The sequence below is a fragment of the Hyperolius riggenbachi genome, chromosome 10 (genome assembly GCF_040937935.1).
Source record: "Hyperolius riggenbachi isolate aHypRig1 chromosome 10, aHypRig1.pri, whole genome shotgun sequence".
Lineage (NCBI taxonomy): Eukaryota > Metazoa > Chordata > Amphibia > Anura > Hyperoliidae > Hyperolius > Hyperolius riggenbachi.
This window is the reverse complement of record NC_090655.1, coordinates 241960130-242032218: the sequence shown is the minus strand read 5'-3', so window position 1 is coordinate 242032218 and position 72089 is coordinate 241960130. Positions and strand designations below refer to the sequence as shown.

Here is a 72089-nt window from a genome sequence, read left to right as displayed (position 1 = left end):
ACTCACATGTGGTTCACGCCACGCCTCATGGGACTCCGATGCTTCCTCCTGAAGTGCAATGTGGACTGCAGTCTCGTGACCCTGTCTGCTAGATAAGGTGCTGAAGTGATGTATGCAGCGCAATCTGGGTTTCTGAAGCTGTAAATCCTGTGTTTGTAAATGAACCTGCGTGTTGGTGGGGACAGGCCACAGCAGAGAGTGTTAGCTCACCTGCAGTATGTTACCACGTCAACAATATGCTGCTCACCATCATCCTGAGATCTCTGCCTAAAAGGGAACCTGAAGTGAGAGGGATATGGAGGATGCAATATTTATGTATTTCCTTTTAAACAATACCATTGCTTGGCAGTCCTGCTGGTCTATTTGGTTGCAGTACTGTCTGAATCACACAAGACACAAGTATGCAGCTAATCTTGTCAGATCTGATAATAATGTCAGAAACACCTGATCTGCTGCATGCTGGTTCAGGGTCTAAGGCTAATGGTATTAGAGGCAGAGGATCAGCAGAGCAGGCAGGCAACTGGTATTGCTTAAAAGGAGATAAACATGGCAGCCTCCATATCCTTGTCACTTCAGGTTCCCTTTAACAGCTGGAAAGGAGATGTGTCGGGGAGATGGAAGAGCAGTGTGCAGCACATTAGCGAGAGGCAGCTCTGTGTCACGGCTTGTACCTGCCAATACACAGGTCCAATTCTTCCTTACCAGTCTGATGAGGTGTATGTTGGATTATTAAGAGTGATGTCACATTACCTCCCAGAACCCTCCTCACCTCTCCGGTCAGCAGGCTGATGATCTCCAGGGTGAGGTTGAATATCCTCTCAGTCATGTGACTCCAGTCCTCGTCCATCCTCACTGGTGTGGTCATGTGATCCATACAAACAGTCCTTATCTGTAGGCAGATAACAACATGAGAATTATCTAGACTGCAGGAACCTGGGCTGTATCAGGGCAGGAAAGTATTACATGTGCCACACACTCTGCATTGTGGAGGCTGAGGGTTATACCTTATGATACTAAAGTAAACCTGAAGTGAAAGAACAAAACAAGACACTAAGCACCAGATCCATAGAAGTGGAGATCACCTACATCAGAGCTAAGGTGCAGGCTGTACAGAGAAGCCTCAGGGACAGTCCAGCACATAGAGGAGGGGCGTAAGACACAGGCAGGGACAGCAAACACTGAATGGCACAGCCACATGATGTAGCTTGCATTGTGTACAGCAACATCTGCACAGCATAGGACGTCTACATCCAGATGGACAGACAGGCTCTGGCCAACCAACCAGCTATCAAGGTAGTAGACAAGGACCAGAAGACAACAGTGGTGACAGATGTGGCAGCTCCAAGTGACAGCAACATCGGGGGGAGGAGAATGAGGAACTGAAGTAGTACCAGAGCCTGAGAGAGGAACTAGAGAGACTCTGGAGGGTGAAGACCAAAGAGGTCCCAGTGGTGGCAGGAGTAGTCATTGCTTTCACTCCTAAGCTAGAAGATTGTCTCAAACAGATGTCAGGAACATCAGAGCTCTCTGTGTAGTGATAGGAACAGATAAGACTCTGTGCAGAACTCTCCAGCTCACAGGCCTCTGGTAGAGGAGCTGGGGATAAAGAAGACATAACATACCGTATATACTCGGATACAAGTCGACCTCGTGTACAAGTCGACCCCATTATTTGAGCCTCTTAAACTGGATTTTTTTAGAGGCTCAAGTATAAGTCTACCCCTCAAAGTTAATGGCTGCACTTGGGGACTAGGAGGGGTTAATGTCTGCACTGCGTAAAGTATTGTGGCCATGAATCCCTCCTGGCCCCCAAGTGCAGCCATGATTGTCTCTCCCCCACCCTGCAGACTGCATGGCACTTGTGACAGGGGACATTGATCCTCCTTCTCACCCACCATCACCCAAAGGGCAGCCACCTCTCTCTATCCCCCCCCCCCCCCCCATGTAATTTAATGCAGAGTAATACTGCAGCAGAAGTGAAGTGGTTGCCGGAGGCTTTAATGAGAGGGCACCTTTCTCTCTCTCCCTCCCTGCTGTGCGTGCACTAGTGGCCGGGTATTGAGGTCCTCCGTAATCCCCGCAGCAGAAGGGAAGTGGTTGCCGGGGACTTTAATCCTCCCTCCCTCCATCACCCAAAGTGCATCCGCCTCTCACTAACCTCCCCGTGTGTAATTGAATGCAGCGAAACATCGCAGCAGAAGCAAAGTCATTTCCCTTCCAGCGCCGGTTGCCATGCCCGCTCATCTTCCTCACTCACACCGCGTCATGTGACTTCGGGAGCCGGCGGTACGTGCATTAGCGTACCGCCGGCTCCCGAAGTCACATGACGCAGTGCGAGTGAGGAAGATGAGCAGGCATGGCAACCGACGCTGGAAGGGAAATGACTTTGCTTCTGCTGCGATGTTTCGCTGCATTCAATTACACACTGGGAGGTTAGTGAGAGGCGGCTGCACTTTGGGTGATAGAGGGAAAGAGGATTAAAGTCCCCGGCAACCACTTCCCTTCTGCTGCGGGGATTACGGAGGACCTCAATACCCGGCCACTAGTGCACGCACTGCAGGGAGGGAGAGAGAGAAAGGTGCCCTCTCATTTTGGTTATAAGTTGTTAAATTTAGGACTACTCGTGTATAAGTCCACCCCCCCCCCCCCACTTTTATACTATGAGTTAGTCCTAAATTTCTCGACTTGTATCCGAGTATATACCATACTCCCCAACCGCCCCGTTTTCGTCGGGATTCTCCCGCTGTGGGAGGCTTGATCCCCCCTCCCGCGATAGCCTGCCTGAGTCCCGGGCTGAGAAGTCAGGATGGGGAGCGGCAGAGCGATCATAGAGAACAGAACAGTCACTGCGGGACTTCCTACACAGAAGTGAGCAATGACGTCAGTTACAAAGCCCGGGTGATTTGCTCTGCTCTTTGCAAACGTGGTGCCTGCTTCCCCATACATCTCCTGTTGAATTCTGTCCTCCTCACTGTCTGCTCCTAACTAATGTGACATGCGGGGTCCTCTGCCTGGCTGTCACGCTCTAGCAGCGGTGCCCTCTGACCTTCCTCCCCCCTCTCTGCACAATCTCCAGGGGAGGGGATGGACACTGGCTGCTGAGACCTGCTGGAAGATAAGGCACAGGCAGAAGCTGGGCACACAGGATCATGTTACAGAGGAGGACTGCTATCTCCTATCATGATCGTCTTCCCTCCGGTGTTGTGTCTGAATGCGCTGCCTTTGGATTTGCGCTGCCCCGCATGCGCAGTAGGAGACTGTGCGGCCACAGTTCCTATTGAATTATGCTGCTGATGGTAAAATACTAAATATCTCTGCTTCTAAACATCCCACACTCCCCAAATTTTCAGGGTAGGGAGGGAACCCCCCAATTACCTCTATGCCAAATTGTAGCCCCCGAGACCCACTGGTTCCCGAGATAGGTTTCTCTAATCTATCTCCTGAACCAGCGGGGCTCGGGGGCTGCAATTTGGCATAGAGGTCGTTCGGGGGATCCTCTCCCTACCCTGAAAATTTGACGAGTGTATGATGTGTGGAAGCGGAGATATTTATTATTTTACCATCAGCAGCATAATTAACTTCACACTGAGCATGCGTGCTACTCAGTGTGGAAGGGAGCTTCCGGGCAGCGCAATCAGACATTACACCGGCAACAGTGCTGTAAGGTCTGTGCCCTCCAGTCATAAATGATCCAAATACATTGCCATAGCTCCCCTCTTTGGGAGCCCTGTCCTTCTGTCCCTCTTTCTTCCTCATTTGTCCCTCTTTCAGGACTTCGTCCCTCATTCTGTGTAAATATACAGTATATATTATTTTTTTTATTTTTTTTTACTAAAAATGTGATTGACTCTAAACTTTATTCCCATCCTTTAAATTGATATAGTACTAATTTTAAAATGTTAATATGATGGAAAATGAACCAGGATAGAAAGGACCAGTGTGGTTTGAATTATAAAACAAAATATTTTTCTTATGAAATCTTTAAGGTATGCCTGACTAGGGGCGTGGCGGGGGCGTGATTAGGGGTGTGGCAGGGCGTGGCTTAAGTGTCCCTCTTTCTCATCTCAAAAAGTTGGGAGGTATGTATATACTATACACATACCTACTAACTTTTTGAGATAAGAAGGAGGGACACTATAAGACACGTCCCTGCCGCACCTCTAACCAAGCCCCCTCCACACACCTTGCCATGCATACAACAAAGAATTCAGAAGCATAGCTCCCAACTGTCCCTCTTTTGGAGGGACAGTCCCTCTTTGGGAGTCCTGTCCCTCTGTCCCGCTTTCACCCTCATTTGTCCCTCTTTCAGGACTTTGTCCCTCTTTCTATGTAAATATATATATTTCTCTACTAAAAAATGTGTTTGATTGACTCTAAACTTCATTCCCATCCTTTAAATTGATATATTACTTAATTTTGAAATGTTAAAATAAAGGAAAATTAACCAGGATAGAAAGGACCAGTGTGGTTTGAATTATAAAACCACATTTTTCTTATGAAATCTTTATCATATGCGTGACTAGGGGTGTGATGGGGGCGTGATTAGGGGTGTGGCAGGGGTGTGGCTTAAGTGTCCCTCTTTCTCATCTCAAAAAGTTGGGAGGTATGCAGAAGCAAAAGATGTAGTTTTATCATTCAGCCCACACTGGTGTTTTCTAGCATCAGTAGTTTCCCTCCATTCATTCCTCATTCATCAACATTTGAAAACAAGAAATGTGTCTATTTGAATGATGGGAATAAAGTTTAGAGTCAATTAAACACATTTTTAGTAAAAAGAAAGATACAAATATTTACACAAATCTGTAAAAGAGGGACAGAGGGATTTGGTTCCCAAAGAGGAACTGTCCCTCTGAAAAACGGATAGTTAGAAGCTATGTGTACACATCCATATACTGTATGTGTATAACAGTAACTGCTAGTGATGGGGGAGGGATATAAGGATAACTAGGTGTAAATATAAAATACTCTTACCTCTTCTGCTGCCAGTCCCAGCAATGTCTCCTCTCGACTTCCTCCCATTTCATCTATGGCTTCTCGTCCGTGTCTTTCATTCCGCATAAAAAAGTGACACCACCATCTTGTGGAGAATAAATGAACTGCAGGCCGCATAAACAGTTTTTGTTCTATAGTTTGATTATTGAGTTCAGTACGATGTTCAGATGTGGCTGCAAGGACTGTGTGTGTATAGTCAGGCAGCGGTCACTCTTATCCCTTCGAATTCTGGCTGCAATTTTTTACGTTTTTGTTTTTTGGTTGTTTTTTTGTTTTTTTTTTGCACTTCTGCTTCTGCGCTTTGTGAATTTTTCATTTCCGTTTTTTCTATTTTTTTGTGCGTGTTTTGTATGCAATGTTTAGAACATACCAATGAAGTTCATTTTCATAAAAAGTTATGTCATTAACCTTAAAGGGAACCTTAACTGGCGGGGAAAAACTGGCGGCCAAACGCGTCATGCGGACGCGCTTTACGGCTCTTTACGACGGGGAATGCGGAAGAAGATGACGCTTTGCCCGAGGACGACTGGCAGTCGTCCGAAAACGAAACTTAGCGGGGGAGGGAGACCGGAGGGCACCGAAGGACCGGCGCGGGCACAGGACGGCTGCAGGAGGCTTGGGAAAGCCCCCAGGTAAGTGAATTATTTTTTCCCCGCCAGTTAAGGTTCCCTTTAAACTCAAGTGATTTTTCACAAAAAGAATGCGATTTTTCTGAATTAACATTAACTTACATTACATGTGATTCTTACATTGCTTGCAAATAATGCAGCACTGCTAAGCGATTTCAAATGTAATGCCATTGATTTGTATTGGATGTGCGGGGAGCGCAAATTTCTCAAAAACACAAACCGCACACAAATTCTGTAGTGTGTGAACAGCCTCAAGCTCAAACTCGGAAAAGGAAATTATGTTAGTGTTAGATTGTATGTAAAATACCTAGTTTCTCTTTTCAGGTTTTATTGCTGTTTGGTTTTCTGATTTGGGAAAGTCTCTTTCACATCCATCTTGTCAGGAAGTGAGTTAATCTCTCCAGTAGGGACTGATAGTGCATGTGTTCCAGCTGTACCTTTACGGAAGGATATTCACTATTGTGTAATCAAGTTCCTCTGTCACTCCTTCCTCCTCTATTGTCCACATTTTAGATCTAATATAGAAGGCTACATATGCACTGGCATAGAGTCCAGGGTTACAGGGGTCATAAGCTCATGCACCAGCCTATTCACTGCTGGTGCTACATTTGATGTGCTGTCGCATCGGTGTGACACGGCACACACAGTGGCCAGGGCTGGATTTGGAGGAAGGCCATCTATGCCATGGCCTAGGGCACCAGCGTAACAAGGACAGGTAGTCAGGCGCCCACACAGTAGCCCCAGTGTAGCCCTTCCACGGCCGTCCCGCTGTGTTCAGCACATGCATACTGCAGCCTGCATCTGTGTGGTGCGGGCAGCTACAGATGGGAGGTTCGGGAACAGCAATCACTTCCTTCCTGCAGGAATACTATCCTCCCTTTATCTTCTCTGTGTGGTAGCCAGCATTGAGTCCATTTTGCCCGTGTGGCCGATGCGCGTCTGAGAAGGAGTGATCCAGCCAGATGCCTAGAGCTGCTGTGCACAGCCCAGCATCTAGGACCAGCAGGCAGCGCTCCTGGACATGATCTGCGGGCCACAGTGATGAAGAGTCTGCGCATCTGTACCAGAAGGGGGGGGGGGGGGGGAGCAGATATGAGAAGTGAAGGGGAAAGGGGGCAGAAAAATGGCAGACAGTGCGAGGATCCTGCCTGGCTGAAGAGAGATCCGGAGGACGTTGTGAGGAATCCCTACTAGACAGTAAGCAGCTTGGGGGTGGAGGGAGAGCTGAAGATCAGGCCTGGGACTAGCTGTATATGTTCTGAGGAACAATAATTCTAATCCTAATGCCTATATTTGCTTGGGGGCTGGTAAACATTATTGATGCATATATCGTTGGGTTATACACGGTAGGACAGAAATGTAGGTGTATATACTCACCAGGATGGATTGCAGATCCTGCAACCACCATATGCGCCTATGGGAAAATAACCACAACGGTTCGTTTTTTCAGATCTTCCAGGACATGGGTGGTCTTTCTCCTTGGATCTTTCCTATTTGTAGGTGAACTACAGGTTGGACAGTAATATCATCTCCTAAGGAGGTGTACGAGTGGAATCGCCGGCAGGAGACTTAGGCGCAGAATACCGCCGGTATGGCTTATCCTGCCGCTGCACAAGTTCCTGGCGATGTTAAATACTATGCCCCCTCTAGGTCCACGTGGATGGTGGGGAAGGATGTATTTCGGCTTCCAGCTATTGCTGGTAGGAAAATTACAGTGTTTGAAAAGTAACTTCAGCTCCATCTTCTGACGGCGCCGAAGTTACTCACTGTGCGCCGCTATAGCTGTAATTCCTATTATGGTCTATGGTGGCGCCGGCTGCGCCCAAGTCTCCTGCGCTGGATTGCCAGTGTTCGCCTAAGGAGGTGTGCTGGGTAATAATAAAACTAGGTGTAGCACCCAAAGTATACCACTAAGGCTGCATCTGAAATGACCACCAGCTCAGTGTGAAGCACCTAAATAGATTTTCTGCACACTTCGCATTCAATTCAGGGAGGAGGGGCTGGGAGCAGCTAACTGTCAGGTTAGCTGCTCCCAGCCCCTCCTCCTGAGTTTCCTGTTTGCATGATAAGTAGTAGCAGATTTGCATATGATTTGCATCTGAATTGAATGCGAAGTGTGCAGAAAATCTATTTAGGTGCTTCACACTGAGCTGGTGGTCATTTCAGATGCAGCCTTAGTGGTATGCGCTGGCGTTCTCCTCGCTGTTCAACCAAATGTAAGTTACACATTTTTTTGCTTAGCTGCTCCCAAGGTTTTAAATTTAGGTTAGGTCACTTGCCCGGAGGTTTGCCTCACCGTGGCACAAGTGTCTAGTATAATATACTTTGCATGCAAACCATATTGGAAGCTAAAGTTCCTCCTAGTTTAATAAATGTTAGTACTTGTCTTGGATGCAGGGCATGCATTTTTTCAGTCTGGCAGAGGCGGTGTATGCCTGTGCGATTAACCATTCAATTGCAACATGTGTTTAGGGATGTGCAGCCTTTCCCCTCACCTTTCCTTAACTTTGTAACTATGTAACTGTCAGGTTAGCTGCTCCCAGCCCCTCCTCCTGAGTTTCCTGTTTGCATGATAAGTAGTAGCAGATGTGCATATGATTTGCATCTGAATTGAATGCGAAGTGTGCAGAAAATCTATTTAGGTGCTTCACACTGAGCTGGTGGTCATTTCAGATGCAGCCTTATTGTAATGCTCTGGCATTCTCCTCGCTGTTCAACCAAATGTAAGTTACACATCTTTTTTGCTTAGCTGCTCCCAAGGTTTTAAATTTAGGTTAGGTCACTTGCCCGGAGGTCTGCCTCACCGTGGCGCAAGTGTCTAGTATAATATACATTGCATGCAAACCATATTGGAAGCTAAAGTTCCTCCTAGTTTAATAAATGTTAGCACTTGTCTTGGATGCAGGGCATGCATTTTTCAGTCTGGCAGAGGCGGTGTATGCCTGTGCAATTAACCATTCAATTGCAACATGTGTTTAGGGATGTGCAGCCTTTCCCCTCACCTTTCCTTAACTTTGTAACTATGTAACTGTCAGGTAGAGTTGGGCCGAACCTCCGATTTTAGGTTCGCGAACCTGGTTCGCGAACTTCCGCGGAAGGTTCGGTTCGCGTTAAAGTTCGCGAACCGCAATAGACTTCAATGGGGATGCGAACTTTGAAAAAAAAAAATAATTATGCTGGCCACAAAAGTGATGGAAAAGATGTTTCAAGGGGTCTAACACCTGGAGGAGGGCATGGCGGAGTGGGATACATGCCAAAAGTCCCCGGGAAAAATCTGGATTTGACGCAAAGCAGCGTTTTAAGGGCAGAAATCACATTGAATGCTAAATGACAGGCCTAAAGTGCTTTCAAACATCTTGCATGTGTATACATCAATCAGGTAGTGTAATTAAGGTACTGCTTCACACTGACACACCAAACTCACCGTGTAACGCAGCGCAAACAGCTGTTTGTGTAGTGACGGCCGTGCTGGACTGGTGCGCACCATGGCGAGAGTGCAGGTTTTGGTGGCTTTACAGCCCATATGGTCGCCTGGCTGATGTAGCTGAATGACAGAACAGTGACTGTCCAGCTGATCAAATTTGGTCTGACCACAATGAGGCAACGACCTTATTATCGTGGGTGTGCCCCCCGAGACACTCATCTAGGCGCCGGTCATTGCTTCATTGTGATACGCAAGCCCCTTCACCACGGCAAGGTAATGATCACGAAGGGGAATGGGCGCATGTACATGTCTTTTCTTTTGTTGTTGCAGCTGCCCGCAGTGCAGCCAGAAAAATTAGGCAGTCATGTACACGCACCAGAAAAATTATTACAACGGCCGCTGCTAGCAGCGGCCTAAAAAATTCAGCAATCCGCCTGGAGTCCCGGACCCTGTTGGTGGTGGCGGAGAAGGTAGTCAAGCGGCCTGCAGGCAGACATGCTGTGTGGAGGGACTGGGAGCGACTTAGTCTTCTTGGGGCAGGCCAGGCAGCCAGTCACACGGCGTGCAGGCAGAGATGCTGTGTGTGCGGGGACTGACTTAGTCTTGGGGCGGGCAGCAGCCCTCCGGGATCCATGCCTCATTCATTTTGATAAAGGTGAGGTACTTAACACTTTTGTGACTTAGGCGACTTCTCTTCTCTGTGACAATGCCTCCAGCTGCGCTGAAGGTCCTTTCTGACAGGACGCTTGCAGCAGGGCAGGAGAGAAGTTGGATGGCAAATTGGGACAGCTCTGGCCACAGGTCAAGCCTGCGCACCCAGTAGTTCAAGGGTTCCTCATCGCTGTTCACAGCAGTGTCTACATCCACACTTAAGGCCAGGTAGTCGGCTACCTGCCGTTCCAGGCGTTGGTGGAGGGTGGATCCGGAAGGGCTACGGCGAGGCGTTGGACTAAAGAACGTCCGCATGTCCGACATCACCATGAGATCGCTGGAGTGTCCTGTCTTTGACTGCGTGGACACGGGAGGAGGATTAGTGGCAGTGGTACCTTGCTGGCGTTGTGCCGTCACATCACCCTTAAAGGCATTGTAAAGCATAGTTGACAGCTGGTTCTGCATGTGCTGCATCCTTTCCACCTTCCGGTGAGTCGGTAACAGGTCCGCCACTTTGTGCCTGTACCGAGGGTCTAGTAGTGTGGCCACCCAGTACAGCTCATTCCCCTTGAGGTTTTTTATACGGGGGTCCCTCAACAGGCAGGACAGCATAAAAGACGACATCTGCACAAAGTCGGATCCAGTACCCTCCATCTCCTCTTGCTCTTCCTTAGTGACGTCAGGTAAGTCAACCTCCTCCCCCCAGCCGCGAACAATACCACGGGAAGGTTGAGCAGCACAAGCCCCTTGCGATGCCTGCTGAGGTTGTTCTCCTGCCGCTGTCCCCTCCTCCTCCTCCTCCCCCAAAGAAACACCTTGCTCATCATCCTCTGAGTCTTCTGCACACGACTTCTCTTCTTCCTCCTCCTCCCCCCTCTGTGCTGCCGCAGGTGTTGAGGAAACAGCTGGGTCTGATGAAAATTGGTCCCATGCCTGTTCCTGCCGTAACGGTTCCTGGTCACGCTCATTCACAGCTTCATCCGCCACTCTACGCACAGCACGCTCCAAGAAGTAAGCGTAGGGAATTAAGTCGCTGATGGTGCCCTCACTGCGGCTCACCAGGTTGGTCACCTCCTCAAACGGCCGCATGAGCCTGCATGCATTTTCCATCAGTGTCCAGTTGTCGGGCCAGAACATCCCCATCTTCCCAGACTGTTTCATTCTACTGTAGTTGTAGAGGTAGTGGGTCACGGCTTTCTTCTGTTCTAGCAGGCGGGAGAACATGAGCAGGGTCGAGTTCCAGCGAGTCGGGCTATCGCAAATGAGGCGTCTCACCGGCATGTTGTTTTTGCGCTGAATTTCCGCAAAGCGTGCCATGGCTGTGTAAGACCGCCTCAAATGCCCACAGAACTTCCTGGCCTGCTTCAGGACATTCGCTAAGCCAGGGTACTTTGCCACAAATCTTTGAACCACTAGATTCATGACATGTGCCATGCAGGGTATGTGTGTCAGCTTCCCCATATGCAAAGCGGCAAGCAGATTGCTGCCGTTGTCGCACACCACGTTGCCTATCTCCAGGTGGTGTGGGGTCAGCCACTCATCCACCTGTTTCTTAAGAGCAGCCAGGAGAGCTGCTCCAGTGTGACTCTCCGCTTTGAGACAAGACATGTCTAAGATGGCGTGACAGCGTCGTACCTGGCATGCAGCATAGGCCCTGCGGAGCTGGGGCTGTGTAGCTGGAGAGGAGAACTGCCACTCAGCCAAGGAGGAGGAGGACAGCGAAGAGCATGTAGCAGGAGGAGAGGAGGTGGCAGGAGGCCTGCCTGCAAGCCGTGGAGGTGTCACAATTTGGTCCGCTGCGCCCTGCTTGCCATCGTTCACCACCAGGTTCACCCAATGGGCTGTGTAGGTAATGTAGCGGCCCTGCCCGTGCTTGGCAGACCAGGCATCCGTGGTCAGGTGTACCCTTGACCCAACGCTCTTCGCAAGAGATGACACCACTTGCCTCTCAACTTCACGTTGCAGTTGGGGTATGGCCTTTCTCGAAAAATAAGTGCGGCCTGGCATCTTCCACTGCGGTGTTCCGATGGCCACAAATTTACGGAAGGCCTCAGAGTCCACCAGCCGGTATGGTAACAGCTGCCGAGCTAACAGTTCCGCCACGCCAGCTGTCAGACGCCGGGCAAGGGGGTGACTGGCCGAAATTGGCTTCTTCCGCTCAAACATTTCCTTCACGGACACCTGACTGCTGCTGTGGGCGGAGGAGCAGGAACCGCTCAAGGGCAGAGGCGGAGTGGAGGAGGGTGCCTGTGAAGGTGGAAGGGAGAAAGCGGCAGAAGCAGATAATGCACCTGATGGAGGAGGAAGAGGAGAAGGAGGGTGGCTTTGCTTTTGTGTGCTGCTGCTGCTTTTGCTCAGGTGGCCATCCCATTGCTGTTTGTGCCTTTTCTCCAGGTGCCTTCGTAAGGCACTTGTCCCTACGTGAGTGTTGGCCTTTCCACGGCTCAATTTTTGTTGGCAGAGCGAACAGATGGCTTTGGTCCGATCTGAGGCACACACATTAAAAAATTTCCACACCGCTGAGCCACCCTGGGATGTGGGCACTATGGGGACTTGGCTGGCTGTACATAGGTATCGATACATGGTGCCGGACTCTGCCACCAGCTGTTTCTGACGAAGAGCTGCCCCAGCTTCTTTCAGCAACTTCTCTCCTCTTACTACTCTCTGACTCCCCCTCTGAACTGTCCCCCTCTTCATCTCCTCTATTGGGAACATACAGAGGATCCCTATTACCGTCATCATCGTAGTCATCCTGCCCAGCTTCGCTTGCCTCAGACAAATCCAAACTTGCACCATCAGTAGGTCCTTCATCCTCCTGACACGTTACATCCATAGTGTTGCCGCGTAACTCAGACATATGAGCTGGTGAAAATTCATCTGGCTGTAACAACAATGGCTGTGCATCAGTGATTTCAACACTAAATAATTCGTGCGAAGTGTCAAATGCAGCGGAAGTGGTGCTAGTAGTAGCGCTGGTGGCTGAGCAAGATGAGGTGTTCTGTGTCGCTAAATACTCAACCACGTCCTGACAATCTTGGGAGGTGATGGGACGTGCCTTCTTCCGAGCACTGTACTGTGGGCCAGGTCCACACGAAATTACATTTACACGACCTCGCGCAGACCTGCCGGGTGGCCTTCCTCTGGCTCTGGCACTACCTCTTCCTCTACCTGTTTTGTCCATATCGGGTATGCACGGAGTGGTATATCACACTGCGTGCACTCACGTAGGTAGGTGGGTTCACTTAACTGCACAGGTATGCGCACTGATGCGGTGGGTTCACTGAACAGAACAGGTATACAGTGGCGGGTTCACAGAACAGGTATGCAGTGGCGGGTTCACTAAACAGAACAGGTATACAGTGGCGGGTTCACTAAACAGAACAGTTATACAGTGGCGGGTTCACAGAACAGGTATGCAGTGGGAGGTTCACTGAACACAACAGGTATGCAGTGGCGGGTTCACTGAACAGGTATACAGTGGCGGGTTCACAGAACAGGTATGCAGTGGCAGGTTCACTGAACACAACAGGTATGCAGTGGCGGGTTCACTGAACAGGTATACAGTGGCGGGTCCACTGAACAGAACAGGTATGCAGTGGCGGGTTCACTAAACAGAACAGGTATACAGTGGCGGGTTCACTAAACAGAACAGGTATACAGTGGCGGGTTCACAGAACAGGTATGCAGTGGCAGGTTCACTGAACACAACAGGTATGCAGTGGCGGGTTCACTGAACAGGTATGCAGTGGCGGGTTCACTGAACAGAACAGGTATGCAGTGGCGGGTTCACTAAACAGAACAGGTATACAGTGGCGGGTTCACTGAACAGGTATACAGTGGCGGGTCCACTGAACAGAACAGGTATGCAGTGGCGGGTTCACTAAACAGAACAGGTATACAGTGGCGGGTTCACTAAACAGAACAGGTATACAGTGGCGGGTTCACAGAACAGGTATGCAGTGGCAGGTTCACTGAACACAACAGGTATGCAGTGGCGGGTTCACTGAACAGGTATACAGTGGCGGGTCCACTGAACAGAACAGGTATGCAGTGGCGGGTTCACTAAACAGAACAGGTATACAGTGGCGGGTTCACAGAACAGGTATGCAGTGGCAGGTTCACTGAACACAACAGGTATGCAGTGGCGGGTTCACTGAACAGGTATACAGTGGCGGGTCCACTGAACAGAACAGGTATGCAGTGGCGGGTTCACTAAACAGAACAGGTATACAGTGGCGGGTTCACTAAACAGAACAGGTATACAGTGGCGGGTTCACAGAACAGGTATGCAGTGGCAGGTTCACTGAACACAACAGGTATGCAGTGGCGGGTTCACTGAACAGGTATGCAGTGGCGGGTTCACTGAACAGAACAGGTATGCAGTGGCGGGTTCACTAAACAGAACAGGTATACAGTGGAGGGTTCACTGAACAGGTATACAGTGGCGGGTCCACTGAACAGAACAGGTATGCAGTGGCGGGTTCACTAAACAGAACAGGTATACAGTGGCGGGTTCACTAAACAGAACAGGTATACAGTGGCGGGTTCACAGAACAGGTATGCAGTGGCAGGTTCACTGAACACAACAGGTATGCAGTGGCGGGTTCACTGAACAGGTATACAGTGGCGGGTCCACTGAACAGAACAGGTATGCAGTGGCGGGTTCACTAAACAGAACAGGTATACAGTGGCGGGTTCACAGAACAGGTATGCAGTGGCAGGTTCACTGAACACAACAGGTATGCAGTGGCGGGTTCACTGAACAGGTATACAGTGGCGGGTCCACTGAACAGAACAGGTATGCAGTGGCGGGTTCACTAAACAGAACAGGTATACAGTGGCGGGTTCACTAAACAGAACAGGTATACAGTGGCGGGTTCACAGAACAGGTATGCAGTGGCAGGTTCACTGAACACAACAGGTATGCAGTGGCGGGTTCACTGAACAGGTATACAGTGGCGGGTCCACTGAACAGAACAGGTATGCAGTGGCGGGTTCACTAAACAGAACAGGTATACAGTGGCGGGTTCACTAAACAGAACAGGTATACAGTGGCGGGTTCACAGAACAGGTATGCAGTGGCAGGTTCACTGAACACAACAGGTATGCAGTGGCGGGTTCACTGAACAGGTATACAGTGGCGGGTCCACTGAACAGAACAGGTATGCAGTGGCGGGTTCACTAAACAGAACAGGTATACAGGTATACAGTGGCGGGTTCACTAAACAGAACAGGTATACAGTGGCGGGTTCACAGAACAGGTATGCAGTGGCAGGTTCACTGAACACAACAGGTATGCAGTGGCGGGTTCACTGAACAGGTATACAGTGGCGGGTCCACTGAACAGAACAGGTATGCAGTGGCGGGTTCACTGAACAGGTATACAGTGGCGGGTCCACTGAACAGAACAGGTATGCAGTGGCGGGTTCACTGAACAGGTATGCAGTGGTGGGTTCACAGAACAGGTATGCAGTGGTGGGTTCACAGCACAGGTATGCAGTGGTGGGTTCAATGAACAGGTATACAGTGGCGGGTCCACTGAACAGAACAGGTATGCAGTGGCAGGTTCACTGAACAGGTATGCAGTGGTGGGTTCACAGCACAGGTATGCAGTGGTGGGTTCACAGCACAGGTATGCAGTGGTGGGTTCACAGCACAGGTATGCAGTGGTGGGTTCACAGAACAGGTATGCAGCCAGACAGGAACAAGTTAAGCCTAACTAATCTTTCCCTGAGACAGTCTGCAGCAGCTCGCCCTACTCTCACTAACGCAGGCAGCACACGAGTGACCGTAATGGCCGCCGCTGCCTGCCTTATATAAGGGGGGGTGGGGCTCCAGGGGCTAGTGTAGCCTAATTGGCTACACTGGGCCTGCTGACTGTGATGTAGAGGGTCAAAGTTGACCCTCCATGTGCATTATGGGGCGAACCGAACTTCCGCAAAGGTTCGCCTGCGGGACGCGAACGCGAACCACGGAAGTTCGCATGGAACAGTTCGCAGGCGAACCGTTCGGCCCAACTCTACTGTCAGGTTAGCTGCTCCTAGCCCCTCCTCCTGAGTTTCCTGTTTGCATGATAAGTAGTAGCAGATTTGCATATGATTTGCATCTGAATTGAATGCGAAGTGTGCAGAAAATCTATTTAGGTGCTTCACACTGAGCTGGTGGTCATTTCAGATGCAGCCTTATTGTAATGCGCTGGCGTTCTCCTCGCTGTTCAACCAAATGTAAGTTACACATTTTTTTTGCTTAGCTGCTCCCAAGGTTTTAAATTTAGGTTAGGTCACTTGCCCGGAGGTTTGCCTTACCGTGGCGCAAGTGTCTAGTATAATGTACTTTGCATGCAAACCATATTGGAAGCTAAAGTTCCTCCTAGTTTAATAAATGTTAGCACTTGTCTTGGATGCAGGGCATGCATTTTTCAGTCTGGCAGTGGCGGTGTATGCCTGTGCGATTAACCATTCAATTGCAACATGTGTTTAGGGATGCGCAGCCTTTCCCCCCACCTTTCCGTAGCACCCAAAGTAGCTATATCATAAATATTATACTTCAAACGGTCAAAAAGATTTGTCTTAACTCCTTAGAAGGATCGACACCGGAGGTAAGAAAAAGATTTTAATTCAAGCATGTTGATGTATTAATTAGGAGGCAGCCAATGTGGAAATGTTGGCAGTGCTGGGTGCAGCTATTATATTTTTTGTCAGAGTATGATCATGTGATGATGTGGTAGTTTTGCAGCAGTAAAGTGGTGGGAGGGGGGGGGCTGGGCAGTGAAAAATACAAATCCAGCCCTGCCTAAGGCAGTGGAGCACCGGTACACTAGCTCCCTACTGGTGCTTCCTTTCACCTCTATTCACCTGCATCCGCTCTGCTCTCCGCCCCTCCCCTCAGTAGCATGGCCGAGGGGAGGGGAAGAGTGCTCAGTAGATGCAGGTAATTCAAGAAGGAAGAGATCACCAGCAGGGAGCTGGTATACAGATGCTTCACTGCCAGCTCTGCCGAGGTGAGGGGAATCATACCCGGCCATATTCATTTAAATGTTTTAAAGGAGATCTGACCTGAAAAAAGCAGGATATATACCGTACATACCGTGTAACCGTGCATGCACAGAATTCTCCTGGCCATGGCTGCCAATGCCATACATAGCAAGAGGTGTAGCGAACGGTTCGCCGGCGAACGGTTCCAGGCGAACTTTGGTGGTTCGCGTTCGCCTGGAACAGGCGAACTTTTGCGGAAGTTCTATTCGCCCCATAATGCACCATGAGGGTCAACTTTGACCCTCTGCATCACAGTCAGCAGGCACATTGTAGCCATTCAGGCTACACTAAGCCCTGGAGCCCCACCCCATCCTTATATAAGGCAGGCTCGCCGGCCATTAGAGTCACTCGTCTGCCTGCTATTAGACAGACTAGGGCGAGCTGCTGCAGATTGTTCTCCTAGGGACAGATTAGTTAGGTTCTTTGCTGCTTAGCTTGCTCCTGGCTGATTATTATTGCTTTTATAGCACCCCTCAACAGCTCTTTTCAGAGCTAATCCTGTTGTTCTTTTTTTTGTGTGTGTCAAACTGACACTTTTGTTGCAGACACAGGCTTGCTAATTCATACTGTGTGTGCCACTGCCAGCAACCCAGCACATTCAGTGACTACCTGTGTGTGTGACAGGGAGCTGCACATTGTACTACCCAGTACTGCATATACCCAGTACCTGTTGTGATTACTTAACCCACCTCATCACTGCATATACCTAGCTTTCTGTTGAGTGAACCCAGCTCACTGCATCTAACTACCTGTTGTGTCGAGTGAACCCAGTTCACTGCATCTAACTACCTGTTGTGTTGAATGAACCCAGCTCACTGCATCTAACTACCTGTTGTGTTGAGTGAACCCACCTCACTGCATATAACTACCTTTATTGTTCAGTGAACCCACCTCACTGCATATAACTACCTTTATTGTTCAGTGAACCCACCTCACTGCATATAACTACCTGTTGTGTTGAGTGAACCCAGCTCACTGCATCTAACTACCTGTTGTGTTGAGTGAACCCAGCTCACTGCATATACCTAGCATCCCCCAAGATGGACAAAATGGACAAACTAGGTAGAGGAAGAGGTAGAGGCAGACCCAGAGGAAGGCCACCTGGCATTGGCAGGTCTGTGCGAGGTGGTGTTGCTGTGATTTCGTGCGGACCTGGCCCAAAATACAGTGCTCAGAAGAAGGCACGTGCCATCACTTCCTAAAATTGTGAGGACGTGGTTGAGTATTTAACACAGAACACCTCATCTCCCGCAGCCAGTGCCACCAGCGCTAGTACAAGCACCACATCCGAGAACGAGAACAGTTACGGCAGGAGGAGTCGTGGGAGCGATTTTTATCCGAACCAGATGTTTCCTCAACACCTGCGGCAGCACAGAGGGGGGAGGGAGGAGGAAGAAGAGGAGTCGTGTGGGGAAGGAGAGGAGTCAGATTCTGCTGATGATGATAAGGAAGGTGTTTCTGTGGAGGAGGAAAAGGCGGCGGAAGAAGAACAACCGCAGCAGCCGTCACAGGGGGCTTCTGCTGCTCCACGTTCCCGTGGTATTGTTCGTGGCTGAGGGAAGGAAGAGGAGTTGCGTGACGTCACTGAGGAAGAGCAAGAGGAGATGGAGAGTACATCTGCATCCAGCTTTGTGCAGATGGCCTCTTTCATGTTGTCCAGCCTGTTGAGGGACCCCCGTATCAAAAAACTCAAGGGTAATGACCTGTACTGGGTGGCCACGCTACTAGACCCTCGGTACAGGCACAAAGTGGCGGACCTGTTACCAACTCAACACAAGGCGGAAAGGATGCAGCACTTGCAGAACAAGCTGGCAATGATGCTTTACAATGCGTTTAAGGGTGATGTGGCTGCACAACGCAATCAAGGTACCACTGGCAGTAATCCTCCTCCTCCCAAATCCACGCAGGCAAGGACAGGACGCTCCAGCGATCTCATGGTGATGTCGGACATGCGGACATTCTTTAGTCCAACTCCTCGCCATAGTCCTTCCGGATCCACCCTCCACCAACGCCTAGACCGGCAGGTAGCTGACTACCTGGCCTTGAGTGTGAATGTAGACACTGCGAGTAGCGATGATGTCCCTTGGACTACTGGTTGCGCAGGCTTGACACGTGGCCAGAGCTGTCCCAATTTGCCATACAACTTCTCCCTTGCCCTGCCTCAAGCGTCCTCTCAGAAAGGACCTTCAGTGCAGTTGGAGGCATTGTCACTGAGAAGAGAAGTTGCCTAAGTTACGACAGTGTTCAGTACCTGACCTTTATCAAAATGAATGAGGAATGGGTCACAGAGGGCTACTGCATGACCGAAGACTAAGTCAGTCCCCACACACAGTATCTCTGCCTGCAGGCCACTTGCCTTCTCCGCCACCACCAACACCAACAGGGTCCAGGACTCTAGGCGAATTCCTGAATTTTTAAGGCCGCTGCTAGCAGTGGCTACTACACTAATTTTTCTGGTGCATGTACATGCCTGCCTAATTTTTCTGGCTGCACTGCAGGCAGCTGCAGCAAAAAAACAAAAGGCATGTACATGTGCCCATCCCCCTTCATGATCATTACCTTGCCGCGGTGAAGGGGCTTGCGTTTCACAATGAAGCAATGACCGCCGGCTATTGAGTGTCTCGGGTGGGGGTGGGACACAAAAGATAATAAGGTTGTTGCTTCATTGTGGTCAGACCAAATTTGATCAGCTGGACAGCCACTGTTGTTCTATCATTGAGCTACCACAGCCCGGCGACCATATGGGCTTGAAAACGGCCTACACTCTCGCCACGGTGCGCACCAGTCCAGCACGGCCGTCACTACGCAAGCAGCTGTTTGCGGTGCATTACACAGTGAGTTTGGTGTGTCAGTGTGAAGCAGAACTCTAATTACACTCCCTGATTGATGTATACACGTGCAAGATGTTTTAAAGCACTTTAGGCCTGCAATTTAGCATTCAATGTAAATTTCTGCCCTTAAAACGCTGCTTTGCATCAAATCCAGATTTTTCCCCGGGACTTTGGGCATGTATACCACTCCGCCATGCCCCCCTCCAGGTGTTAGACCCCTTGAAACATGTTTTCCATCACTTTTGTGGCCAGCATAATTTTTTCGGGTACAATTTCTCTTTGCTGACTTGTGGACACTCATTCCTGATGGAGAGCTCTGATGAGGATTTCTGCCCCAAGACTTGGGTGGTAAGAGGGCTGGAGTGTTTCATCCTAACTTCCCTGTTGCAGAGCAGACAGTGGAGTAGCTGTATTATAGTACATGTCCCTGTGGGTGTTGTCTTACTCTCACGCCTTCCCTTTGCATCATAGTTACAGGAGGTAGGAGCAGAGTGCAGAGCAGATATGGGGACTTAGAGGTGTAGGTGGAAAAACCACCACTAGAGACATGTAATTAGGATACTGCAACTCAGCTGGCAGCTCTCTAAAGGGGTTAGACATAGACACTTGTTGCTGTATGCTCCATCCCCTATTGCCCGATGAAGCTGGGCCACACCTAAGAAACACGTTGCCTTGACCATTTGGAGTGTATATATAAATAAGTTTGCTTGTTGATATATCAACCTGTTTTTGTGTCTGCTTGGAGGAGGTAAGTCTACCGCTGCCTCCCCCTTTTTTTAAAAAGTTTTAGCTACTTTTATCCTTTTGGCGCCTCTGTTCATTTCCACATTGTTGGAGTCCACCCATGGTGGAAGGGTGTTAACCCCTTGTTTCCAGATCTACAAAGAGCAACTTCTTAATCCTGTGTGGTCTTAGGTCTAATCTTCTCAACTGCATCTACAGTGGTTGCCTTAGTGGTAACCAATGTTTGTGAGTACAACTTTACATACGGTACTAGGGTCTCAATACCCACATCAATACAGTACATACTGCACTATATTGGGCTTTTTTGTGTTCTCTCTCGTTTTCTTGTTGCAGGATTTCTGGAAAGGCCACGGCCTAGGGCGATAAAATCAGAAGGGTGCCAGGACTTTGAGAGAGAAGAGGCCATATGTCAAAGTAAATCATCATCTGCAGTGCATCACCCTGCTCTGTCAGTCAGAAAAATGTATTGCAATTCTTAAATTGAACAGATATTTAAAAAATTGTATGGTGTGTGGCCACCTTAAGAGGAGATGTCTGTAACCAAGTTGCCATCTAGGTTGGCGCACTTCCGTATTTGCGATGTATTGTCTTGTAGACCTTCTCTTCCGTGCAGCCGGATGTTGTTGTCATGTGTCATTTTCGCTTTGGGTGCAGATGGCGATTTTTGTCTCCTTGACTACAGTGGAGCTTATGCGAGCGGCAAGATGTTTTTTGTTACGCCGCAGGATGAGGCCACCTGGCGTGCTAACTTTGTGATGGCATCTTCTCTAAGTTAACATCCTGTGTTGTTAATGTTTATGTATGGAAACCAGATGGGTGGGTCTTTGACCTTGGGCAACCAATAGGCTTTAAGGGAGTGGCCTAACGGACCAGCTCCTAGCAGTTCCCCATGAGGTCCATGCATTTACATACTTTTTTGTGAATGGTAGACTTAGGTATGGGTTGTGCTATATAAGGATGTTTTACTGCATTCTAGCATTGTGCTGTATGGTGTAAAAAAGGGCCAAGGAGGCTTGATACGGTGGACCTTAACCGCTAAAACAGCATTTTTCAATGCTAATGTAATCCATACGCTTTTTGCATTAAAGTGGATTTGAAAGCGCTGTGCTGGATTTTGTGTTGGATGGAATGTAAATAGAACAGCACAATAATGGGCAAGGCCTGGCAGGCATGATGGAACAGAGGGGGGCGGGGTGTTCCAATGGCTTTTTTTGCGTAAGGTGCTCTAGTTACATCTAAATAGTGATGGCTCGACTGGCAAAGTTTGCGCTCGCTGCCATTGCACATACTTTGCACTGGGCTAGGGGAGTGCAGGAGGCACAGGCAGACACAGATGAGCTACAGGGGGGCACAGAAGAGGCTGTAGCAGCGCAGCTTAGTGAATCAAGCCCTATTTGTTCAGTAACTGGTAACAGCTCTGTGTTGCGCGGTTCACCCCCTTCTGGACACCGGGGAGCACGTCACTGACCCCGATCCAAGTGTGCAGGAGGGAGAGCACACTGCTGATGCAGCACGTCAGGCCAAGGCCTGCAGGGGAATAAGTTTGGACTGCTGGTGGAGCGACTGGGAAGAAGCTGGTGGCAGAGCAAAATAATGAGACACAGCATCTGTCCCCCCCCACACACACACACACACACACACACACACACACACACAAACACACACACAAACACACACACAGTAACCTATCCTACACCCTGTGCAATGCCCAGGGCAATACATTTGCTGGTGTATAATATTCCTAGTGAACATTTGCAGACACAACTGTTTTCTTTGTGTCACAGACTAAGAATTCCACGTATCCCTTCCTCCTTGTGTCCCCCCCCCCCCTCCTCACATTGACTCTATTGTTACCATGGAACTGTCATTCTGGTGATGGGACTGAAGATTTGGCTACATAGTAACTATTGAGCTTACATTTTGCATAGAAGCTTTTCCCACACTCTGAACAATCAAAAAGACAGTCAGGTGGATGAGGCATTTTGTGTCTCACAATGGGCCAGGTCCAATGCACTTTTTCCCCTGAGTTTTCTTCTAGGTGATATTTTCATATCTTATAAGTAAAATACTTTTTCAATTGCAGGGTGCTGAAAATGTATTTTAAACAGATTAAAAATGTTCTCCAAGGAGAGAGCTTATGAGAAAAGGTGAATTGGATCAGACTCAATGTCTCCGTTGGCTCGGAAAGATTTCCCACACTCGGAACTTTTAAATAAATGCTTAGCTGTCCAACCTTTCTCATGTGACAGAAAGTGTCCTCTGTGAGAAAACCATTTCCTGCATTCTACGCCTGAGAAAGGTTGCCTTGTGTATATGAGGGTCCTACCAAAGTTTAATGGATACCCGAGGTGACATGTGACATGATGAGATGTATGTATGTATGTATGTACAGTGCCTAGCACACAAATGACTATGCTGTGTTCCTTTTTTTCCTTTCTCTGCCTGAAAGAGTTAAACATCAGGTATGTAAGTGGCAGTTGCTGTCTGAGTCAGGACTGGGTCAGACTACAGCGTGACTCTCACTGATAAGAAATTACAACTATAAAACACTTTCCTGGCAGAAAATGGCTTCTGAAGGAGAGATAAAAGCGGTCAATAGTTTATAGATTTAAGTTCTGGCATACTTCAATGAATATGTTATTGAGAAAAACCAATAAAACAGTAAAAACTTAAGTAGATTTAAATATAAAATAAAACTGGAATATCTTAAAAAGTCATTTTTTAGGAGAAGGAGGATAGAAGTGAGACTAAATCAAAACAGACAAAAAGTAATTTTAAAAAATATACAAACATACTTTATTTTTAGTAGAATTTAACATTTATATAAAGTATCTCTCGCGGTTTCACTGCTACCATAACTGCCAAAGTTCTTTGTTTTGGATTTCATGCACTATCAATGTCAGCATATGCAGTAATGATATTCAGCAACAACAGTCCAAGATACATTACTGTGCAAAATTTTTAGGCAGGTGTGATAAAATCCTGTAATTAAAGAAAGCTTTCAAGAATGGAAGTGTTAATCATTTATTTTCATCAATCAACAAAATAAAGTGAATGAACAAAAGAGAAATCTAAATCAAATGCCTTTAAAACAGCATCAATTCTTCTAGGTACACTTGCATTCTAGGTACACTTGCACACAGTTTTTGAAGGAACTCGGCTGGTAGGTTGTTCCAAACATCTTGGAGAATTAACCACAGATCATCTGTGGCTTTAGGCTTCCGCACATCCTTCTGTCTTCATGTAATCCCAGACACACTCAATGATGTTGAGATCAGGGCTCTGTGGTGGGGGCCATACCATCACTTCCAGGACTTCTTCTTCATGCTTGACTTTGGCTGTATGTTTGGGGTCGTTGCTGCAGAATAAAATTTGGGGCCAACCACACACCTCCCTGATGGTATTGCATGATGGATAAGTATTTGTCAGCATTGAGAACACCATTAATCCTGACCAAATCTCCAACTCCGCTTGCATAAATGCAGCCCCAAATGTTCAAGGAACCTCCACCATGCTTCACTGTTTTACCGCTCTTCAGCACTTCCATGCACAAACTGCGAAATATTTCAAATTTTGACTCAACAGTCCAGAACACCTGCTGCCATTTCCCTGCACCCAGGCTCCTATGTTTTTATGCATACTTGAGTTGCTTGGCCTTGTTTCCACGTCAGAGGTAAGGCTTTTTTGCTGCAACTCTTCCATGGAGACCACATCTGGACAGACTTCTCTGGACAGTAGATGGGTGTACCTGGGTCCCACTGTTTTTTTTACATTTCAGAGCCGATGGCACTGCTGGACTTCAAAGGGTAATAAGCTGTATGTGGTAGATTCCAAGCTAAAGCAGGGCAGCTTAATGACAGGAGCGCAAGCTCAGAGCACCCCTGGACCCGCCAGGGCGGGTTCAGTGGATCGGCTGTTAGTTCAGAGGAGCGAGCGTAAGTTATCAGCGCATGCTAGCTGCAGTTACTGCAGTATAGCTTGCACTGAGCTCATGCTCCTGTCATTAAGCTTGATGAATCTACCCCTATGTGTCTTTCATCTCCTGCACTAAGTTTCCTTGACCAACCACTGTGTCTACGATCTTTGTGCTTCTTCCAAAGTGCTTGAACAGCACAACTTGAAACCACAATCTTTGTCTGGGAGAGACCTTGCTGATGCAGTATTGATTTAATTTAGATTTTACGTTTGTTCACTCACTTTGCATTTTGTAAATTGAGAACAATAAACAATCATGATTTATATTTCTGAAAGCATTCTTTGTTTACAGCATTTTTTTCACACCTGTGTAAAACTTTTGCACAATTCTGTATGTTACAGTATAATCTCGTTATAATAAACTTGGTCATAGTAAACATTCGGGTATAGTATTAAACTACCTCTCCAGGTCCCGGCCACTCTCTATTAAAAGTCTATGATAGCGACGCCTGGTATAGTAAACTTGGATAGAATAAAACTTCTGTTATAGTAAACATGTTTTTGGGCCCCATGTGACGCTGACTCTGGATGTAGTAAACTGTGGGCGATGCATGCGTCATACGTCAGTGTGAAACCCATGGTTGGCTGCTCTCTTTTTAGGCTGGTTGCAGAGGAGTTGATGCCTGATAACATTTGTAAGACAAGAATGGCATTGGCGCTGGATATACAGCAGTATTGTACAAATAAGCAGCCTGGGGAGAATGAGGAATAATGTGAACGTAATAATAATAAAAAAAAGGATGCAGTGTTACCACTTCCGCTTTGCAATCACTATATATCACAATATTGAGCTGCGCTCTCCATATATCCTAAAAGACAACATGTATTCACATAGCGTAATTCTGTAATCCTTTTTTCACACAACACCCAGTGATAGTGAGAAGAGTGTGGGTCACTCGTGAATCCTCTCCCCTATCTAGATTGCGCTCACCAGATTGTAGCCACCTCAAACACCAGGTGGATCTAACACGTATTTCAAACAACACTCTCTGGCACTTTATATCTTCAATATTCTTTAATGCTCCAAATATCCCGGATAAAACTCCATATAAAATACATAAAACATAAAACCATCCTAGCGTATTATGTTAATTAGTTAGTAACAACCCGCGCAATGAATGCGCACTCACGTCTGCGTTCTTGTAATATGTGCACATCAAACCGCTCTCTCATCAGCGGGGTCTGTCCTGGCATCAGCAGGGGAATGCGGCGTCCCGTGTCCCTCTGTCTATCTATGCCCGGATCGTCTCCACGCTCCCTCCGCTCGTTCGTAGTTACCGGCTTGTCGTTCGCATGCAGTGACGTCAGACGTGCTGAACGTAGCTCCGCCCTACGCGTTTCGTCCAATCGGACTCATCAGGGGCTGACCTACGGACTCATCAGGGGCGGAGCTACGTTCAGCGCGTCTGACGTCACTGCATGCGAGCGACAAGCCGGTAACTACGAACAAGCGGAGGGAGTGTGGAGACGATCCAGGCATAGACAGAGGGACACGGGACGCCGCATTCCCCTGCTGATGCCAGGACAGACCCCGCTGATGAGAGAGCGGTTTGATGTGCACATATTACAAGAACGCAGACGTGAGTGCGCATTCATTGCGCGGGTTGTTACTAACTAATTAACATAATACGCTATGATGGTTTTATGTTTTATGTATTTTATATAGAGTTTTATCCGGGATATTTGGAGCATTAAAGAATATTGAAGATATAAAGTGCCAGAGAGTGTTGTTTGAAATACGCGTTAGATCCACCTGTTGTTTGAGGTGGCTACAATCTGGTGAGCGCAATCTGGATAGGGGAGAGGATTCACGAGTGACCCACACTCTTCTCACTATCACTGAGTGTTGTGTGAAAAAAGGATTACAGAATTACGCTATGTGAATAAATTTTGTCTTTTAGGATATATGGAGAGCGCAGCTCAATATTGTGATATATATTGACATTCTGGAAGCTTGCAGCAGCGATCCCATGAAAAGTATATGGTGATTTGGAGATATATAGGACTGTTCATTAATACCAACCTGTGAGATATACATATATGGACTGCAGTAAGGTCTTATAAGAATATGAAGTGATTCTGGGATACACCGGTTTAACCTTTTGCATATTGTAGGCAGTGCGGCCCTATTGTAAATTAAATTATACTTTGCAATCACTGATTAAAGTATTGTCACAGTCCTCCCACAGGATTGTGCGCACTCCCGGGTATCTCTTCCCTTATTAGCGATGACGCACCTGGTAGCGTGTGGAGCGCAGTACAGGCTACTTTTACTTGTAGTGCAGATCAGAGTGGGCCTACTCGCTGCAGGATTAAAAAGAGTGGAGAGGAGAATGCTAAGTCCCGCCCACAGAGATATTGGCACCACTCACAGGCAGTAAGTGGCTGCCTCTATTCAGTGATGGCTGCAATTTTTAAGGAACCCTGGATACTGTGCTAACAATTTGTCCAGCCTGGCCATGCAGCCCTAAGGTAAACTTAGCCTTGTAGTCCACCAAATGTACAAGTGCTTCTACTGTACTTCCAATGGGAGGACAGAGTTGGACCTTTGCAGGAGAGAATGTATCAGGGCATGCTTGGCCATTTCTAGGACAATTTCTGATATAGTAAACTTCTGATATCCTGAACCACTTTTCCTGGTCCCTTAAAGAGACTCTGTAACAAATTTTTCAGCCTTGGTTCTTCTATCCTATAAGTTCCTTTGCCTGTTCTAATGTGCTCTGGCTTACTGCAGCCTTTCCTAATTGCACTGTCTCTGTAATAAATCTTATCTCCTTTCCTCTGTCGTGTCTGTCGGGCTAAGGCTTGAATGTGTGGAATGTGCAGGGCTGCTTGTGATTGCATAGAAGCGATACCCACCCTCTGCAGGCCCCCTGCACACTCTGTATGACTCACACACTCTGTTTATGTGAGCCTATAACAAGCTGGTTAGTTTGTTTGTAAACACTGCCTAAAACTGTTAATTACAAGCCAGGATTGTAGCAGAGAGTGGCAGAAACAGCACAGAGGGGCACAGGAGAAAATAAGGAATAGAATGGTATGCTTTTTATTGTAAGAATATTAGAGTACAGATTCTCTTTAAAGTTTACTATAACGAGAATATACTGTAAATACTTAGCAGAGGAGGGCTTCAGATTGTGGAACATCAGAATGGTGAGATGATGATATATCACAGTTGAAGCAAATGTGAATGCAGCGTACAAGTTACAACACTTGGCTTTATAAGAAGCTGTATCCATTTGGCAAATGCAGACCTTATATTGCCCAAAACGGTCACCCAGTCGCAATGAGCAGTGGATATATGTGGACACAACCTAGAGCAGGGGTGTCGAATTTAAATACAAAGTGGGCCGACCTCAATGTCTCTCCCTTATAAAGTTCACTGGTGACTAATAGCTCCAAATTATCCCCCATATGGTTCCCTGATGTTTAGTGAGGTAATGAGGTGAACAGATGCACCAGAAGAGTACAATATAATAAACATTTTAAAAAAGGCAAAGGGGGAAGTGGTGGACTTACTTCCCAAAGGCAGACACAGATACTGTCAATTTCAAAACAGTAGACAATTTATTGATATACTCCAAAAACAAGTTAGCACCTCTGTCTTTCTGTGACAGAGGAGCTTAGCGAATACCTGACCCAATACTGCCATATACTCCCTGTTTTATTGCCTGATGAAGCGCCTGTGAAACGCGTTGCAACTGGTTTTTGGAGTATATCAATAAATTGTCTACTGTTTTGCAATTGACAGTATTTGTGTCTGACTTTGGGAGGTAAGTCCACCACTTCCCGCATAGCCTTTTCACATTTTTTAATATATTTTACTCATCTGGCGCCTCTGTTCACCTCATTACCTCAAGTGAGTCCATCCCTGGTGGAGGGGTTTTTATCCCCTATCTTTCTGATCTACAGAGAGCTACTTATTAATCCAGAGTGGGGTCAGGTCTAATCTCCCCACCTGCATTATCAATGGTTACCGGTTTGTAAGAATATCTATTGCTTACTTAATATTACCCCTTTTTGCCAGTACGTACTACACTATATTGGGCTCTCTGTGTCCCTTCTCCACATCTCTGATGTTTAGTGGTCCTCCCTCCCCATACAGTTTCCTGGTGTGTAGTGACCCCCTATCTTCCCCTATACAGTTCTCTGGTATCTAGTGCTGTCTCCCTCCTCATATAGCTTCCCTGGTGATCTAATGCTTACCCTCCAATATAGCTTCTCTAGTGGTCTAAAGTGGGCCATACATAATGCAAAGTGGGGAAACCCCGAGGGCCGAATCTGATGGCTCTGAGGGCCAGATTTGGCCCACGGGCCGGAGTTTGACATGTATGACCTAGAGCATCTCGACACCCAGTCACAGCGTCCGTAGATAAGGCTCAATATGAATTGTATATTCAGTCCATTATGGATAAGTAAAATTCCAATGTGGGTGGTAGAGTGACATAATGTAACATAAGTGTGATCTCACAGCACCTCACTTGTACCGAGAATCCAGCCGGAGTAAAGATGGCGTGTCAGCCAGTGACAGGAAGCAGTAGAGAGGACCACGCACAGGAGGGATCACATCCAGGGCGAAACGATATTCAGCCTCAAGTGCCAGTCTACATGTTTAGCTGCAGCTTGCAGTGTTATCTAAGACAACACGGTGTAATGGCGGCTGCTGGGTAAAGACTCAACCCACGCCGTGATATGGGCAGTGGGGAAGGAATGACTCCACAACGCAATCACCCCACGTCCCGTCCACTGGCATAATCTTGCTGTTATTTCACCTACCAAAGTTTTTCCCACATTCTGGACATAAAAATGGGTGCTCACCTGTGACTTTTCTGGTGAAGAACAAGGCTTGTTTTCTGGTGAAGAACAAGGCTTGTTTTCTGGTGAAGAACAAGGCTTGTTTTCTGAGCAAGAGATTTCCCACATCATGGGAAAGGCCCTTTCACCTGTTTGCAGCCCGCTCACCAGTGTGAGTTTTCTGATGTCTTAGAAGGTAACATTTATCATTAAAACCTTTCCCACACTCTGAACATGATAAAGAAAAGATGCCTGTGTGACTTCCCTGGTGTCTAATAAAGCTTCTTTTATAATTAAAACATTTACCACACTCTGAACATAAATAAGGCTGCTTACCTGTGTGACTTCTCTGGTGAACAACTAGACTTAATCTCTGAGCAAAACATTTCCCACAATCTGAACATGAAAAGGGCCACTCACCTCTGTGAGTTTTCTGGTGTCTAAAAAGGTCACATTTCTCATAAAAAACTTCCCCACATTCCGAACATGAGAAAGGAGGAGAGTTGCTTCTGTGATTTCTCTGGTGTCTTAAAAAGTCAGATTCCTCATGAAAATCTCTCGCACACTCAGAACATGAGAAAAGATGGATGTCTGTGTGACTTTTAAGGTGTCTAAGAAAGGTTTTCTTCATCTTAAATTTTTTCCCACACTCTGAACAGGAGAATGAATGTTCTCCTGTGTGTCTTCTCTGGTGTCTGAGGAAATCTCCTTTCTTATGAAAACCTTTCCCACATTCTGAACATGAGAATGGCCACTCACCTGTGTGACTTCTCCGGTGAGTAACCAGACTTGATTTCCGAGTAAAACATTTCCCACAATCTGAACATAAAAAAGGCCGCTCGCCTGTGTGACTTCTCTGATGCCTACGAAGGTCTATTTTGTCATTAAAACCTTTTCCACACTCTGAACATGATAAAGGATAAACGCCTGTGTGAATTGTCTGGTGTCTTAGGAGGCCTCTTTTAAGATTAAAACTTTTCCCACACTCTGAACATGAGAAAGGATGGACACCTGTGTGGCGTGTCTGATGTGAAATCGGAGCTGTATTATTTGGATGAAGATGTTCTTCTGAAGAGCTCCCAACATCATGACCATCTGTGGGGAAATTACAAAATTACATTTTCTTTAAAAACTGAATGTATATCTATATATACATATGCATGCGCATGCACACAAAAGCGCGCACACCTCTCATTGGCATAATATAATCCCAACATGACAGTAGCAGCCACCAAAATTAACTGAATCACAGTGTCGGTGTACTAAGGATGACCAGTACATTCACCACTTCACAGCTAGACCTCATTTTCTCCTTATGGATCAGAGCAGTTTTGACATTTTATCTATGTCCCTATTTAATCAGCAATAACCTTATCCCTACTTATGACACCTCAATGATATGCATATTTTTTTTTTCAACACAAACCAGACATTCATTAGATGGAATTTTTTCTCAAGAACAATTTTGCCCCTCCCCCCCCAGCAGAGCAGGCCAAGGTCCAACACCAGAGATTTCAAAGTGCGCACCCCCCTCCCCCGAATTCTGCTCGCCCCAGTATATGTAGCAGACATGTACACAGTATTAGGTAGGTTCCTCCTCCCAGCATAAGTAACCAGATGTGTCCCCAGTATTACTCTCTATAGGTAGCCAGATATGTCACCAGTATTAGCCCTCACTATAGGTAGCCAGATTTGCCCCCAGTAGTTACTCCCCAGTATAGATAACCAGATTTGCCCCCAATATTAGCCCCCACCCCCATCCCCATACAAGCAGCTATTTGTACCCGTATCATTAGATATGTCCCCCCTCCCCTATAAGTAGTCAGATGTGCCCCCAGTATTAGCCCCCCAATCCCTATATAGAAAACTAGATGTTCCCCAGTATTAGCCCCCCAATCCCTGTATAGAAAACCAGTTGTGCCCCCAATGTTAGGTGCCGCCCCCCAGTATAGATAATCTGATGTGCCCACTGTATTAGTACCCCCAAACACGATATAATGTCAGATAGCCATATATGCCTCCCCCGCCTCCATTTTAGTCAGCCCACCATGTAGAGATCAGAAGAGAAGGGCTATTGGGAAAAGTATATGTACAGCTCTGCAGTCAGCCCCATACTGCTTAACAGATGCAATAGAATGATGTCATCAAGCCGAGACCAGGTCTATTCAACAGTGCTGAACACAAATGCTCCTGGTGCACGGTCGCTGCAGGATCCCGGGAGGTGAGACATGCCTCTCCCAGCAGTCCTTCCGTTCTGATTTCCACATGGTGGGGGAGGGATGAGTGATCACTGCTATTGGCTACAACAATGATTATTCATTGGTGGGGGGGCAGGGCTGTGGAGTCAGAGTAATTTTAGGGTACCTGGAGATGGAGTCGGGAAAAAAAATGCACCGATTCCGACTCCTAATAAATTTAAAATGTAATTAAAAGAGAAAATGTGATATGATAAAATGTTCTATTTCTCAGATAATAGTCATCATAAATAACAAATATGCGGTAATAGCAGTGCTTAATCCACAAAAATGAAATAAACCAATTTAAAAAAAAATTACTTGTGCTGCTGCAATAAAGCAGCCAATGCATTTTTAACCTCCCTAGCGTTAAAGCGGAACTGAAGTTCATTTTAAAACAAACAGTTTCACTAACTTGGGGCTTCCCCAAGCCCCCAGCAGCCGTCCTGTCCCACGCCGGTCCTGCATGATCCTCCGTTCTCCCGCTGCCAGCTACTTTATGAACTTCAGTTACGCTTTAAGGATAAGCTTGACTTGTCCTAAAAAAAAAATAGCTGGAATCTATAAGGACGAGTCAGGCTCGTCCAGTAATTGCTATTATTTAGCTGCGGCATCGCTGGCGTGCGGGAACCCTCGCCGGCACATCGCGGCTTTCCTGTGCACAGATTCCCGTCTTCTTCGTGGTGATCCCAGCAGTGATCTCTTCTTCCTCCATCCGCTTCCTGTTCCTCAGCGATCACATTCCCTCGTGTGTGTCTCTGATGACGCTGCGCACTCCTCCGAGTGTCGGATGTATGCGGCATCATCCCATAGGTGGCAGATTCACATTTTTTTGTATTGAATCCAATACATCTGTATTGGATCCAATATAAAAAAATTCTAGTGTAAAGTGTAAAAAAAAAAAAAAAAATGGGCAGCACTACTGCCCATAGCAGCAAAGAATAAAGTAAAACATTTTTTTTTATAAAAATTTAAAAAAATAAAATATAAGTGCTTTTTTTAATATATTGTACACATTTTTGCGGGCAGCTTGCAAGACCACAACTTGCAAGCGGTCCACAAAAATGCTTACAATATAATACATGAAACGCTTAAAAATATTGTACCTCTTTTGGTAGTAAAATCGCAGGGAAATTAAACGCCAGGGAGGTTAAAGTCAGATATACAGATCTGATTGTGACTGTATATTTGATATGTACACAAGAATCTTTTACAGTGGTTTGCAAAAGTTTTCCACTTTTTGTCACATTACTGCCACAAACATGAATCAATCTTATTAGAATTCCACGTGAAAGATCAATACAAAGTGGTGTACACGTGAGAAGTGAAATGAAAATCATACATGATTCCAAACATTTTTTACAAATAAATAACTGCAAAGTGGGGTGTGCGTAATTATTCAGCCCCCTTTGGTCTGAGTGCAGTCAGTTGCCCATAGACATTACCTGGTGAGTGCTAATGACTAAATAGAGTGCACCTGTGTGTAATATAATGTCAGTACAAATACAGCTGCTCTGTGAGGGCCTCAGAGGTTGTCTAAGAGAATATTGTGGCAACAATAACACCATGACGTCCAAAGAACACACCAGACAGGTCAGGGATAACGTTATTGAGAAATATAAAGCAGGCTTAAGCTACAAAAATATTTCCAAAGCCTTGGACATCCCACAGAGCGCTGTTCAAGCGATCATTCAGAAATGGAAGGAGTATGGCACAACTGTAAACCTTCAAGACAAGGCCGTCCACCTAAACTCACAGGCCGAACAAGGTAAGCACTGATCAGAAATGCAGTCAAGAGGCCCATGGTGACTCTGTACGAGCTGCAGAGATCTACAGCTCAGGTGGGGGAATCTGTCCATAGGACAACTATTAGTCGTGCACTGCACAAAGTTGGCCTTTATGGAAGAGTGGCAAGAAGAAAGCCATTGTTAACAGAAAAGCATAAGAAGTCCCATTTGCAGTTTGCCACAAGCCATGTGGGGGACACAGCAAACATGTGGAAGAAGGAGCTCTGGTCAGATGAGACCAAAATGGAACTTTTTGGCCAAAATAAAAAATGCTATGTGTGGCGGAAAACTAACACTGCACATCACTCTGAACACACCATCCCCACTGTCAAATATGGTGGTGGCAGCATCATGCTCTGGGGGTGCTTCTCTTCAGCAGGGACAGGGAAGCTGGTCAGAGTTGATGGGAAGATGGATGGAACCAAATACAGGGCAATCTTGGAAGAAAACCTCTTGGAGACTGCAAAAGACTTGAGACTGGGGCGGAGGTTCACCTTCCAGCAGGACAACGACCCTAAACATAAAGCCAGGGCAACAATGGAATGGTTTAAAACAAAACATATGCATGTGTTAGAATGACCCAGTAAAAGTCCAGATCTAAATCCAATCGAGAATCTGTGGCAAGATCTGAAAACTGCTGTTCACAAACACTGTCCATCTACTCTGACTGAGCTGGAGCTGTTTTGCAAAGAAGAATGGGCAAGGATTTCAGTCTCTAGATGTGCAAAGCTGGTAGAGACATACCCTAAAAGACTGGCAGCTGTAAATGCAGCAAAAGGTGGTTCTACAAAGTATTGACTCAGGGGGGCTGAATAATTACGCACACCCCACTTTGCAGTTATTTATTTGTAAAAAAAAATGTTTGGAATCATGTTCGATTTTCATTCCACTTCTCACGTGTACACCACTTTGTATTGGTCTTTCATGTGGAATTCCAATAAAATTGATTTAGGTTTGTGGCAGTAATGTGACAAAATGTGGAAAACTTCAAGGGGGCCGAATACTTTTGCAAGCCACAGTATATATAATAAATGACATCTCTGCTGCAAGAATAAAGCCTTATGTGCAGTTGTGTCACTAATAGGGATGATCAATGAGATGCAAATAATTCTGCGTTGATGCAGGTTTTGTATGCAATTTTGTATGCAAATGTATGCACAGCATTTGCTCATTAAATCAATTACCGTAATTTGATATGTCGTTAAAACTGGAGGTCGCTCTGTGCTGCGCCTGCGCTATCGGCGCTGTCAATCACCACCACGTGGGCCGGAGCGGACTGCGCAGGCGCAGTAGTTAAGTGCCTGCGCAGTCCGCTCCGGCCCACGTGGTGGTGATTGAGAGCGCGCGATCGCGCGGGCGCAGCACAATGCGACCTCCAGGTCGCTGTGACGTCATCGCCGGGGACCGGGTCGGAGCTCCGGGGAACGGCTGCAGGGAGAGCTGCGGCGAGGGACGTGCTGGGAGCTTAGGACTGGAGGAAGCCCCCGGTAAGTAGCGCTTGTTTTCTTAATTTTTGCCTGACAACTCCTTTAAGTTACATGGTAGTACTGTACTCTATTTATGCACTGCCCACAGAGCTGTTGTGAATCCACTGAGAATATTGTGCACATTGAACGCAGAGACATTGTTCAGATTGTACATGAAGAATATGTAATAGAGGAAGAATTCCCTCATTCTCCTGCAAAATGCCTGCTCCTAACTCTTATGCCTAGTACACATGAAGTAATTTTCCATCAGATTGATGATGATTAAATAGATTATTTCAGACAGGTCTGATCTTCTTTCCGATCATTCTTCTGATAGATTTTGGAACAAAAGAACAATCGGAAATCAGATCGGACCTGTCAGAAGTAATTTCTGGTCTATTGATGGTCTATTCGACCATCAATCTGACGGAAAAGCGCATTGCGTGTACTAGGCATTAGATGTACCCACAGTTAGATTGCCTAAGGCCTGATGGAAGTTCTACAAGTACTCTTACCAAGGACTAGTTTTGATATCTACTTAACAGCTACTCTACAGCAATACCCTAAAGTTTAGTTAAAATGCATCTCTAGTGCACATAAAAAACAAATAGGTACACTAATGCTTAAACGTTAGTGTCCGAACACATTGTCTGTTTATTAAGATTCACAGGAACCCAGTTTCCGCTGGGTTTTGGTGCATAGATCTGCTCCCATGCAGAAAATGGCCCTGGCCCTTTCTCTATCAGATATAGAAACGGTAGATACCTTTTTTCTGTAAGATGGAATCCAGCAGATATGAGGCCCCGGTCAATCTTATTATACAAACAGTACACAAAAGATGCTGGTTGCCCGGCACTCAGTAATGGGAGGATGAATGGGTCTGCACGTGAACAAGCGCCGGTGTGGCGCTTGTTCACGTGCAGGTATCCTAGGATACCTGCACGTGAACAAGCGCCACACCAGTGCGAAACGGCTGTCGCGCAGTCCTCTCACCCCCTGGTCACCCTCCCGCACCCGTCCACGGCACAGGTCAGATCGTATCAATACATGTGTATATGAATATAAGCTGTCACTGCATATGTGCCTATCCACCTGCTGATGATAATCAATGGAAGAATAAATGTGTTTTAAGGAAGCAGTGCACGGACTGTCTTGTGTGTACCTTATTATACAAACATACTGGGGTATTCACACTGACAGTGACAGGCCAGGATGGACAGGGTAAAGTGTCAGCTTCCTGGCCAGGAGCTTTTTGTTCCCAAAAGCAGATGCCACCTTAATATAGCTTTAACATTCCTAAGCTTTGATAGTGATGAGAGCCTTTTATGTTACATACTTGCAAGCAACAAGATTGTAATATGCAAATTAGAGGAGTGGGAGGATTTTTGTACTGACTCCACAGCCCTGTGGGGGATATACAGCAGTGACTAACCCTTTCCACTCTCCCAAAGACCCCCCCCCCCCCCCCCAGCGACTTTGTTTTCCAATGGGCTTGGGGGGGCAGATTACTACAAAGACGTGATTCTGAAAAAGGATAAGGACCAGGGCTCAGATAGCAATGTCAGTGGTGGGGGTGCGGCAATCGCTAGGTTGTCCATTATAGCGCCAGCTCCTCGCGCCAGCATGGGCCTAAAGAATGTCTAAGTGTTGGGTGTGTCTGACACTTTGATTCACATAAGGGCAGTGTTCTCCCCAGAAATGTTTCCTAGCCGGGTGGCATGAAAAAGTAGCCGGGTGGCGAAGAGGGGGAATGCAGGGCCAGTGCAACTCTGCTTACAAAATAAAAGGAGGATGAGGAGGCAAGCCGATGTACCTGCTAAGTACACACAATGCAATTTTCTGACAGATTTACTGTCAGATCGACAATTTCCAACATGTCCGATCTGATTTCCGATTTTCTGTTCACTTCTATAGGAAATTGTGCAGAAATCAGATCAGACATGTTGGGAATAATCGATCTGACAGTAAATCTGTCAGATAAGTGCATTGTGTGTACCTAGCATTAGCATTGTTTCAGATTAAAGAGTAACTGTCAGGCTGCAAAAGCTAATTTAAACCTCTATTCTCCTGTGTTAAACAGTTTAGAAGGAAGCCAAAAAGGCAATACTGAAGTTAAAAATCTCTCTTACTTTTGATGTGTGCTGAACAGCAAGGATGTTAGACCCAAGCTCTTAAAAGGACGACAGGCCGCATACCATACTGCAAAGCATTCTGGGGCTGCTTGGCTCCTCCCCTCGGCTGCTAGTGAGAAGTTACAGGCTCATGTTACAACAGCCAGCACTGAAAAATCTCCGGGCAGAGTATACTGCATGAGTCCGCTATTGTTCCTAGCCACATGGCTAATTAATATTCACTGCACAGTAGTGTTGTATTTTTTCTGAGTGGAATCATCAGGAAGCAGGCAGGACATCACAACACATTTGGCTTCATAGGAGACAGACAAACATGGAACCTGCCATGAGCTGTCAGGAGCATCATTCTCTGCAAATACTATATAACAATTCTGTGAAATCCAAACGTGGACAGTGAAATGCATATGTAATGTAAGTACAGCCAATATTTAGCTACTGATATATGTGTTTTTTTTCTCTGAGACCTTATACCTAACAGCTCCTCTTTAAGGAGCCCAGGTCCCTTTTTAAGCCGACCTGAACTTAGAACTTCCTCTATGCTCTAAAAGATGCGCAACAGCATAATTTAGCAAGCAACCTTTAAATAAAAGAATTTTTGTTACAGCTGATGCAAATCCTAAAATAAATCTGCAGTTTCTAGTTCCTGCTTTCTTGGAAGCAGACAGGGTTTACATCCAGTGCTTTCAAATGAGCATATCTGCCCCATCTGAAATGGCAGTTATGTGACACAGGAAGAGATCCAATTACTCAGGCTTATTTCTCTAAATACAGGGTGCATTTCTCCGTTTTTCTTCTGTCCTGTGCAAGAGTTCAGGTCCACTAACTTCCCACAGAGTGAAGGGGGAGGGGGAGCACATCACTATGGACAGATACAAGCTGGGGCCTGGGGAAGATGCAGACACAGCAGGAGAGGAGTGCACAGGAAGCTGCCTTACAGCCTGTCACTGAACATGCTCTGCATGGCTGCGTCTCCTCTGCCCCCAAACTGAAAGTGAAAAAAACATGCAGATCTCTGAAGGGGCATCACTTCTCCTGCTCCGTGTTTCCCCAGCTGGATTAGACCAGAAGCTGCTGTTTTCATTCTCTGGCATGTTTACCTGCAGTCTGGGGGAGGAAGGAGAGAATTGATTAGCAGCTCTGCGGCTGTCCTGGACTGCTGGACCCACGTGGCTCTCATCTCACTCCTGCAGGCTGCTGATAATGCCCAGGAATGTGTGTGCGTGCTTGGCTGCCACTCTCCTCTCATTGACAAGAGAGAGAGGCCGCCATTACATAGATCCTACTTCTCGTGGAGGGCGGCCGCGGGAGGGAGAATGGAAGCAGGAGTCCCGCCCCTTACAACCTGCCCAGCCAATCCCTGTGTCATCAGAAAGCCTGCCCAGCCAATCCCTGCCTCACCAGAAAGCTCGGGGTGACAGGCAGAGGAGCGCTCCTGCAGTTTTACAGCCTCAGCTTTCGCTATTGAGCATGCGAGAGCTGGCACTGATTGAAAGAAGGTAATGGAGCGCTCCTATGTGCAGTTTTAAAAGGTCCAGCGCTGAAGCTAGGCAAGCACATGACAACAGGCGGGCGGGGTTTCAAATCAGCCGGGCGGCCCGCCCGCCTAATTAGCCCTGGGGAGAACACTGTAAGGGGATGCAGGAAATTCTGCGAGCAGGACAGAAAATCAGCAAGTATGATACCCAGCAGGGATCAGAGTATTAGACATAGTTTTATTGTGGTGGACTATGTCCGACATAGGAGCCATGCAGGAAAATGACAATGTCTGACAGTCCGACACAGTAGTGGAAAGGGTTAAGACAGAGATGAACCTTTCATATGGTGTACAGTATCTGCTCCTCATTTGTTGGCACTATGATGTTCTACTGAGGAATGGAGATGGGCCTTTCATGTGGTGTATGGTATCTCCTCCTCATTTGTTGGTGCTATGATGTTATACTGAGGAATGGAGGTGGGCCTTTCATATGGTGTACAGTATCCCCTCCTCATTTGTTGGTGCTATGATGTAATACTGAGGAATGGAGATCGGCCTTTCATATGGTGTACAGTATCTCCTCCTCATTTGTTGGTACTATGATGTTATACTGAGGAATAGAGATGGGTCTTTCATATGCTGTACAGTATCTCCTCCTCATTTGTTGGTACTATGATGTTATACTGAGGAATAGAGATGGGTCTTTCATATGGTGTACAGTATCTCCTCCTCATTTGTTGGCACTATGATGTTATACTGAGGAATGGAGATGGCCCTTTCATATGCTGTACAGTAGCTCCTCCTCATTTGTTGGTACTATGATATTATACTGAGGAATGGAGATGGGTGTAACGATTGTGGCACTTTCTCCGTGATCAGCGCACAACGCGTGCGCTGATACGGCGGAAATCCTCCACAAGCGTATAATTGCAGGAACCCAGCAAAAGGTGCTACGCACCCGTAGAGGGAAATTCCTGTCGGCAGATGGCGCTGGTTCACAGGGGATAGGGTAGAGGGAAATGGTAGGGACATAAGTGAATAGGATAGGCATCACCTTTACCAAGTTCGGCAGTGGTCCTGAACCTTATTTTTGAATACAAATCAAATTGACAAAGGGCTCCTTAGGACTCAACGGTGTATGCAAAATTAGAAAAAACTTTATTGACCTATAGAAAATACATATTGCAAGACTAGCTGAAGAAAGCACACAGAGCTATAAAAGCAACAGCGCTGTTGTTATTTAAAACCTTGCCAACATCCACACCATACTGACATACTTCACACCATACGCATCCAGATATTGACGGGGTACCCCATAAGTGGTAATAGGATTGGCAATAGGATGAGTCCGCCTGCGGTAAGGGAAGATAAAAAGCAGCCTAGATTTTTAGACACACACGAGTGTCTGTTGCAAAATGTCCACTGTCCTCCAAATAGACGTGCATATGTCTCATTTAGGTGGACTGGCACATGAAAAGACACGTATTTGCTGCGTGTGTATACTCACGACCTCCAAATGTTCGTCGCTGGTAGAGATGGGAGTGATACTTCACCTGACTATTTTGAATCAGCCACGCAGGCAGGCTACACCAATTATATTCCACAAAGAGGGGCCCCTCTGGTTGCGATCCGGTCTGGCGTGTGGTCAAACTCCGGCAGCTGGGAGAAACCAACGGAGCGCATCAAACGCGGTACGCGTTTACCTCCACACAGCTAGCCCGCTCATCACAGTCCATCCGCGGGCATAAACACCCCTCACCGGTCTCAGGTTGAGCAGCCGGCTTGTTTGGGAGGACGCCGCGCTCCACGCGCTGAAACAAGTTCCCCAGTGCGTCACCGCCTGATAAGTCCGCAGTCAGTAGGCTGGATGAAGGCGACCAATCGCCGACTAGTTTCGCTTGACGTCACCAAGCTTCATCAGGGCCGATGGCGCTGGGGAGTGCAGAGGAACCTATCCTCTGTACCTCCACAAATGCCAGACAGGAATTGTACGAAGCGCAGAACGCAATCGCAAGAGAAGCGATTGCGAATGAGAACGAGCAAAGGGACAGGTTGTATGTGTGTGCGCCAACCTAGTCGCCACCCCGCGACAGTGCACACACAACAGCAGATATGAAATAGGAACGCGATCGCGAGAGGTGCGATCGCCAGACGTGACACAAGGCAGATCAGAACAGAATACGAGGATAGCAAAGGCACAGCAAATAATACAATGGGAATAACAAGGAAAATAACAAACGCTAACTGAACGCGAACACCGCACTCATTCGCAACAGTGCACGCGTTCGTGCGCGGTCTCCACGTGATAAGCACAATAGAGACAAGCACGCCTAACTAACCAACACAAGACAGACACCACACAAACGCGCTTGCTACACGGTTCACTTACCGCAGGCACCAGCAAGTGCACGCAAACAGACAGACAACGAGAATCGATCAAACAGGAACCACTGCTCTTACCGTCAGAGCCAGTGCGAACCAGGTATCAGAAAGATCCACTGCTCTTGCTGTCAGAGCAGTGTGATCTAAGGACACGACAAACAGAAGGAGTAACCAGCAGCGACCGCAGCCGAGGTTAGCTCCAAGATCCAGACCAGAGGAATCCACTGCCACTAACGCTAGGGCAAGTGCGATTCAGACAGACAGAACAGAAGGATCCACAGCACTAGCGAAAGTGGCTAGCGCGATCCAGGAAGACAGTACAGAAGGATCCACAGCACTAGCGCAGGATGCCAGTGCGATCCAGGTACAGAGTAGCAGAACAGAAGGATCCACAGCACTAGCGAAAAGAGGCTAGTACGATCCAGGGAAACAGATCAGAAGGGGCTACCAGCAACAACCGCTGTTCCGGTTAGCACCCAGACACACGGAACGATTTCCTGTCGCTGGGACAGGACAATCGCAACAGACAAACAAAACAGATAAACAATCCTAACTGCACTAGGGAAACCTGCCTAGTGCAAGTTCCAGGAATAACTCTAAGCTGATCTTCAAACAAAGAGCATGGCTGACACTCCTCCAGGAGTGTTTCACAGGAAGGAGTCCTTATGACCAGCCAAGCATTGTGGGAAACACATAGTACTTATAGAGCAAGTCCACAATGGATGTGGCTAGGCAATTTGCATGATAAACATATGCAAATTCCTCTGCAGCAAGCTGCAGAACTGACAAAAGGTCTCTCTTAAAGAGACCTGCAGAATGCAGACCTGAACAGTGATCAAAAAGCTGTCTGCACAGGCAGCTGAGCAGATTCTCACAATGGGCCTTTCATATGGTGTACAGCATCTCCTCCTCATTTATTGGTACTATGATGTTATACTGAGGAATGGAGATCGGCCTTTCATATGGTGTACAATATCTCCTCCTCATGTGTTGGTACTATGATGTTATACTGAGGAATAGAGATGGGCCTTTCATATGGTGTACAGTATCTCCTCCACATTTGTTGGTACTATGATGTTATACTGAGGAATGGAGATGGGCATTTCATATGGTGTACAGTATCTCCTCCTCATTTGTTGGTGCTATGATGTTATACTGAGGAATGGAGATGGGCCTTTCATATGGTGTACAGTATCTCCTCCCCATTTGTTGGTACTATGATGTTATACTGAGGAATGGAGATGGACCTTTCATATGGTGTACATTATCTCCTCCCCATTTGTTGGTACTATGATGTTATACTGAGGAATGGAAATGGGCTTTTCATATGGTGTACAGTATCTCCTCCTCATTTGTTGGTGCTATGATGTTATACTGAGGAATGGAGATGGGCTTTTCATATGGTGTACAGTATCTCCTCCTCATTTGTTGGTACTATGATGTTATACTGAGGAATGGAGATGGGCTTTTCATATGGTGTACAGTATCTCCTCCTCATTTGTTGGTGCTATGATGTTATACTGAGGAATGGAGATGGACCTTGCATATGGTGTACAGTATCTCCTCCTCATTTGTTGGCACTATGATGTTATACTGAGGAATGGAGATGGGCCTCTCATATGGTGTACAGTATCTCCTCCTCATGTGTTGGTGCTATGATGTTATACTGAGGAATGGAGATGGGCCTTTCATATGGTGTACAGTATCTCCTCCCCATTTGTTGGTACTATGATGTTATACTGAGGAATGGAGATGGGCCTTTCATATGGTGTACAGTATCTCCTCCCCATTTGTTGGTGCTATGATGTTATACTGAGGAATGGAGATGGGCCTTTCATATGGTGTACAGTATCTCCTTCCCATTTGTTGGTACTATGATGTTATACTGAGGAATGGAGATGGACCTTTCATATGGTGTACATTATCTCCTCCCCATTTGTTGGTACTATGATGTTATACTGAGGCATGGAAATGGGCCTCTCATATGGTGTACAGTATCTCCTCCTCATGTGTTGGTGCTATGATGTTATACTGAGGAATGGAAATGGGCCTTGCATATGGTGTACGGTATCTCCTTCTCATTTGTTGGCATTATGATATCATAATGAGGAATAGAGATGCACCTCGAATTCACCTGGTTTCAAATGTCATGCATCATCTGCCCATATCCTTTATGTAAAACTTCTCTGAACCCTATAATAATTTGTTTTTCTTCACCTGATCTCAGTAGCCCTAAACTTAAACATTTGACCTACCATTATTCCAATTTAATCTCATCAGATAAAAATAAAAACTATTTCAGCATTTGATGTTTATAACTTACTTGTGCTAATTGTTGCAATTGTGTTGTCATCTTCCTTAGGTGGATGATCACTTCTTACATACATATGTTCTTCATGTATTCTCATCACATCACTCTTCTCCATAGACTGCTGATCATTCCTTACATATGTATCTTCTTCTTCCTCTTTAATTGTCCTCATCATGTCACCCTCCTCCATAGTCTGCTGATCACTCCTTACATATGTATCTTCTTCTTCCTCTTTAATTGTCCTTATCATGTCACCCTCCTCCATAGACTGCTGATCACTCCTCACATATGTCTCCTCTTCTTCCTCTTTAATTGTCCTCATCATGTCACCCTCCTCCATAGACTGTTGATCACTCCTCACATACATCTCTTCTTCCTCTTTATTTGTCCTCATCATGTTACCTTCTTCAATAGACTGCTGATCACTCCACACATACGTCTCTTCTTCTTCCTTTTTAACTGTCCTCATTATGTCACCCTCCTCCATAGACTGCTGATCACCCCTCACATGCGTCTCTTCTTCCTCTTTACTTGTCTTCATCATGTCACCCTCCTCCATAGTCTTCAGATCACCTCTCACATATGTCTCTTGTTCCTTTTTTAAACTACCCTCCACTGCAGATTTCTGTTGAAACTTCAGTGGAGTCTGTTCAATATCATTTTGTATATCAGTAAGTTCTACACCCTATGTTCAAAAAATTAAGAGAATATTTTAGAATTGTAAGAGTTAATTTGCTGAAACCACAAAGCATATACATTATTTGAAGTCGCTTTTGAGCTTAAAGGGATACTGTAGGGTGGTCGGGGGAAAATGAGTTGAACTTACCCGAAACTTCTAATGGTCCCCCGCAGACATTCTGTGCCCGCGCAGCCACTCACTGATGCTTCTGCCCCGCCTCCGGTTCACTTCTGGAATTTCAGACTTTAAAGTCTGAAAACCACTGCGCCTGCGTTGCCGTGTCCTCGCTTCCCCTGATGTCACCAGGAGCGCACGGCACAGACCATACTGGGCCTGCGCAGTACGCTCCTGGTGCCATCAGGGGAAGCGAGGACACGGCAACGCAGGCGTAGCCTTTTTTTAGACTTTAAAGTCTGAAATTCCAGAAGTGAACCAGAGGCGGGGCCGGAGCATTGGTGAGTGGCTGCGCGGGCACAGGATGTCTGTGGGGGACCATTCGAAGCCCCAGGTAACTTCAACTAATTTTCTCCCGACCACCCTACCACCTTTAAAGAGAAACCGTGACCAAGGATTGAACTTCATCCCAATCAGTAGCCGATACCCCCTTTCCCATGAGAAATCTTTACCTTTTCTCAAACGGATCACCAGGGGGCTCTGTATGGCTGATATTGTGGTGAAACCCCTCCCACAGTGTGATGTCAGCGCCTTACAGCTCTGAGATACTGACATCACACTGTAGGAGCCTTGTTGCATTGTGGTAAATAACAGCTGCTAAAAAAGCAAGCAGCATCTCCTTCCAGTGACATCACCTTCCAGCAGTAAAAATGTCACATTATGATAAATGACAGAATGTAAATCAGGGAAAGATTTTACAATAGGCAAACACTGGCTAAATCATTTAGACGTAATTATTGTAAAAATTAAGCACTTTTGTTCATTACGTTATTTTCACTGGAGTGCCTCTTTAAAGGGAACCTAAACTGAGAGGGATATGGATTTTTCCTTTTAAACAACACCAGTTGCCTGGCAGTCCTGCTGATCTTTTTGGCTGCAGCAGTGGCTGAATCATACATCTGAAACAAGCATGCAGCTAATCCAGTCTGACTTCAGTCAGAGCACCTGATCTGCATGCTAGTTCAGGGGCTGTGGCTAAAAGTATTAGAGACACAAGCAGGAGAGTCAGGCAACTGGTATTATTTTAAAAGGAAAAATCTATATCCTTCTCAGTTTAGGTTGCCTTTAAAGGTGAACCTGAAATCCGGAAATATGCTTCAGGTTAGATACTTACCTATGCAGAAGGAAGGCTCTGGATACCATAGAGCATTCCTGGTCCTCACTCCATCCCGACGTCCACTGCTGTCCCCCATTGATGTTATTGGACCTGCTAGGTTGAAAACCTCTTCAGCACTCCTGAAGCCTTCAGAAATACTTACATCCCAGAGTGCTTCCAAAGACAGCCGCAGCCATACTGCGCACACACACACACACACTATACACACACACTATACACACACACACACACACACACACACACACACACACACACACACACACACACACACACACACACACACACACACACACACACACACACCTGTCTTAGGAAGCATACTGGAATGCGAGTATTCCAAAGACTGAAAAGTAGTACCAGGAGACAACATTGCAACAACGGGAGGAACTGAGCACTGGGAACTCTCTATACCATCCAGACTTTCCTAGGTAAATGTCTAAACTGAAATAAGTTTCCTCACTTCAGCTATGCTTTAAACCCTCAGGTCCATCTACCTGATAATGTTGGTGGATAGTCTGATCTTCCTGTGGACATCCCTGGGAATAAAGTGGACCTGTACATCTCTCTGGTGGTTTGCTGTTTATAGATCCATCTGTAGGAAACACACACACTGAATGCATTCATTGTCTACATGTGTTTATCAGATGATGGGGGATCTAGGTGGACCCTCCATACTGCTCTCTCCTCTATAAGAGGCATAAGTCTGATCTTACCTGGTGATGTGAGAGGAGGCTGGTTCTCATCCTTGGAGAGGTCTTTGTGTCTTTCTACATACTGCCAGTCCTTCTTGGAGGAGAAGGTTGGGACATCCTGACAACCTATAGGAACCTGACACACAATGACACAGTCAGTACAGACATCTCCCTTGCCATTAATGGGCAATGTCCAATAATTTCCAACACTACTCACCTCTCCCATCAGCAACTCAGTGATCTTGTTGATGACTTGTAGAATCTCCTTCTTCATGTTTCTCTCAGGCACCAGGAATTGAGGTGGAGGAACTGTGATTGTCACCTGGTCACCAGACTTCACAGGAGGAATATCCTGTATTGAGAAACCACCAGCAATGTTATGTGACCTCCCAGAATCCTCCTCAGCTCTCTGGTACAGTCTGTGTTTTAAAGTGTTCTATGACTCTGGCTCTCATCTTTTATGGTCAAAGCCAGGAATTATTAGCACCCCATCATAGAGATGAGAGTGATATCATTTGACCCTCCCATAATAATACTCACCATCAGGGATGAGCCAGCAAGAACAAACTTGAACCTGCGAGTTGGTGAGCACAGGCCATGGCAGAGAGTGTTACCTCACCTACAATATTTTATACTCAGTCCAGCTCATTCTTTTGCAGCACTGAGGTAAAAATTTGTATTTTTTAAAAATAGGAGTGATGTCATGTGATCTCCTAGAATTCTCCTCACCTCACCAGTGTGCAGCACATTAGCCATAGGCCGCTCTGTGCCATAGCCTGTGCCTGCCAATACATAGGTCCAATTCTTCCTTACCAGTCTGGTGAGATGTATGTTTTATTAATAAGAGTGAAGTGTGGGGTCATGTGACCTCCCAGAATCCTCCCCACCTCTCCGGTCAGCAGGCAGATGATCTCCAGGGTGAGGTTAAATATCCTCTCAGTCATGAGACTCCCCTCCTCGTCCATCCTCACTGATGTGGTCATGTGATCCATACAAGAAGTCCTCATCTGTAGGGAGATAACAAAATGAAAATTATCTAGACTGCAGGAATGGAGGCTGTATTAGGGCAGGAAAGTATTTTACATGTGCCACATACTCTGCATTGTGGAGGCTGAGGTATATACCTTATGATATTAAAGTAAACCTGAAATGTAAGCACTAAGCCCCAGATCCATAGAAGTAGAGATCACCCTTGTCCGAATATAGGATAAACCCTCCCAAATGATAGGAGATTCCACTGGTTACAGAGGAGAACAGGGCTAAGCTCTTGTAGGACATCTACATCCAGATGGACAGACAGGTCCTGGCCAATCAACCAGCCATCAAGGTAGTAGACAATGACCAGAAGACTACAGTGGTGGTAGATGTGGCAGATTCAAGTAACAGCAACATCAGAAGGAGGAGAATGAGGAACTGAAGAAGTACCAGAGCCAGAGAGAGGAACTAGGGAGATTCTGGAGTGTGAAGACCAAAGAGGTCCCAGTGCAGGGGCAGACTGACAACTCATGGGGCCCCCGGGCAATAGGAGATTATGGGGCCCCATACCAGTGTTTCCCACCTTTCACTTTATATTTTTACAGACTAAGATATAATAATTTACTGACAACAGATATTTTATACTGATAAAAACCCCGTAGCGCGGCACGCCAAAAAAAGGGTGTGGTCACGCAACAGAATGTGGGCGTGGTCATGGGTAGGGCAAAATATACATGACCTTAGCAGTGGTGTAAAAGGTCTGCCGGGGAAGTATGAACTCTGCAATAGTGCCATCCCCCCAAAATACATGTAATCTGACAGCATTTCACCAAAAATCCATGCAATTTGGCAGAGGTTCCTCCAAAATACAGATAATATGGCAGTCGTTCCCCCAAAATAGACGTTATCTGGCAGCAGCGGTTCCCCCAAATACACATAATTTGGCAGCGGCTCCCCAAAATATGCGTAATCTGGCAGCAAACCACCGAAAATACATGTAATCTGGCAGCAGTGGTTCCCCCATTATACACATCATCTGGAAGCAGCGGTTCCCCCATTATACACAATCTGGCAGCGGTACACATAATCTATCAGCTGTTTCCCAAAATACACATAATCTGGCAGCTATTTCCCAAAATACACTCAATCTGGCAGCAGCAGTTCCCCAAAAAGAGTTAGTCTGGCAGAAATTCCCCCAAAATAGGTGCCCCCAGTATAGGTAACCAGGTCAAAAGGTATCCCCAGTGGAAGTAACCAGGTCTATAGGTTTTCCCAGTGCAGATATCCAGGTCTATAGGTGTCCCCAGTATAAGTATCCAGGTCTATAGGTGTCCCCAGAATAGGTAGCCAGGACTATAGGTGTCCCCAGAATAGGTAGCCAGGTCTATGGGTGTCCCCAGAATAGGTAGCCAGGTCTACGGGTGTCTCCAGAATAGGTAGTCAGGCCTATAGGTGTCCCCAGCACGGATAGCCAAGTCTATAGGTGTCTCCTGTATAGATAGCCAGGTCTATAGGTGTCCCTAGTATATGTAGCCAGACGTATAGGTGTTCCCAGTATAGCCAAGGTCTATAGGTGTCTGCAGTATATGTAGTCAGCTGTATAGGTGTTCCTAGTATATGTAGCCAGGTTTGTAGGTGTCCCCAGGACGGGAGGCAGCCAGTGAAAGGGAGCGATGGGCACAGCAGGGAAGGGGGCAGTCTCCCCCCCCCCCCCTTCCTGGCTCTCCCCTCCGGAATATTAAAGTGCCGCACAGCGGCTGACAGTGGGCGGGGACTTACTGCTGTTCTTCCAGCCGCCGGAGGGAGCTCTGATCTGTGCACCGCTAGTCTGGTCTTGAGTAGACCAGACTAGCGGCACACAGATCAAAGCTCCCTCCGGTGGCTGTAACAGCGGTAAGTCCCCGTCCGCTGTCAGCCGATGTGCGACACTTTAACATTCCGGGGGGGAGAGCCAGGAAGGGGGGCCCCAAGGTGAGGGAAGGGGGGGAGAGACTTCCCCCCTTCCCCGCTGTGCCCATTGCTCTCTTTCACTGGCTGCCTCCCCTCCTGCTCAGGGTTCTCTGGTGCCCCCCCTCCTGACCACGGGCCCTCGGTCCATGCCCGAATGGTCAGTCCGCCCCTGTCCGAGTGGTGGCAGGAGTAGTCATTGCTTTCACTCCTAAGCTAGGAGATTGGCTCCAACAGATGTCAGGAACATCAGAGCTCTCCGTCCAGAGAAGTGCAGTGGTAGGAATAGGTAAGATTATGTGCAGACCTCTCCAGCTCACAGGCCTCTGGTAGAGGAGCTGAGGATAAAGAAGACATAATCTATACACTGATCCATATACTGTATGTGTGTAACAGCTGCTGCTAGTAATGGGGGAGGGATATGAGGGTTACTGGGTGTAAATATAAAATACTCTCTTACCTTTTTTGCTGCCAGTCCCAGCAATGTCCCCTCTGCACTTCCTTCCTCATCATCTATAGCTTCCTGTCTTTGTCTTCCAATCCGCATAAATAAGTGGCACCATCTTGTGGAACATAGAGGAACTGCAGCCCTCATGTATTCGTATTGTGTTTGCGTTTAGTGTAGTAGTAGCAGCAGCAGTGATCAGAGTTGGGGGCTGCAATGCCTGTGAGTAGTCATTAGGCATAGGCAGTGGCAGTGGTCACACCCAGCAGGTTACACCTATCCCAGCGAATTCTGGCTGCAATTTTTGAATGTATGAATCTGCGTTTTGCGATTATTTTTTTTTAATTTCTGTTTTTTCTTTTTTTGTTTGAGTTTTGTATTTCATTATTAGTGCATACCAATTAAGTAAATGTACATGAAATTGTATGTAATTAACTTCAAAAACACATGCGATTTGTATTCAAAACCAAATGCGATTTTTCTGTGTTTACATTGACATTTTTTTTTAACAACAAATGTATTGATCAAAAAGGTGAGAATAATGCATACAATGTGTATACTGATACATATACAGTCAAAACAAAACCAGTCGTAAAAAACAGCAATGTCATACAGCATAACCTGAGTAGAACCAAAGGCTGCATAAATAGAGCAATTAACAAACTCAATTGAGATAAGATTCAAGCATAAGAACAAAAGAATGCCCAATCGAAACAGTTAATTAATGACTCCTATTAGCTTCAGCAATGGCACAAGAGCAGAACCCTGAGGAGAGACCATAGGAGTAACATTTATATTCATATTTGAATTGGGAGATACTTTACATATCAATACAAAGAGATGAACAATTCAAGATACTTAAAGTCTAGATCAGGACCTCTGACCGTAACCTTTCTATACATTTATCTATCCTCCCATTCCTGTGTTCCAACATTTCAGCATACCCGACAACATATGCATACCTCCCAACTTTTTGAGATGAGAAAGAGGGACACTTAAGCCACACCCCTGATCACACCCCTGCCACACCCCTGATCACGCCCCTGCCAGACCCCTAGACATGCATACCATAAAGATTTCCTAAGAAAAATGTGTTGTTTTATAATTCAAACCACACTGGTCCTTTCTATCCTGGTCATTTCCTTCATAGTAACATTTTAAAATTAGTAATATATCAATTTTAAGGATGGGAACAAAGTTTAGAGTCAATCAAACACATTTTTAGTAGAGAAATATATATATATTTACATACAAAGAGGGACAAAGTCCTGAAAGAGGGACAAATGAGGAGGAAAGAGGGACTGTCCCTCCGAAAGAGGGACAGTTGGGAGCTATGAACATAGCATACAAATGCTACTGAGCATGTGCAAAGTCATGCAGGTCTTAAATTAACCCCATAATGCCCATTTGCAGCACTAACATTGCAACCCGAGTTAGCAGCCTTGGTCCTCGTGTGCAATGTCCACTATCCAAGTGGACATAGAGAGTTAGAATAAAAAGTTGTCCGAGCGAATCGAGGACCGAGCCCGCAGCCCAGCGAGCGGGCAAGTGGACACTGATTCTACTAAAAAGGAGAATATCACTTTAAATGTATGCTGTTTTGTCAATGTATGCTGAAATGTTGTAACACCGGTCCCTCAGTCAGAGCCGGGACAAGGTCCTCCAGCACCCAAGGCTGAGACACCAAAGTGCGCCCCTCCATCCCTCCCACCCCAGCCGTCACACACTGATTGCTATTAGACTAAGAGGGCCACAGGGCCCCCAACATCCCCAACACCTTAATCTCTAGTTATCTGGCTTGCAGTCACTGCTATGTATGTCCTTTTCTTATTTCTTTGTGCTTCAAACACAATTGGGAATGACAGCTGAATGAATTGTGCGCCCCCTCCTACACTGCGCCCTGAGGCTGGAGCCTCTTCAGCCTCTGGCTCGGCCCGGCCCTGCCCTCAGTAGACAATTCTACAGTATGTTGCAGATAATGGCTTATCCACCTTGACCATAATATAAAGTGATTCCAAGTCATCCGAGTCAACTGACACAGGGGCACCCTGGAACGTCTTGCATGTCTTAGTTGCAGGTAGTGGACAAACATCTTATCTAGACTGAAAGTCGTTTTGAGGGAGTTAAAGGGGAACTGAAGAGAGAGGTATATGGAGGCTGCCATGTTTATTTCCTTTTACGCAATACCAGTTGCCTGGCAGCCCTGCTGATTCTCTGCCTCTAACACTATTAGCCATAGCCCCTGAACAAGTTTGCATCAGATCAGGTGTTTCAGACTTCAAAGTCAGATCTGACAAGACTAGCTGCATGCTTGTTTCTGTTGTGATTCAGATACTACTGCAGAGAAATAGACCAGCAGGGCTGCCAGGCAACTGGTATTGATTAAAAGGAAATGAATATGGCAGCCTCCGTATACCTCTTACTTCAGTTCCCCTTTAAATGGCAGGAGACAGCCCAGTGGAGCTATGTGCTAAAGATGCTTGATTCCATAACTGGCCCACAGAGGGGGATCCGGGATGAACAGAAAATGTTCAAAATGGGGGTTACCCCAAAGTGGTGTATATGGGAGAAAACGAGGCAGACTTTTAACCTAAAGTAGTGGCTGCCTCCCATGATTTCAGCATAGCAAACATAGCAGCTGTGGTAGGCATGTAAGACCACAGAAAGGTAGACAGGTCGAAATATCCATATGGCCTCCCTCCTCAAGCCATCCACATGGCCTCCCTCCTCAAGGAGGACGGAGGCCATGTGGATATTTCGACTGGGTACAGATCCCACAGGGCTTGAATGCCAGATGGGACCTGACCGTTATAACATAATCATGTTATATCCTGGCCTTTTCTCTGATCCTCTTCCTTTACCGGTACTTGTCTTCCATCAGTATTTCTTGGTGACAGTTCTCTTTACTTTTTATATTTACTGTTCCTTAACACTTTTATCTTTGTTGTAATATATTTAGTGTACATACTTTGTATATTCAGTGATTTTAGCTACATCTGTTTAAGATTGAATAGGTAGTGGACAGGTGGAAGGTGTGTTTTTTTTTTTTTTGGCCTTCCCATCTTTCCTGCCCAGGGGTTACCGCCCACTTTTTGGGCTGGTATATGGGCAGGACTTATGCTTCGATATCTCCATATATTTGTCTAGGCTGCCATTATACAACTAGCTATGATTAAAGGGACACTTAAGCCAGGAATAAAAAATCAGTTTTACTTGCCTGGGGCGTCTACCAGCCCCCTGCAACCATCCCATACCCTTGCAGCCACTCACGGATCTTCCGGTCCCCCGCTGCCAGCTAGTTTCGTTTTTGCTGACTGGCCCGGACAGGGAGTTTCTGCACCTGCATAGGCCTGGCCACTCGTACCCTTCTTCATGTTCCCGTCCTCAATAGCGTCCTACACAGGCGCAGGAGGCTATTACGGATGGAAATGCGAAGAAAAATATGTGTGGCCGGGCCTGTCAGCGAAAACGAAACTAGCTGGCCGCGGGGGACCGGAGGCTCCGTGAGTGACTGCGAGGGCATGGAACGGCTGGAGGGGGCAGGTAGAAGCCCTAGGAAAGTAAAAGTGATTTTTTATTTCAGGCTTAAAGTGGATCTGAGATGAACTTTTACTCATTCCATAATTGTGTTCCTTTCCTATTGTTAATAGGGCATTCCGCAAGCCAAATACTTGTTTGTTTTTGTTTTAATACTCTAATTCCCTATAAACTAAACAAGCCACACTCACAGGTTTTCAGAGAGCCAAGGCACTTTCAGACAGTAGTAAGGGCTCATGGGAGCTGAGTCTGGGCAGGAGGAGGGGGAGGTATTACTAGCCAGAGATTTCACAGGCAGAGGTGGGAGGAAGAGGGGGGATTAGGTTTTGTTTTGCTCAAGATGCAGGTAAGCCTGCCTGTGTAATGTTTACAAACAACATGGCTGCTGTCATTGTATCACAGGAAGAAATAATCATATTCTATTAAAGCTGTTTGCAGCTAGATCTGCTGTGTAAACTATCTAAACGTTAGATAAGATATATAGACAAGTTACTTGTTATAGTTAGTTTTTCATCTCGGATCCGCTTTAAGTGTCCCTTTAAGGGCTGACCTAGTCCGAAACATGTCAGCTGTGTGATGCCTGAGGTCATTTAAACATATGGTTATGTCCAGAAATAAAGGATTGGATCTATAAATAAGTGTGGACCTACTCTTTCTACTACACGTCATTTGGCCTTGCTGACCTGGTCGAGCACTATCATAGAAGTGAATGGGGTGTAGCGGTGCTCACCTTTTTTCTTACAGGTATCTGATCTGATCTGCTGCACTCATTGTAGCAAGACATCAGGGCAGTCAGTAGTGATGGACGAACATTTTCACTAACCTTGTTAGAACGTTACTGCAAGTATCCGCAAACCAATCCTTCATGGCGAGGCCCATTGAATTTATTGGCAGGTGAACTACTGAAACTGTCAGGGCATCTCTGCAGCCACTATTTCTTAAAAAAAAAAGTATACAAAGTGTACCAAACCCAGTGGCATGGTGGAGGTAAATCTAGGGCGAAATACTTTGCAAAAATTACGTATTTTATGCAGAGACTTTTTTCATGAGTAAATGCCAAAAATCACATATCGTTTCCAGATTTTTCAGATAAAGGTCTTTAGTATGGCCACCATGCAGGGGTGTAACCAGCAGGGTAACAACAAATCATGGGACCACCCAGCAAAACTTTGATGCCCCCCGGGGTTTACACTCTTTCACTTGCCTACCTCTGGTGACCCTCACAGCCTGGAGGACCATCTTGGAAGGGTCAAAAAACAAATATGGACATCAGGATCTTCACACCCATAAGAGTAGCCACAAAAACACCTGATCTGAAGGTTGGACCCCTTTATCAGAGGCAGTGAAGTAGTATTTGCGGCCCCCTTACAGGTCTGGGCCCTTCTGTGGTTGCAAGGGCTGCTACCCTGTAGTTTCACCCAGTGGCATAGCAATAGGGGATGCAGAGGTTGTGACCGCATAGGGGGGCCTTGCACCAGGGGGGCCACTAGTGGTAATCATTAATAAACGCTCCCCTCCTCTGCTTACACCTCTCATACAGGTTGATGCGCTAAAGCTACTGCGCACAAGTATTGCGGGTTAAAATTAGCAAGTGCACGCTATGCATGGTCCTCTCAGTGTAGCATGCACTCTTAACTCACGCGTGATCCCCCTACTGCCGCAAGATGTGCTAGTAGCGCGACCACAATACTTCACTTACACAGCTGTTACTACATTAAAGGGGAACTGAAGAGAGAGGTATATGGAGGCTGCCATGTTTATTTCCTTTTAAGCAATACCAGTTGCCTGGCAGCCCTGCTGATCCTCTGCCTCTAATACTATTAGCAATAGCCCCTGAACAAGCATGAAACAGATCAGGTGTTTCAGACTTTAAAGTGAGATCTGACAAGACTAGCTGCATGCTTGTTTCTGGTATTCTTCAGATACTACTGCAGAGAAATAGACCAGCAGAGCTGCCAGGCAACTGGTATTGATTAAAAGGAAATAAATATGGCAGCCTTCATATACCTCTTACTTCAGTTCCCCTTTAACCTCTTGCCGACCACTTCATGCCAATTGGCGCAAACGCTGTGACAGCCGCAGGACTGCTCCATGCCGATTGGCGTGGGGTTATCAGGAGATAACAGATTAGCAGGAGAGTGCGCACGCTGATGCGCATGCATCTCCGCTTGGAAGGTGGAGCAGTCTCCCAGCAGCAGCAGCTGAAGCCTAAGACAGCCGATCACGCTGATTGGCTGGCGGGGGAGGGAGGGGATCAAAATTAAATAAAAAATACTCAAATTTAATAGAAAAATAAAATAAATATTTGTAAAAAAAACAACCACAGTGGGGGAGCAATCAGACCCCACCAACAGAGGGGGGGGGGGGGATCGCTTGTGTGCTGAGTTGTTTAAGGGCTGCAGCAAGCCCTTAAACCTGCAGTGTGGGGTGCTCGGATGTGCCTCATCCACGAATTCGGCAATCCGCATGGTTGCAAAAAAAAATCCGCATTCGGCCCAGCCGCATGCGGATTTTCGTCCGCGTCCACGCAACCACGCAGATTTTCTGCCGTGAATGGCGTAATCACGCGTGGATTCCCGCCCGGAGGCGGAATTTCTTTTAACGTTAATAACAAAGCCCCCATACATGCTACAATCCCCCAAATTGCATGGATTATCGAGGTGATAACGGGCAACATAACTTCAACATAAAAAATTCCCAATTTTTTTTTTTTTTTAATGGCTTTTAAAGACAAATCACCACTGTAAATGGGGCTATTAATTGGTAATACGTGGTTTTAAAAAGGGATATACGCGTTAAGCAATCAAAGAGGTGAAGGCGAGTTCCAATGGCACTTGGCGGCGAAGGTACCGCTGGAGGAGGATGAGTGGCTGATGCCAAAAAGGCCCCAGAGAGGTTTTTGTAATTTTTTTTTTTTTTTGCAGCAATTAGCAATGACATCGCAGCAGAGTTGTCAGTGGACACGGGCAGTGTGAACGCAGAGTGCAGTGGTGGTAGCGACTGAGTCAGGAGAAGGACTATGCGGGCGGTCAGTTCAGCAGCACAGAAGGACCACGGCAACATACTGGTAGTAGTAGTAGCAGCACAGCGTCATAGTGCTGGCCAAAAAATTAAATGCACCCGGTGACCCGGGCAGTGTGAACGCAGACAGAGTACATTGGTGAAAGCGAGTGAGTCAGGAGGAGGAGGACAATGCGGGCGGTCAATTCAGCAGCACAGAAGGACCATGGCAACATACTGGTGGTAGTAGTAGCAGCACAGCGTCATAGTGCTGGCCAAAAAATTAAATGCACCCGGTGACCCGGGCAGTGTGAACGCAGACAGAGTACATTGGTCAGCAGCACAGAACAGAAGGACCATGGCAACATACTGGTCTGGTGGTAGTAGTAGTAGCACAGTGTCATAGTGCTGGCCAAAAAATTAAATGCACCCAGTGACCCGGGCAGTGTGAACGCAGAGTGCAGCAGCGGGAAGCGACTGAGTCAGGAGGAGGAGGACAATGCGGGCGGTCAGTTCAGCAGCAGCAGCACAGAAGGACCATGCCAACATACTGGTGGTAGCAGTAGTAGCACAGTGTCATAGTGCTGGCCAAAAAATTAAATGCACCCGGTGACCTGGGCAGTGATAACGCAGACAGAGTGCATTGGTGGTACCGTGGTAGCGACTGAGTCAGGAGGAGGAGGAGGAGGACAAAGCGGGCGTTCAGTTCAGCAGCAGCAGCACAGAAGGACCATGGCAACATACTGGTGGTAGTAGTAGCAGCACAGCGTCATAGTGCTGGCCAAAAAATTAAATGCACCCAGTGACCCGGGCAGTGTGAACGCAGAGTGCAGCAGCGGGAAGCGACTGAGTCAGGAGGAGGAGGACAATGCGGGCGGTCAATTCAGCAGCACAGAAGGACCATGGCAACATACTGGTGGTAGTAGTAGCAGCACAGCGTCATAGTGCTGGCCAAAAAATTAAATGCACCCGGTGGCCCGGTCACTGAAGGTCACTGAAGGATGCAGTGGGCACAGCAGTGGGCACTGGATATACAACTAGGTCACTGAAGGATGCAGTGGGCACAGTACAAGGTCACTGAAGGATGCAGTGGGCACAGCAGTGGGCACTGGATATACAACTAGGTCACTGAAGGATGAAGTGGGCACAGTACAAGGTCACTGAAGGATGCAGTGGGCACAGCAGTGGGCACTGGATATACAACTAGGTCACTGAAGGATGCAGTGGGCACAGTACAAGGTCACTGAAGGATGCAGTGGGCACAGCAGTGGGCACTGGATATACAACTAGGTCACTGAAGGATGCAGTGGGCACAGTACAAGGTCACTGAAGGATGCAGTGGGCACAACAGTGGGCACTGGATATACAACTAGGTCACTGAAGGATGCAGTGGGCACAGTACAAGGTCACTGAAGGATGCAGTGGGCACAGCAGTGGGCACTGGATATACAACTAGGTCACTGAAGGATGCAGTGGGCACAGTACAAGGTCACTGAAGGATGCAGTGGGCACAGCAGTGGGCACTGGATATACAACTAGGTCACTGAAGGATGCAGTGGGCACAACAGTGGGCACTGGATATACAACTAGGTCACTGAAGGATGCAGTGGGCACAGTACAAGGTCACTGAAGGATGCAGTGGGCACAGCTGTGGGCACTGGATATACAACTAGGTCACTGAAGGATGCAGTGGGCACAGTACAAGGTCACTGAAGGATGCAGTGAGCACAGCAGTGGGCACTGGATATACAACTAGGTCACTGAAGGATGCAGTGGGCACAGTACCAGGTCACTGAAGGATGCAGTGGGCACAGCTGTGGGCACTGGATATACAACTAGGTCACTGAAGGATGCAGTGGGCACAGTACAAGGTCACTGAAGGATGCAGTGGGCACAGCAGTGGGCACTGGATATACAACTAGGTCACTGAAGGATGCAGTGGGCACAGTACAAGGTCACTGAAGAATGCAGTGGGCACAGCAGTGGGCACTGGATATACAACTAGGTCACTGAAGGATGCAGTGGGCACAGTACAAGGTCACTGAAGGATGCAGTGGGCACAGCAGTGGGCACTGGATATACAACTAGGTCACTGAAGGATGCAGTGGGCACAGTACAAGGTCACTGAAGGATGCAGTGGGCACAGCAGTGGGCACTGGATATACAACTAGGTCACTGAAGGATGCAGTGGGCACAGTACAAGGTCACTGAAGGATGCAGTGGGCACAGCAGTGGGCACTGGATATACAACTAGGTCACTGAAGGATGCAGTGGGCACAGTACAAGGTCACTGAAGGATGCAGTGGGCACAGCAGTGGGCACTGGATATACAACTAGGTCACTGAAGGATGCAGTGGGCACAGTACAAGGTCACTGAAGGATGCAGTGGGCACAGTACAAGGTCACTGAAGGATGCAGTGGCCACAGCAGTGGGCACTGGATATACAACTAGGTCACTGAAGGATGCAGTGGGCACAGTACAAGGTCACTGAAGGATGCAGTGGGCACAGCAGTAGGCACTGGATATACAACTAGGTCACTGAAGGATGCAGTGGGCACAACAGTGGGCACTGGATATACAACTAGGTCACTGAAGGATGCAGTGGGCACAGTACAAGGTCACTGAAGGATGCAGTGGGCACAGCTGTGGGCACTGGATATACAACTAGGTCACTGAAGGATGCAGTGGGCACAGTACAAGGTCACTGAAGGATGCAGTGAGCACAGCAGTGGGCACTGGATATACAACTAGGTCACTGAAGGATGCAGTGGGCACAGTACCAGGTCACTGAAGGATGCAGTGGGCACAGCTGTGGGCACTGGATATACAACTAGGTCACTGAAGGATGCAGTGGGCACAGTACAAGGTCACTGAAGGATGCAGTGGGCACAGCAGTGGGCACTGGATATACAACTAGGTCACTGAAGGATGCAGTGGGCACAGTACAAGGTCACTGAAGAATGCAGTGGGCACAGCAGTGGGCACTGGATATACAACTAGGTCACTGAAGGATGCAGTGGGCACAGTACAAGGTCACTGAAGGATGCAGTGGGCACAGCAGTGGGCACTGGATATACAACTAGGTCACTGAAGGATGCAGTGGGCACAGTACAAGGTCACTGAAGGATGCAGTGGGCACAGCAGTGGGCACTGGATATACAACTAGGTCACTGAAGGATGCAGTGGGCACAGTACAAGGTCACTGAAGGATGCAGTGGGCACAGCAGTGGGCACTGGATATACAACTAGGTCACTGAAGGATGCAGTGGGCACAGTACAAGGTCACTGAAGGATGCAGTGGGCACAGCAGTGGGCACTGGATATACAACTAGGTCACTGAAGGATGCAGTGGGCACAGTACAAGGTCACTGAAGGATGCAGTGGGCACAGTACAAGGTCACTGAAGGATGCAGTGGCCACAGCAGTGGGCACTGGATATACAACTAGGTCACTGAAGGATGCAGTGGGCACAGTACAAGGTCACTGAAGGATGCAGTGGGCACAGCAGTGGGCACTGGATATACAACTAGGTCACTGAAGGATGCAGTGGGCACACAAGGATGTCACACTGTGTAATGAGATGCTTATATGCCAGCAAGCGAGCAGTGGGCACTGGGCACGGCACAAGGTCACTGACAGAATGAATGAACAGCGCTGGCAGAGAGTGGCGGCGTGACTGGCTGCCTGCAAATAGTACAAGTGTATAACTGTCACTGGAATATACAAGTGAACACTGCAGCTGCACTAACCTGCCTGCCTGCACTACACACAGTTAAATAATCACTAGACTCCACACTCCCACTACACTACACTGACTACAACTAACTACAGCAATCACTCACTGACTAGCTAACTGTGTACAGTATAAGAGCAGTGTTAGCAAAAAAAAACGCTTTGTTTTTAACACAATAAATGCACTTGCTCAAACAACAATGGCCTGGAGATAATCCTCTCAGCACCACAGTCTAGCAAGGACAGAGCTTTTCCATCATGGCCGCCGCTTTATATTCAGGAGGGGAGGGCATAGCTCCCCTCCTGTGATTGGTTGCTAGGGCCTGGCTGGGGCCCTCTGATTGGCCTGCAATGTGTCACTTCCGCATAGTTTGACGCATTTCCGCTAACCGCGACTTCAGCGCCGGGTTTCACGAGCGTGAATGTGGATTTCTGTCCGCATTCACGCGAAGCCGAAGCAGATTTTCGTGGTTGAAAATCTATTTACGGCTTAGCGTGTCCGAGGCGGAATGCGTCAAAATGGTCGTGAATCCACGCGTAAGCGTGATCACGACCTGGCGGTGAGCACCACTGCCTGCAGTGGCCCAATTTAAGAAAAATGGCCTGGTCTTTGGGGGGGGGGGGGGGGGAGTTTAAACACTGCGGTCCTCAAGTGGTTAATTAATGCTGCATCAACATGATTTGCATCTCATTGACCATCCCTATTTTTCAGTTACAACCAACACACACATCTGAACATGCTGCTCAGTTTCACACACCTTTTTATAGTGAGGCAGGGATCACAGTTGAGTGGCCGTGGTTTTCCACAGATGATTTTTTACGTTTTCTGCAAGTCAGCCGACAATCAGCTGACACCAGCAGGGGCAGGGATCACATTTGAGGAAACGGCGCAGTTTTACGCAGACGATTTAATGCATTTTCTGCACTCAGCTGCTGACTGTCGGCAATAGGAATCACATGCTGTGTTTGAAAAAAAAAAAACAATAAAGCGCTGTTTTTTTCCTGCTTGCAGAAAAACGCTCTTTGTAACCCTTGATGCGAATCTCCACGGAAAAGCATTATATGCGTTTTTGCATACGATTTCACACCGCGACAAAATGCAACTGACTCGCCCAAATTTGATCCCTGCCTGACTATCGGCAATAGTATTCACACGCGGTCTGTTGCGCCATTATGCTGCCCATCCACTAACACTTACAAGCTCTGCACCACATGCTGCAAACTGTGGGGGGCATGCAAGATACTGCTACTACGCAAGTTTAAACTTTGGCTACTATCTGTTGTCAACATGCTGTGCCCGCGACACTCGTCATACAGTGAGAACATCCCTATTAATATTGCTGGCCCTTAATAGACTGCTGGGACTTGTGCACTTTATTTCATTCATCTGGATTGCAGACTGGGAACAGGATTCTCCATCCAACATATTAAAAATGGCCATTACCCCATAACAGCTTCCTGGTCAGCACACTGTTCAACTGTAATATTGCCCGCCACATGAGCCATAGGGAAACATGGACATTACCTTGCACATCAGTTGTCCTTTCATTTACAGTGATGTGAAAAACTATTTGCCCCCTTCCTGATTTCTTATTCTTTTGCATGTTTGTAACACTTAAATGTTTCTGCTCATCAAAAACCGTTAACTATTAGTCAAAGATAACATAATTGAACACAAAATGCAGTTTTAAATGATGGTTTTTATTATTTAGTGAGAAAAAACCCTCAAAACCTACATGGCCTTGTGTGAAAAAGAAATTGCCCCCTGAACCTAATAACTGGTTGGGCCACCCTTAGCAGCAATAACTGCAGCAATAACTGCAATCAAGCGTTTGCGATAACTTGCAACAAGTCTTTTACAGCGCTCTGGAGGAATTCTGGCCCACTCATCTTTGCAGAATTGTTGTAATTCAGCTTTATTTGAGGGTTTTCTAGCACGAACCGCCTTTTTAAGGTCATGCCACAACATCTCAATAGGATTCAGGTCAGGGCTTTGACTAGGCCACTCCAAAGTCTTCATTTGTTTTTTCTTCAGCCATTCAGAGGTGGATTTGCTGGTGTGTTTTGGGTCATTGTCCTGCTGCAGCACCCAAGATCGCTTCAGCTTGAGTTGACGAACAGATGGCCGGACATTCTCCTTCAGGATTTTTTGGTAGACAGTAGAATTTATGGTTCCATCTATCACAGCAAGCCTTCCAGGTCCTGAAGCAGCAAAACAACCCCAGACCATCACACTACCACCACATTTTACTGTTGGTATGATGTTCTTTTGCTGTGTTACTTCTATGCCAGATGTAACGGGACACGCACCTTCCAAAAAGTTCAACTTTTGTCTCGTCGGTCCACAAGGTATTTTCCCGAAAGTCTTGGCAATCATTGAGATGTTTTTTAGCAAAATTGAGATGAGCCTTAATGTTCTTTTTGCTTAAAAGTGGTTTGCGCCTTGGATATCTGCCATGCAGGCCATTTTTGCCCAGTCTCTTTCTTACAGTGGAGTCGTGAACACCGACCTTAATTGAGGCAAGTGAGGCCTGCAGTTCTTTAGATGTTGTCCTGGGGTCTTTTGTGGCCTCTCGGATGAGTTTTCTCTGCGCTCTTGGGGTAATTTTGGTCGGCCGGCCACTCCTGGGAAGGTTCATCACTGTTCCATGTTGCCATTTGTGGATAATGGCTCTCACTATGGTTCGCTGGAGTCCCTTCCATACAGGGGTGGAAATACGGCCGTGCAGGCCGTGCAGGCCGTGCCGCCGCACGAGGGCTCCTGAAGTTCCGTTGATTCAGGGGCCCATTAAGTATTGCTGGGTTTTTATTTTTTATTTTATTATTTTTTTTCCTGGGGGGCTCCGACTCCTATCCTCCCCCCCTCACCTCGGGCCCCCCCCCTCATGCGGCGGGAGAGCCGCAAATACAGGAAGTCTCTGGGGCTCCAGCAGGCGCTAGAGGCTCAGCCGCTTGGTCTCCGATGTCTCTCTCCTCTGTATACTGCTCGCTACTAAACCAGGAAGTAGCGAGCAGTATACAGAGGAGAGAGACATCGGAGACCAAGTGGCTGAGCCTCTAGCGCCTGCTGGAGCCCCGGAGACTTCCTGTATATGCCGCTCTCCCGCCGCGCATACCGGGAGGGGGCCCCCACGAGGGCGGATAGGAGTCGGGCCCCCCACCTGGATAGCTAAAGGCTACCAACCCACCCGGCTACCTACCTGCGCACCCACCCGGCTACCTAACCACCCACCCAGCTACCTACCTACCGGGCTAGTTACCTACCTACCCACCCACCAACCAGGCTACCTACCCACCCACCCGGCTACCTACCCACCTGGCTACCTACCCACCCACCAGGCTACCCGGATAGCTAAAGGCTACCAACCCACCCAGCTACCTACCTGCGCACCCACCCGGCTACCTAACCACCCACCCGGCTACCTACCTAACCACCCGGCTACCTACCTACCGGGCTAGTTACCAACCCACCAGGCTACCTAACCACCCACCCGGCTACCTACCTACCCACCCACCAACCAGGCTACCTACCCACCTGGCTACCCACCCACCCGGCTACCTACCCACCTGGCTACCTACCCACCCACCAGGCTACCTACCCACCCAGCTACCTACCCACCCACCAGGCTACCTACCTACCCACCCACCAGGCTACCTACCTACCCACCCACTCGGCTACCTACTCACCTGGCTACCTACCCACCCACCAGGCTACCTACCCACCCGGCTACCCAGCCACCCACCCACCAGGCTACCTACCTACCCACCAGGCTGCCTACCTACCCACCCGGCTACCTACCTACCCACCCACCCACCAACCAGGCTACCTACCTACCGGGCTAGTTACCAACCCACCCACCAGGTTACCTAACCACCCACCCGGCTACCTAACCACCCACCCACCACGCTACCTACCCACCAGGCTACCTACCTACCTACCTATGCACCCACCCGGCTACCTACCCACCCACCAGGCCACCTACCCACCCACCCAGCTACCTACCCACCCACCCACCAGGCTACCCACCCACCAGGCTGCCTACCTACCCACCAGGCTATCTACCTACCCACCCACTCACCAGGCTAACTATCCACCCAACCACCCATGGGAGCTGCGCGCCGGATGGAGGCTGGGACAGGAGGCCTGCTGCTGCAGGTGAGTAAATGTTTTTTTTTTTATTTATATTAGCAGGTGTATGTTCTGGGCAGGTCTGCCACATGATTGCATGTATTTTCTGGGCATATCTGCCGACAAGATTGCACATATTTTCTGGGCAAATCTGCCGACATGATTGCATGTATTTTCTGGGCAAATCTGCCGACATGATTGCACGTATTTTCTGGGCATATCTGCCGACATGATTGCACGTATTTTCTGGGCATATCTGCTGACATGATTGATTGCACGTATTTTCTGGGCATATCTGCCGGCAAGATTGCACGTATTTTCTGGGCATATCTGCCGACATGATTGCACGTATTTTCTGACATGATTGCACGCATTTTCTGGGCATATCTGCCGACATGATTGCACGTATTTTCTGGGCATATCTGCCGACATGATTGCACGTATTTTCTGGGCATATTGCGGATGTGGAAACGCTTGGGTAATGTATTTCAATGGGGTGGTGCACACCAGAGCGGGAGGCGTTTTGTAGAAATGCATACTCCCAGGCTGCTGCAGATTTTGGATTGCGGAGGCGTTTCTGCCTCATTGTAAAGTATAGGAAAAATGCAACCGCTCTGAAAAGTTTGCCAGGCGGTTTTGTTACAGAAGCTGTTCAGTAACAGCTTTACTGTAACAATATATGAAATCTACTACACCAAAACCGCTTTCCAAAACCGCAAAATGCTAGCTGAAACGCTACAGAAAAATAAGAAAAAGCGTTTCAAAATCTGCTAGCATTTTGCGGATCTGCTAGCGGTTTTTGGTGTGCACCAGGCCTATCAGTTGCCTGGTTGCCGTGCTGGTCCTCTGCCTCTTATTCTTTCAACCATAGACCCTGAGCAAGCATGCAGCAGGTCAGGGGTTTCTGATAATATTGTCAGAACTGAGAAGATTAGCTGCATGCTTGTTGCTGGTGTAATTCAGTTTATTACTGCAGCCAAATAGATCAGCAGGGCCGCCAGGCAACTAGTATTGTTTAAAAGGAAATAAATATGGCAGCCTCCATATCACTCTCACCCCGGGTTCACTTTAAATTACAGTTAGCTCCGCCCTCATCTGGTCATTGCCACGCCCATAGGTTCTATCCACACCCGTTTTTGCACCGCAGGTTATGGCCACACCCATTATTCGCGCGCCGCAGGTCATAGGGGCCCACAATTGCAATTTTGCACAGGGGCCCACTGCTGGCTGTGTCCGCCACTGCTTCCATATTAGAGTTGGCCCGAACGGTTCGCCTGCGAACGGTTCCATGCGAACTTCAGTGGTTCGCGTTCGCATCCCGCAGGCGAACTTTTGCGGAAGTTCGGTTCGCCCCATAATGCACCATGAGGGTCAACTTTGACCCTCTACATCACAGTCAGCAGGCCCAGTGTAGCCAATTAGGCTACACTAGCCCCTGGAGCCACTCACCCCCTAATAAAAGGCAGGCAGCGGCGGCCATTACGGTCACTCGTGTGCCTGCGTTAGTGAGAGTAGGGCGAGCTGCTGCACACTCTCTCTCATAGGGAAAGATTAGTTAGGCTTAGCTTATCCCTGGCTGCATACCTGTTCTGTGAACCCACCACTGCATACCTGTACTGTGAACCCACCACTGCATACCTGTTCAGTGAACCCACCACTGCGTACCTGTTCAGTGAACCTGCCACTGTATACCTGTACTGTTCAGTGAACCCGCCACTGCATACCTGTTCTGTTCAGTGAACCCGCCACTGTATACCTGTTCTGTTCAGTGAACCCGCCACTGCATACCTGTTCTGTTCAGTGAACCCGCCACTGCATACCTGTTCTGTTCAGTGAACCCGCCACTGTATACCTGTTCTGTTCAGTGAACCCGCCACTGCATACCTGTTCTGTTCAGTGAACCCGCCACTGCATACCTGTTCTGTTCAGTGAACCCGCCACTGCATACCTGTTCTGTTCAGTGAACCCGCCACTGTATACCTGTTCAGTGAACCTGCCACTGCATACCTGTTCTGTGAACCCGCCACTGCATACCTGTTCTGTTCAGTGAACCCGCCACTGCATACCTGTTCTGTTCAGTGAACCCGCCACTGCATACCTGTTCTGTTCAGTGAACCCGCCACTGCATACCTGTTCTGTTCAGTGAACCCGCCACTGCATACCTGTTCTGTTTAGTGAACAGTTTGGTGTGTCAGTGTGAAGCAGTACCTTAATTACACTACCTGATTGATGTATACACATGCAAGATGTTTTAAAGCACTTTAGGCCTGTCATTTAGCATTCAATGTGATTTCTGCCCTTAAAACGCTGCTTTGCGTCAAATCCAGATTTTTCCCGGGGACTTTTGGCGTGTATCCCACTCCGCCATGCCCCCCTCCAGGTGTTAGACCCCTTGAAACATCTTTTCCATCACTTTTGTGGCCGGCATAATTTTTTTTTTTTCAAAGTTCGCATCCCCATTGAAGTCTATTGCGGTTCGCGAACTTTAACGCGAACCGAACCTTCCGCGGAAGTTCGCGAACCTAAAATCGGAGGTTCGGCCCAACTATTCCATATATGCCCATACAAATATTTATAGCAGGGAGTTTGGGCGCCTGCTATAACCAATATTTGTACCTAGTGGAACCCGATAGTGATAGTTTTTTGCAGGGCTCTATATCTACAATTTTGGGACACCCAATATTTAGCTTTTTTTGCGGCAGTGTGGTTAAGGTTAGGCATCAGCAGGGGAGGTACACACCTAGCCGCTCACTCTGCTCCTCCAATGAACTTTACCTGATCGCCCCCCGCATCACACAGTCCCATGCACGCCTCCAGGACTTCTCAAGAAATGCTCCAACACTATGGAACTTCCTACCTCCACCCATTAGGGCAGCCCCCTCCAACATCTTCAAGAAGGCCCTCAAAACTCACCTTTTCACTCTGGAATAGCACCCCTCACAAGTGCTCTAAAGCCACAGCTGAACTCTGGTCCCCTACCTTTCGTGTCCCTACCTCTCCCTCTAGATTGTAAGCCATTGGGCAGGGTCCTCCTCCTTTTGTGTCCTACCTGATCATGCACCTCCATTACTGTGCACCCATGCTATGCATTTGATTGCACCTAATTTGCCTAATCTCCATGCTCCCATCCAGTGACTGACTAAGCATTACCTTGTACTCCTACTGTGCTGCGTGATCTGGTTTTTCTTGTATTCCTGTATTGTCATATTGCTGTATGTCACCCTAAATATTGTCTATAACCTAAAGTAATGTCCAGCGCTGCGTAATATGTTGGCGCTTTATAAATACAATAAATAAATAAGACTGCCAGGCACAGAGATACTTTTTACCCACAGCCATTAATCTCTTAATCTTAAACTCTATCCACATCCTCACTCCTACAGCATGCACTCTCCCCTCTCTTCCCCCCTAGGCCTTGATCATTGCCACTGCTGCTTCATTTCACTGCCCATGGCCATGCCTCATAGATGTTACTATTGCACATCTGCTATTAATGTTATTTGTCATGTTGCACAAAAGCTGCTCTTATGTTAATCTGTTGTGTCTTCCTTCTTCTCTGTACTCTGTATGTTGCCAAGAACAATTCCAGGCACGACCCTGTCATGCTTGGTGAATAAAAAACAATTCTAAATCATGAAGTCTGGGGGATCCTGAGGGCATTGTTCTCCCCACTCACCCCACCTCCTCTGGCCCTCCTCCTACCGCATAGAAACAGAACATGTCGTTAGCCTGGAGGGTTTTATTCCAGCCGCCACCTCATGTGATCGTTAGCTCTCACCTAAGCTTTGTAGACAGGCTAGATTGTCGCACAGGAAACTATTCTCATGCATAATGCTGCTCCCAATGAGGTCAGACACACAAGATGTCTGCCTGCAGCGTTATCACACAGGTGCATCTCAATAAATCAAAATACCATCAAAAAGATTATTTATTTCAGTAATTCACTTCAAACAGTGAAATGTATATATTATACAAATTAATTAGACACAGAGTGATATATTTCAAGTGTTTATTTTATTTCCATTTTGTAGATTATGGCTTACAGGTAATGAATACCCAAAGGATCTCAGAAAATTAGATTACATATGACCAATAAAAAAAAATATATGCAGTATATATATTTTTAGTTCACAAATGTTCACCTGTCAGTTCCATATAAAATAGGATAACCAGCTGTGGAGTGTATTAAGCGTTAATCCCTTCTAGGGTCAGTCAGATGGGCTCTCAGCTGCTGTCTAACACACAAGGGGCTTAATTCACTAAACCGTGATAACTGATATCACGATCGTGCTTGCGTAACATTTTTTCAAGCACAATCGTGAATTTTCGTGCAAAAATCTTGTGTTTTCACGTGAAAATTTGCGATTGCGCGCAAAAAAATGTTACGCAAATTTTAACGCGCGCAAAACGCTAGCGCGACCGTAATATCAGTTATCACGATTTAGTAAATCAAGCCCAATATGTGTCTGTAATATCACAGGTATACTCCAATGACATAGCTGGTCGTGGACTAGAATATTTTTGTATAAAAATGTACTTACATATTACTTATGTAGCTACATAGAAACAATGTACAAAAATTACATAGAACTGGGTTATAATCAGCATTCAAATAAAAAATATCCAGAAACAAAGTATTGGTCATCAGAATGACATGAGCAATGTATCATTTCTGTACATTACCATCCTCTATCTCTCCTCCCAGTCATATGATATGATATCTGGGATGCAGCAAGCCATCTGTGGAGCTACTGGGCTTATTTATACACTAAATCCTATCTGGCATATTTCCAGTTACCCATAATCCACCTGTGAGTCACATGAGTCTTATGCTGGGCATACACGGATAGGATTATGCGCCGGATCGAGCCGCTGGCTCGATCCCAGCCCATCCCCGCCGGCGCCTGGATCGATCCCCGCTCATCCCCGCGGGCGCTCCTTATCTTCCGCTCGATTCCCCGCTGTTGTCCGCCCGCGGGGAATCTATCTGGCGGGTCATCGGACCTGTCGGATATCATCTATCGAGCCATCAGCGGCTCAATTGATAAGGAGCAAACGCTCTGTGTATGCCCAGCATTAAGGTGGCCACACACCACACAATTGCGCGTCATCAGTTCAAGCCGGCCACTAGAGCGAGAAGTGCCTGGAAGACGGACGTCTGCAGTCATCGCGGGCGCACTGCGGAGGTAAGCTGCCGATACTTTATTCCTTCACCCGGGGGGCCAAATACACAGGGGGGAGGCAGAGGAGGCTAGCGGCGCAATGATCTAGGATCAGCGCGGGAGCCTGCCAAAGGTAAGTTGCCGCCGCTATTAACACTGCATCCGGGGGGCCAGGAGACGCAGGCGGGCACAGAAAGGCAGGAACAGAAAGGCAGGGAATCCCCAACATGGCGGCGGGTCGCGGTCCGTATCGGCGGGCGTTATTAAGTTGGGGATTCCCTGCCTTTGCCGTATAAGACGCAGGGACTTTTTCTCCCCATTTTTGGGGAGAAAAAGTGCGTCTTATACGGCGACAAATACGAAATTGACAAACACACACCATATAATCTTTAGAAAAATGTAAGAAACATTTCCAGCATTCCGGATCGATAAAAAAATTGATCAAAATATTTTCGAGAGATCAGATCATATTTATCAAATTGCCGTAAAATCAGATCATTTTATTGTATCGTGTGTGGCCACCTTTAGTCACACCTGCTACTAGGATCCACACGGCTTCCGGCTGCAAATGAACGCATTTAACCTTCTCTGTAAGAGTAACAGATCAGACGAGGTCAGCAGCTGCAGACAGTAATTCTCACAGTTATTCCAGTCCATGAGAAAGCTGTGTGCACAGCCATGAGCCCTACAAGCAAACGCTTTCACGGTCTATCACTATACTGTACAATAACAATACATCTATTTCTAATTACATTATTTTTAAAAGATAGTGACAGTATGGTAAGAAATAATGTTCATACTGAAAAGTATGTTCATTTGCACAGTCTTTCTTTGTGTCACCCAGTAAAGCCTTGTACATGCATCCAATTTTGATTACCACAAATGTTACCACTTCCATGTTGTATACGGGCCTAACAGACAGAATTTGAATTTTATAAACATTTTGTGTAGGTAAGCTCTTATACTACATGGCAGTTGTATAATACCACTTTTATCGCCTGAAAATGTTCAAGTACCACCAGTGTCCTTGTGCAGTAGAGCGAACCCGACTGGGCTCGGCTGTTTCTACCAAAGCGGAGAGCAGCTACTGCGCATAAGTGCACGGCAACAAGGAGCTCTTCAGGGGATCCCAGCGCTGGATTCCTTCTACTGAGGAGAAAGGGGAAAGCCTCCAGAGCTTTAATAAAGGGTAGCCTCCAACCACCACCAGAGAGCTGGGCAGTGACTCACCACAAAATGTTTCTCCCCCTCGCTCCCTCCTCGCTGTGCTGCCCGATGGTATAGTTCGGGCCTTAGATCAGCAGTAACCCGGCTGTGGTGAAGAGACAGTCAGGCAAACAGTGCACAGTGATGGCGCGTATACGTCAAATACAGGAAGTGGCCAGTAATGAGTCTCTTCTCCGCTGATCTGAGGACTGAAGTATGCCACAGGGCAGCACAGTGAGGAGTGAGAGAGGGGGGAGCTGAACTTTGTGGAGGCAGGACGAGACCAGGACGACGTGCAGACGGGCAATTAAGTGGCAGGCAAACCTGGTGTGTACCACCTGGCCAACAGCAAAGTACCACTGGGGGTACGCATACCACAGGTTGAAAAGCCCTGGTATAATTGACCAATCATTGCCCAATCTAACTTGGATGTGCATACCAGGCTTAAAGGAATACTGTAGGGAGGGTGGGGGGAAAAGGAGTTGAAGTTACCTGTGGCTTCTAATGGTCCCCCGCAGGCATCCTGTGCCCGTGCAGCCACTCACTGATGCTCTGGCCCCACCTCCGGTTCACTTCTGGAATTTCAGACTTTAACCGCTTGCCGCCCGCGTCACGCCAGCAGGCGTGGCCGCGGCGGCAGCCCCAGGACCAGCTAACGCCAATTGGCGGAAAGTCCTGGGGCAGCAGTTTACGGGAGATCGCGCGCACGGTGCGCGCGCATCTCCCGCTTGGTGGGCGGAGCTGAGCTCTGCCTTCAGTCTCCGAGCGGCGATTGCCGCTCGGGAGACTGTTACACGGCGAAACTGCCGTGTATTTACATGTGCAGCGCTGCGATCAGCAGCAGCGCTGCACTGGGGACAGCCGTGTGACACGGCTGTCCCCATGGGGGACAAGAGAGAGATCGGCTCTCATAGGCAGAAGCCTATGACAGCCGATCGCCGTGATTGGCCGGCTGGGGGGAGGGAGGGGATTTAGAATAAAAAAAAAAAAGAAAGGCAAAAAATATTAAAAAAACAAACAAACAAATATTTATATATAAAAAAAAAATAAACACAGGGGGGGGCGATCAGACCTCACCAACAGAGAGCTCTGTTGGTGGGGAGAAAAGGGGGGGGGAGATCACTTGTGTGCAGAGGTATACGGCCCTGCAGCTTGGCCTTAAAGCTGCAGTGGCCAATTATGGTAAAATTAGGCTGGTCACTAGGGGGGTTTACCACCATGGTCCTCAAGAGGTTAAAGTCTGAAAACCACTGCGCCTGCGTTGCCGTGTCCTTGCTCCTGCTGATGTCACCAGGAGTGTATAGCTTGTTCCCAGTATGGTCTGGGCCTGTGCAGTACGCTCCTGGTGACATCAGCGGGAGCGAGGACACGGCAACACAGGCGCAGTGGTTTTCAGACTTTAAAGTCTGAAATTCCAGAAGTGACCCAGAGGCGGGGCCGGAGCATTGGGGAGTGGCTGCGCGGGAACAGGATGTCTGCGGGGGACCATTAGAAGCCTCGGGTAACTTCAACTCATTTTCCCCCGACCCCCCTACAGTATCCCTTTAAAGGGAACCACCTAAACTGAGAAGGATATGGGTTTTTCCTTTTAAAATAATACCAGTTGCCTCACTCTCCTGCTGATCCTGTGTCTCTAATACTTTTAACCACAGCCCCTCAACAAGCATGCAGATCAGGTGCTCTGACTGAAAACAGACTGGATTAGCTGCATGCTTGTTCCAGGTGTGATTCAGCCACTACTGCAGCCAAAGAGATCAGCGTGACTGATAAGCAACTGGTATTGTTAAAAAGGAAACATCCATATCCCTCTCAGTTAAGGTTCTGCCTGAGTTATAAACTGGGCCCACCTCTTCCTTACAGTGCCTTCCGTTCTCCTGCATCATGCCTGCCCCTTCTTTCCTCACCGTGCCCGCCCCTGCCTCCCACACTGTCCCCACCCCTTTCTCTCTTACTGTGCCCTCCCCCTTCCTCCCTCACCATGGCCGCCCCTTCCTCTCTGTGTCCTAACTGTCAGCACAGCCCATCATGTGATCCTGGTGATGGGACTAAAGAAAAAGCTATAAGGCACAACAACGGTCACCCTAGAAGTCATATGCTCTCCCACAAGTCCACTCTCCATCATCATGGCAAGGCAGCTAGCTGGGGTCAGGGTTACAATAAGGTCAGGTATAGAGAAACATGGCAGCTAGTGCCCAAGATAAAAAAAAAAAAAAAAAAAAAAGTATGGCTCCTGTGCTGGTCCATTATTTACTCCCCAAAGCCTCTATCAGCTAATCTAGTAAAAAGAAATTCAACAATTTCACTCATTTCTAATTGTCATGTTAATCAAGAGTCATGATCTCTCTGATGGTCTATTAGTTGCTGTTTCTCTTGAAAGCTTTTCCCACACTCTGAAAATCCTTTAGGCCGATCACCGTTCTCACGTGTATAAGA

The 72089-nt window shown here is 47.3% G+C and overlaps 3 protein-coding genes across 3 annotated transcripts in view; all 3 read right to left on the bottom strand.

Moving 5' to 3' along the window:
• The window catches only part of LOC137537003 (oocyte zinc finger protein XlCOF22-like), a 19387-nt gene extending 14368 nt beyond the window's left edge, over window positions 1-5019 (bottom strand). Inside the window, exons 1-2 of the mRNA XM_068259163.1 lie at window positions 4972-5019; window positions 770-889 (exon numbers count right to left, since the gene is read on the bottom strand). Of these exons, the coding sequence (XP_068115264.1) occupies window positions 770-889; window positions 4972-5019 (168 nt within the window). The remainder of the gene's footprint in view (window positions 1-769; window positions 890-4971) is intronic.
• A 23071-nt stretch (window positions 5020-28090) lies between these two features.
• Window positions 28091-48991, bottom strand: LOC137537002 (zinc finger protein 37-like). The gene is made up of 7 exons (XM_068259162.1): window positions 48905-48991; window positions 46410-46529; window positions 45740-45874; window positions 45544-45658; window positions 45325-45422; window positions 42873-43545; window positions 28091-30169 (listed from the first exon to the last, which is right to left on the bottom strand). The coding sequence occupies exons 1-7, from the start codon at window positions 48989-48991 to the stop codon at window positions 29220-29222; spliced, it is 2178 nt and encodes a 725-aa protein (XP_068115263.1). The 3' UTR covers window positions 28091-29219.
• A 22651-nt stretch (window positions 48992-71642) lies between these two features.
• Window positions 71643-72089, bottom strand: part of LOC137535052 (zinc finger protein 613-like) — an 8986-nt gene continuing 8539 nt past the window's right edge. The window contains exon 9 of the mRNA XM_068256818.1: window positions 71643-72089. This exon is cut by the window's right edge and continues 1148 nt beyond it. The gene's annotated coding sequence lies outside the window, so the exon portion shown is untranslated.

Excerpts from the sequence above, each read along its gene's own strand:
- LOC137537002 (XM_068259162.1), bottom strand. The coding sequence starts at position 48,991 with ATGCGGATTGGAAGACAAAGACAGGAAGCTATAGATGATGAGGAAGGA. Across the intron at positions 46,530-48,904 it reads TGGGACTGGCAGCAAAAAAG|ATGAGGACTTCTTGTATGGA; the intron begins GTAAGAGAGTAT and ends ATCTCCCTACAG. Across the intron at positions 45,875-46,409 it reads TCTGCCTGCTGACCGGAGAG|GATATTCCTCCTGTGAAGTC; the intron begins GTGGGGAGGATT and ends TTCTCAATACAG.